Raw genomic sequence first — 72,089 nt, 5'->3', positions numbered from 1 at the left:
ACTTGGCTTACACCTCCATATCACAGTTCAAAATAGTAAATATGCAATAGCCCCAATAGTGTTTAAGTGACTCTCAAACTTCCCTCCAGAACTTCACAAGCCAGGCCTTCATCATGTGCATTTCTCTCAGCTCTCTTCTAAGCTCCCATAGAACAGCTCACCAAACTTTGAACACTCAATGGCATTTCTTGCCCAGTGTTCCAAAGTCCTTCCACAATCCTCTGCAAAACAACATGGTCAGGTCTGTCACAGCAATGCCCCATTATCCTGGTACCAATGTCTGTCTTAGTTAGAGTTATTGTTATGATGAAACACCATGACCAAAGCAGCTTGGGAAGGAAAGAGGTTTATTTCACCTTAGAGTTTCATATCACTGTTCATCATCGAAGGAAGTCAAATAGGGCTGGGACCTGGAGGCAGGAGCTGATGCAGAGGCTGTAGAAAAGTAGTGTTTACTGGCTTGCTCACCCTAGCTTGCTCATCCTGATTTCTTATAGAACCTAGGTCCATCAGCTCAGGAACGGCACCACTCACAATTGACCGGGCCCTCCCTTATCAAGCACTAATTAAGAAAATACTCTACAGGCTTGTCTGTCTACAGCCTGGTCCTCTGGAGGCATTTTCTTAATTCAGGTTCCCTCCTCTCAGCTAGATGTCTAAAGGTTGTGTCAAGTTGACATAAAACTAGCCATCACAGCTGCTATGTGGGTTCTGGGAATTGAACCTGGTTCCTCTGGAAGAAGCAGCCAGTGCTCTTAACTGCAGAACCATCTATCCAGACTATTTTATTTTCTTTCTTATTCAAGGGCAAGTACCCACATGATAAGAACATGTTACTTCTGGAAATGAGTCAGAGGGACAGATGACTGGAAGGATGTGGATAGATGAATGGCTGGATAGCAATTTGATAGATGAGTGAAAAGGATAGATGCACAGATAGAAGATGAGTAAATAACAAATGGGTGGTAGATAAAGAGGTGCACAGATACGTGAGTGAAGGTGTGGATAAATGTAATCTCTGTTTAAAAAGTCATTTCCCCTAATACTTCAATCCTTCATAGGCATGGACATCAATTACCCAAAGGTCACATTCCAATTAATAATAATTTTATCCTTTCATGCCTTATTAGTACTCTAACATCTCCTCATCATATCATGACTTAAAAGTTTCTCCTACTTGCCAATGACGTATGTTTCTTCCGGTACATTTTACACATCACTCTCCTTATCAAATGATTTTATTTGCCTCCCTAGAAAGTATTATGATAAATAATTTCCTTATACAACAAACTTTGTATTATTAGTCACATAAATACAGTGCAATCACAGGAAAAAAAACAAAATCCATCCATGAAAGATGGGAAATAGCTAATTTTGCAGAAATTTGGTTCAAGAGATAGTAATGGAGATGACTTTAAATATTACATGGAAAATTTGGCAATATTCTTAGGGAAACAAACCACTGTTTACTGAGTATTGCTCTGCATCATTGAATGTTCACAGCCCACCCTGCTTTCTCCTGTCCCCTGTTCTTTCCTGAGACAGGCTATAGAAAATGGAATTCCTCTCCCCCAGGCAGATCTTGTCTTCCTAAGGCAGCCAAAAATCCTAAAAAATGGCTCTGGTCCTCCTCCCATATTTAACCATATGACCTTTCCATCAAGAAATTCTCTGAACTACCTTGTCTGGCACTAGATCATAAGACTCTCATTCCAGAGAGACACTGCCCAGAGCCTATGAAGAAGGGATTACCCCAAGGAAAGGCCAAGAAGAATGTGAACAGATTGGCTTTGTCGAGCTTCCTCCCAACCAGTTACTATTAAGTATAATCACATGTCTACATAACTGTCATTTTTTGGAGGGTGTGGAACTTTAGCACAAGAATAATTTTCTCTGGGTTATTTCTAAAGCCTCCTGTGCCACTAAAACTTTGCATAAATTAATATTATGGTTTGTTCTTATCAATCTATCTTCTTTTATGGGAGTGTCAACTATGGCTCAAAGTGGCATAACATAACAGCAATTACATTGTTTCTGAATTAAACTTATGGATTCAGTTTTTGTGCTTTGCATTTTAAGGAATTGGAGAATAGAGAAAAGAGAGGGAAGTCAACAAAGGGAGTGGAAAACAAGAAGGACTTGAAAACTCGCCAGGATCAAGTTTATCCACAGGATTAACCTTATCCACAGCAGAACTAATGAGTCTCCTCTGTCTCACTCTTTCTCCCTCCAGGCAGACCTGCTGACTATTGATCATTCTTTGCAAGTCATTCATCTCTTAAGACTAGGTGTCTAGGGAAAGCAAAGAACAGGGCCTGATGTTCACAGTTGTAACTTTATCACATAGTCTTTAGAAGTCGGGCTCTTGCTTTCCTTTCTTGGTACATGGCTTCAAACCTCTCTGTGCCTCTGGCTCCTCACCCATGAAATGAATGCAGCAGTAATATCTATGCTATTGCATGCTTATAAAAATTGAGTCGGAGCCAATAGCTGTCAATTGTGGTTAAGTGATGGTGGTGGTGGTGATGGTGATGTGATGGTGGTAGTGCTGATAGTGATGCTATAGGACAATTTTCCCCAGGGGATTCCAGGAAGCTTTGGGAGACTAGTGACACTTGAACATGGAGTAAAACAATAAGAGATTTGCTGGCTCAAGGAGAAGGCAAAAGATCCTTAGGACGTTGCAAGCAGCACTGAGAAAAATTACAGGGCACTTCTGAAAGCCTAAAAAAATCCCTCAACCATCTCATCAACAAAGGAACAAAACACACAGTCCCATGTAGTTAAATGTGCTGTATTTTAATTGTTGTAACAATTTTGGGCCGGAGAGTACAGTTAAGAGTACTTGTACTTGCAGAGCATCCAAATTTGGTTCCCAGCACCCATGTCAGGAAGGTCACAGCTGCCTGTAACGCCAGCTCCAGAGGATCAGATGCCTCTAGCCTATGGGCACCTGCACACACACACACACACACACACACACACACACACACACACACCACTAAAATAAAGTGTTTTCTAAATAATTAATTTTTAAAAAATAATGACTATTTATTTATTATGTGTGTGTGTGTGTGTGTGTGTGTGTGTGTGTGTGTGTGTGTGTGTGTTTGCTTCTATGAGTTTATATGTACCTCATTGCATACAGTATCTGAGGGGGCCAGAAAAGGGTACTTACTGGGTTCCAGTACTGTTTAATCTCTGATTGTAAGAATTTCTTAATGTTAATTTGAGACTTACTTTCATGAAGGAGACTGTTAAAAATTCAAAATTGTATGTCAATACTAAGAGAATTCACACATGTCGGACAAAAGAAAGTAAAGCTATTGTTCAAATGATTGGTCTCTAAATTTGATTATTTTCTTCTATGTTCAATGTTAGAAACATCAAAAAAAGTTTATCTGAGGGCAGACAGCTTTTAGTGGATAAAATGCATGTTGTTCAAGCATCAGCTCCTAAGTTAAGTGTGGTGGGGGAAGCATACATGTCTGTAACCCTAATGCTGGAGAGGCAGAGATATGAGGATCCCAGAGGCCAGGAAGTCAAGCCAAAATTTGGGGGACAGGTACAGCAAGAGTTTCTGTTTCAAAAACAGAATGTGGGATGGGATAGGAGAAGCCACCCAATGTCAGTCTTTGGCTTCCACAAGCAAATGCATAGTCAGGTGAATCCTCACATGCAAGTGTATGTCGCACGCACGCACGCACAAACACATGATTCCTGTCCCAAATTGATCTTCCCTGGAAAACAAACCAGGGAATTACTTGAGAGAGACCTTGCACCAGTAATACCTGCAAGATGTAAGAGGGAAATGAGGCAGAATTGACTATGGAGAGCTTGGGATCATAAAGCAGTTCGGACAGACTCCCCCAAGCCAATGGGAGCTCTGTCACAAATATTGGCCATTAGGAGAGTCCCGCACTGAGCAGAAATGACCATGTTTTGGTATGCCTGCCATGTTGAGTCTTTGACTGATAGCTTCCTAGGAAAAGTAAGAGCCCTCCCACTAGAAAGCAGAGGTAGATCTTGAAAGCACTTAACAGCTGCAGATTCTCAACTGGGCATCTTGACATACAATCTGAGTGATGCATCTTTGATGGTGTCAAGGTTCCTCTAATGAAATGACTCTAAAGAGAGCATCCCAGAGCCAGGTGGTGGCACACACCTTTAATCTCAGCACTCAGGAGGCAGAGGCAGGTGGATCTCTGTGAGTTTGAGGCCAGCCTAGTCTACAGAGTGAGTTCCAGGACAGCCAAGACTACAAAGAGACAGTCAAGAGAAACCCTGTCTCAACAAAACAAAACCAAATAAAATAAAATGGCATCCTGATGGGAGGTGGAAGAAGAAACACAGCTAAGCTCACAAAAGCCTCATTTTTTTTTAAAAAAAAAAAAAAACTAAACAACATTCATTGATTGTGATGGTCTCAATCTCTCTAGCTTTCACTTTTCTCAGTTGTGAAGGAGTTAGGGTCTATTTGAAATTTTAAAAATATCTGATTCTGGCTGCAAGGATTCTTAAGCTGAAGTCCATAGAACCAGAATAACTACTAAGAACACAATGTAGAGAGAAAGGAATCCTTATTCACCATTGGGGGAGGTACTACTTAGTATAATCATTGTGGAAATCAGTTTGGAGATTTCTCAAAAAATTAAAAATAAGAATACCATATGACCTAGATTTCTCATTCCTGGTTATATACCTAAAGAACTTTGTATCCTACCATAGAGATATTTGCACTCCAATGTTTATTGCTACTTTATTCACTATAGCAAAGAATAGGAATTGACATAATTACCCACAAACAGGTGAATGGAGAATGAGATTTATTTGATATATATCATATATAATGGAATATTGTTCATCATTAAAGAAAAATGGAATTACAAAATTTTCAGGAAAAACAGATGGTCTTAGAATGTAAAATATTAATTAAGGCCACACAATCTCAAAAAGAAAAACACAGATGAATTCCTCATATGTGAAATCTAGCCAATATTATATGTATATATGTAAATACATGTATATGTGGGTACAGTGTAACATAAACAAAGAGAACAAGAAATGCTAAGTGTAGGGGGATGACAAAGGACTCAATGCAGGTAATGGACACAAGTTATGATGGAGGATACAAAGATAATTGCTTTTCTAGTTCTAATTCTGTCATGGATTTTTCATTTTGGTGGTGGATAAGTGCATAAAATGTATTTAATAGTGAAAGAATGACTATTCTAACTGTCTAGAGAGTTGTTGAGATGTACAGATTTGGGTCTGGTTAATTTTGGTATGTGGTGTTTATTTTATTTGCAAGTTGTTTTAAATGATAAAGTTAAAAAAATGGAAGATTATGAACTTTGGGTCAGAGAGCCTAAGTTAGAAACCAGGCTTTAGCACTGACAAACTGTGTGATCCCAAGTGAACTATGAAAAACCTCTGGGCTTCTGTTTCTTCATTTTTAAAATGAGACCAAGATGGTGTCTGTTTCAGAAGGTTCAAAATCCAGAGCGTGTTAGTTCTAGCTTCTACCTTCCTTGGCATTCATGCTCCAACTTACAAATATTCTAGAATAGATGCAGAGCTTGGAGTGAGAATTTAGGAGGTTAATGTAGGAGCTAGGAGAATCTGAAGTCACCCTTAACTACATGGAGAGGGAGGGAGGGAGGCAGACATGCAGGCAGGCAGCAGGCAGGCAAGCAGGCAGCAGGCAAGCAGGCAGCAGGCAAGCAGGCAGCAGGCAGCAGCCAGCAGACAGGCAGCAGGCAGGCAGGCAGCAGGCAGGTGGCAGGCAGACAGGTAAGTAGAAACTAAAGTAATGGCTCAGAAGTTAAGAGCGCTTGATGCCCTTGCAGAAGACCCAAGTTTGGTTCCCAGCACCCATATCAGGTAGCTAACAGTCACCTGTTACCTCAGCTCTAGGGGGCTCAATGACCTCTTCTAGGCCCCTCATCCCTCCCCTCTGTGTGTGTCTCTGTCTGTCCTTCTGTCTGCCTGTCTCTGTCTGTCTGTCTCTGTCTCTGTCTTTCTCTGTCTTTCTGTCTCCTCTCTCTCTCTCTCTCTCTCTCTCTCTCTCTCTCTCTCTCTCTCTCTCACACACACACACACACACACACACACACACACAGAGAACTTTAAAAAGAGGTGAGAATGCCTGCTTTCAGCTAATCAGCGGAATATCTAGGAGGAAGCTGAGTGCCCTGGTTTCTGGGAAGGGGTGAAAGGCATTTTTCTTCCAGAGTACAGTTTGTGTTGTTTCTCGATTGCCTAGTAACAAAAGCCTCTTCTTGTTCTTTTTCTGACCTGATTATTTTCAGCTCAACACTTTTTTCAATTGAATGTTTACAAAAATTAATTTTGTTTTACTCCCCAAGTCATTTGAAGTCACCAAGTCTTAAACAAAATGCTGGGTAAGCACACAAACATTATCATCTGCTGAAACCTGCACGGTTACTCACTTTCTTCTGTTAGGCTTGTGTGCTTGGCAACCAGTCTCTTTTGTTATAGACAAAAAGAGACCTGCTCTTAAGTTGGCCTTCTAGCTTGCGTTGGGGGGAGGGAGGAGTCTCACAGATCTCTTTTTTAAATCCAAGATTCCCACATTTTCAGACCTTGATTAAGGAAGAGAATGTGCTTTGATAATTGGTCCAGTGGTACAAAACTCAAAGAAGACTCCCGTGGCTCATTAATCATGAGAAAAAGAGAGTTTAGAAAAGAAGGAAAGCTCGCAGTTTTGGTTTAGAGGGCTTGATTATACTAGGCAAGCGCGCCACCACCGTTGAGCTCCATCCTCGGGCCAGAATGGGTGCGGCTGAATAGCTACAAGCCCATCACAGCAGATTGCCGCTCCTTTTAGAAAGATGGCTTCTTGCTGTTTGCTGAGAGGAAGCAGGAGTTGGGTCAGGACAGGGAGAGGGTGTAGTAGAGGAAAATGGACAGCGGGGGTACCAAGTCTCTCTCTAGTCTTGGGAGAAAGCCTCTTTGCCATGAGGTAGGAAGTAGCGGCATGGTCGGTGTTGCCATGAGTCATTCGGAAACCAAGCAGCATTTCCCTCAAAATGAAGCATAATTTGCTGTGTGTTTCTGGGAGGATGTCTCACCTTGTTTATTGCAAAGGGAACACAACTGCAGTCCTGTCACCGTTGGGAATCTGCGAGCTCCTGTGCCTTTCTACTCTTTATCTTAAATTACTTTAATATTAAAGAAATGTGACTGTAGACATGAGATAGGAAATGAGCATCCTGCTTATTTCCCCAGAGGTAAAAACCCCACAAAAAGAGAAACAAAGCAAAAATGTGTTTTTTGCCGAAGAAGTTGAAGCTACAGCTGCTGGGTCCTCCATCTTTCATTTAGCTCCCCTCTTTTTCCTGGCTACACTTTTGGTTCTCGAATTTTTATCCACAGTTTCTACTAATTTGTGTCTCAGCGTGTCTCTTTTCTCTTTATTTCTTTTTGTCCAGGTGACTTCCCAGGAGAACTCTGAATCATGGCTATCTCTCTATTTCTAACTCTTTACCCTGAAAAGAAGTAGAAACTTGTGGCTGAGCTCTCAATTTTCCAAACAGAGTTATTAGCTGTTTAAATGCAGCCATATTGCTTCTCCTCCCCCATCTTCTTGTAGCCGGAATCCTAAAAGGTCTTATTCATAAAAACAAGCCTGGAGCCAGGTATTGGGGTGAACGCTGGAAGATCAGAGAAACAGAACCAGCCACAGCTAACCTCACTTGCCATCTTCTCAGCTGATCCTTTTTCCTCAAACTGGAAACCTCTGAGTCCTCACCCGAATGGATCTCAGCTGAACTGCTGCTCAAAATCCTAAAAGCTTAACCAGGCTCTAGTTCCTGGTCCTCACGCCTTAGATACCTTTCTGCTTCCTACCAACACTTCCTGGGATCAAAGGTGTGTGTCGCCATGCCTGGCTGTTTCCAGTGTGGCTTTGAACTCACAGAGATACAGATCTCTGCCTTTGGAATGCTAGGATTAAAGGTGTGTGTGCCAACATTTTCTGGCCTCTATATCTGTCTAGTGGCTGTTCTGTTCTCTGACCCCAGATAAGTTTATTAGGGTGCACAATATATTGGGGAACACAATATCACCACCTCTTCTCTCTGGAAGGAGGTACAGACAGCCTTGCCCCATGGTTCTTTCTGTGACTGTGTCCTTGGTCCTTAGCTCTTTCCACAGGTCTTGCAATAGCCATTATCTCTCCGGCTAGCTTGGCTTGTATGGACCACAACCAAGTCCGCAATACATTAATGTAGAACCAGGTGTGGTAATAGAAAGCCTCTAACCTCAACATTCTTGGAGGATGAAGTAGAATCACCATGAGTTCAAGGTCAACCTGGGCTACAAAGGCAGAACTAGGCCAGGCAAGTGATATATAGCAGGAACATGTCTCAGAAACAAAATATAACGTCCAAAGAGTGAAATAAGAAAGGGTTTAGTAGGAATCCAGTGCATCTATGAGGCATTTGCCCAGACAGACAAGTCAGCAGCCACTATGAAATCACCTGCTGCCCATGACACTTCATTCTTGGACCTCGAGAATGACTGATGTGGAGCACTGGCAATGGACACTGGTGGGGGTGGACTGGTGGCTTACCCTTCTATAGAATTTCCACTCTTCCTACTCATCAGAGGTCCCCCAGTTAGGAGAGGAGTTCCATGGATGACACTGTGAGCCATGTTCATGATGAATTCAATTTGACTCGGGAAAAGCCTGTTTATAATGGAGAGTTGCAAGCACATACAGAAACACACAAAGAGCATGCGTCCCATGTACAACCAATCTTAAGTAACTGTCAACCCAGGCTTGTCTTGATTTTGCTCCTGCACATTTCTCCACTTCCCACATGATGTTGAAGCAAGTCCTGATTCTCACACCATTTCGGCCGTAACTATTCCCAAAAGTTTCTGTGAGCCAGCATATCATCTTATAAATAAAGTTTCCTGGAACACAGACACACTCATTCATTTTCCTACTGTCTCTTGGGTCTTCCCTGAGTCAGCCTTAAACCTTCATGAAGTTCAAAGTATTTATCATTTTGCCCCCTAACAAAAAGTCTACTGAACTCTGCTTTAGACAAAAATTATTGAAAAATATTAATTAATTAAACAATAAAAATAATGACTTTAAAAGACAATCTAGATCACCATCATGTCTCATATGTGATAATAATTGACTACATAGTCACTTGAAATTGTTTAGGAATTTATAGGTTGTCAAATTCTTTGTTATTTGTTATTGCCTTTGAATCTTGCAATGAGAAGGATGGAAAGAAAATCAAATCATCATATTCTTTAAATTCCCTTTGTATATAAAAACATGGAAGCCTAGAGAGTATTAAACTGATCAATGATCAATGTGAAGAGAATAAGAAACTGTGGTATGCTCAGAATTCAATGGGTTTTCTATAGTACTCCACATTACAAGGCTCAGGGATCTTCAAAGAAGAAGAGACAGAGAGCAAGACAGAGATGGTGGACAGCTTCACAGAATCATTATTTTCTGGTCACGACAGGCAGGTGCACAGATGAACTCACAGGGATTATGACACCTTGACAAGACGTCCCCGAGCTCAAGCCAGATAAAATCCCCAGATGAAGGAGAGGTGGGCAGGAAACACTACCACTAGCTGAGGACCTGTTGGCATCTGATAGCTGCTGGGAGAAGGAATTAGTTGTCCTAAGAGCATGACACCTACTATGTCAACCACATCTAGGGCAGGCCACACTTCCAAGAGTAGCTGAGCAACGCAGATTGGACTCCAAGCATTAAAAACATTCTTTTAAAGAAGAAAACTCAAAATTAGAAAGGGAGATGAGGGTAGAGAGGGTCTAGAGGGAGTTGGGGTGAATATGATCAAAATACACTGTATGAAATTCTCAAAGGAGTAATAAAAATATTATTTTAAAATGACATAATCAAAGGCAGGTAGCTAAAAAGCAATTTGAATAGAATATCTCTGCTGCATATGATGGAGCATAGGGAACCATGAATCCTGTAGTATATGACTGGTCAATTCCCTGTGAGTTTCTTAGGCTCTCCACGTCAAGAGTATTTGACTTGAAGAAGCTGGCATGGGAAATGTATTTCAGACATGACTTGGAGTTAATTTAAGGTGAGACTCCTTCAAGCAGTAAAAATAACAGCAGCTTTATATTGAGTGAGAGTTCCCATGGAACCACTTTGGAGTTTGAAGTGCCATACTGGCATTTGGAGGAAAAAAAAATCTATGGGTAAGCCTTTCCTAGCACCCTCCTTCAAGAAGAACATGGGGTGTTATTTTACAGACTGGGGTGAGGGGTGAAATACAAGGTTTGGACTCTCTTCAGTTCCATGAGCACCTAGAGTCTGGAAGCACAGCCTGGCTCATTTGTCCATAAAACCTGCTACAAACAAAATAAAAAAACTAGATTTTCTTAGCAAAACCCCAATGCAATCTTTAACTGTTTTTTCTGGGAAATAATACTCTATACTTGAGAAGAGAATCCAAGAGAACATATAAAAATGAGAAATACAGTAAGTTCAATAATACTTTAGAAAGTATAAGAACATTTTACTTTAATCTTTATTTACTTATTTATCATTTTGCGACAGGTTCTTATTATGTAGCCCAGGATAGCCTCAAGTACCTGATCCTCTTTCCTTACAAGTGCTGAGGTTAAAAGTCTGTGACACCACACCCAGTTTTGTTCCCATATATCAATGCAGTTCCCAAAAAGGCCAGAGGAGAGCATACATCCCCTAGACCTGGCATTATGGATGGTTATGAGCTATCCAGTGTGGGTGCTGGGAACTGAATTCCAGTCCTCTGCAAGAGTATTACACATTCTTAACCACTGTACCATTTCTCTGGCCCCTTGTTCTCACTTTTATATAGCCAGAAACCCATCAAACAACCAAAGAACATTACTGAAGTAAATTCCAGATTGTTTAAAAGGAATGTTTATTTATACTGAACTACGAGATAATTTTCCTTAAAGAAACTTAAAATGTTTTCCTCAGAAGTCAATTAGATCCTTGGAAACAGAGCCCACTGATTCATGATTTTTGTATTTCTAGGACCTAGAACTGGGTCTGGCAGAGAATAGCATTTCTTGTATATGGCATTGAATAGCTACATAATGTCAACACTGTTCTTTATCTATACATAAGGAAAATCACATCTCTAGTAATTAAGAGGAACCGATTACCCAAAATATCACTTCACAATGGAGAAGCCTAGCAGGCATCATCACCTTAACCAAACAGTCAAGTTTAATATTGCCACCAAGGAATGACATGGAATAGCAAATACCCTGTTGTGGACTGAATAATGGCTCCCAGCAGTATCCAAGCCCTGGTCCTAGACCCAGTATTAATATACCCCCTTACATGACAAAAGAACATTTTTATTAAGGATTTTAAGATGTGGAGATTATGCTGGATAATCTGAGTGGGGCCAGTGTATCACAAGGGTCCTTATAAGTTGGAGGCAGAGGAAGGTGTCCTTATATAAGAAAAGGCAATGTGATGATGGAAACAGAGAATTGAGTAATATGGCCATAAGCTGAGGAATACTGGGTCTAATTCTCCCTGGAGCAGTGGTTCTCAACCTTCCTAATGCTGTGATCCTTTAATACAGTTCTTCATGATGTGGTGACTCCCAACCATTATTTTTGTTGCTACTTCATAACTGTAATTTTGTTACTTTTATGTATCATAATGTAAATATCTGATATGCAGGATATCTGATATGCCACCCCTATGAAAACCACTCACTGTACTAGAGCCTCCAGAAGGAACCTGCTTGAACAACAATTTGAATTTAGTCTTAAAGGTTCGTTTCAGAATTCTAGGACACAGAACTGAGAGAACACATTCTTCTTCTTTTATGCCATCAATGATGCTAATTGGTTATAGAAGCAATTAACACACACTCCCTGATAAGATTTGATGAGAAAGGACCCTGCTTCTGTGGATTTTTCCCCAAGAATTCATCTCCCAAGTCTAATAATAAAGTGTCAGGAAATCCAAAATTGAAGGATATTCTACAAAATGCCTGACCTGTACTCTCTAAAATATTGTTAAGATCAAACTAGGTCTGGTAGCACAGGTCTGAAATGAAAGATAATGAAAGATACTCAGGAGGATGAGGCAGAAGGACCACACATTTGAGGCCTGTATGAGCTACAGAGTGAGGTCAAGGACAGTCTGTCAAAGAAAAACTGAGTTCAACCCCCAATAATGAGAGAGAGAGAGAGAGAGAGAGAGAGAGAGAGAGAGAGACAGAGAGACAGAGAGACAGAGAGACAGAGAGACAGAGAGACAGAGAGACAGAGAATGATAATAAGGAAAGTCTGAGAAACTGTCACCGATATGGCACTGGTCTAAAGAATCATAATGATTAACTACCATGAAGCATCTTGGATTAGATCCTGGAATAAAAGATGACAGTAGAAGGACTATAAGTCTGAATAAAGTCTATCATTTGGACAATAGCATTATTCCAATACGAATCTCTTAGCTTTGTAAGATATTAACACCACTGGGAGTTGGGTGATGGATATATCTGGAATCTTTGCCCTGTCTTTGCAACTTTTCTGTAAACCTAAAATTATTTCAAAGTAAAATATTTAAAAAGGGATTCATCCTGACAACATGTTGTCATGTCAGACATCTATTATGGATAGGCAGAAATAACTTAGGGATGCTTTTCAGGGCATTTATTATTCCTCAGAGGGAAGGGGGAAAAGACTGGGAAGAAATGACTGATCTTAGGATGGTGCCTCTCCTGCATGTTGTAACTGTTACTGGTCAGGACTGGTACCTCTTATTGTCCTGGGGCATAGGCAAGGAGAAAGTGTCCCTGTATTTCACAGCTGGAAAACCACCTCACAGAACACTTCAGCTACAAATAATGTTCACTGAATTGATTTGACTTGCCCAAGCTCACTGAGCAGATACAGAGATGGCATATAAATTGTCTCATTTCCAGATGTATGGTGGCTGAGCAACTAAGTTCAGCTCATTTATACTATTTCCAAAATACATACATCTTATCCAGATAAGAAACTTTGGTGTTCTTGGACAACAAATGGATTGCAGTTGGCATAATTTCTCCAGACTTGACCAGACTTTCCCTTCATCAAACACCCTGTCTAAACACTCAAGGTTCAAGCTGCCTCTTGTGGTCTTTTTTGTTTCTTTTGTATTTTTTAATGGTTTGTATTTCTTTCTCCTGTCCATCCATCCCACTTACCAAGTGGAATCCATTGTGGTATAACAAATTCCCATCAAGCAGTGCTTTAACAGTAACAAACATTTTTCAGCTTAGTCTCTGGTGGTCAGAAATTTGGGAGTGGTTTGGCTGGGTTTCCTGAGTCAGGGGCTGTTATGAAGCTGTCAGGTATTGGCTAAGGCTTCAGGAATCTGAAGGCACAGTTTTGTCTCTAGAGGCCCTACTCCTAAAATGACCCACGGCTATCTCAGTTCTTCATCAAGTAGGCCTATCAGTAAGGGCATTTTAATGTTGTGCTGGTTCCTTTCTTAGAACCTGTGACAATGTCTGATAGAAACAACTTCAAGGAAAAGAGGTTTGGCTGGCTCACAGTTTAGAGGGTATTATATTTCCTCATGATGGGGGAAGGCATGGTGCCTTGGTCTAGGGCTGTGGGACTTTGAGGAGGATCAGAACTAGAGGCAGGACACCCTTCAAGGCCCTCCTCTGCCAGACTAGATCATCTAGCTAGGTCCCATGTCCCAAAGGTTCCATAACCTCTCCAAAACAGCACCACCAACTCTGGCCAAGTGTTTAAATGCATGAACCTGTAGGGAGACATTTCACGTTCGAACCATAGCAAGTGTCCTCATGACATGGCAGCTGGCTTCCTCCAATGACCCCAAAGAAGAGGCTGTGATGCTTTTTCTCATCTAGTCTTGGAAGTTGTACACCATCCCTGCTTCATCATTTTGCTTGTTAGGATCAAGATACTAAGTAAAGCTCACATCCAAGAGAAAGAAAATTAATCCTGGTTTCCTAAGGAGACACATTCTGTGTTGGTTACTTGTCTCATTGCTGTGACCAAATACTAACAAACGAAGCTTAAATAAAGAAGCATGTATTTTGTCTCATGGTTCCTGGGTACAGTCCATCATGGAGGGGAAGTACCTGTCGAAGGAGCTTGAGGCAGTTGGGCACACTGCATCAGCAGTCAGGAAACAGGGAGCCATGAATTACTGTGACTACCTCGAATTCTTTTTTTTTTTTTTTTTTGGTTTTTTTTTTTTTTTTGGTTTTTCGAGACAGGGTTTCTCTGTGTAGCTTTGCACCTTTCCTGGAACTCACTTGGTTTGGTAGCCCAGGCTGGCCTCGAACTCACAGAGATCCGCCTGCCTCTGCCTCCCGAGTGCTGGGATTAAAGGCATGCGCCACCACCGCCCGGCCTACCTCGCATTCTTTATATCCAATTCAGGACCCCAATGCATAGACAGGTACTGTCCACATTTAGGATTGGCCTTCCTATCTCAATTACCCATATCAAGGAACTCCGTCCTAGATAAGCTCAGGGATTTGTTCCCAAGGTGATTCTAAGTTCATCAAGTGGTCAGTCAAGGTCATCTAGCATACACACATCAAGAACAGGCAGACTTAAAAGCCACAACATTGCCTGTTCCTTTAGCTTTGATGTGAGCTAAGAATGTGGGCTTCCTCTCCAGGCTTTCTCTGGCCATCTGCATTTATTTCTGCAGCTTCCTAAGGCTCAAGCCGACACTCACTCTTTGGGAACACATCCTTCATCTTTCACGGAAGTTTCCCAGCCCATGAAAAGTCCCAGAGTGTTGAGAACAGAAAAGGGAACTTGAAACAATCCCAGCTTCGTAGGGTCTGGATAGAGTCATCTGCCTTGTCTGTTCCTGCTGCTGCACTAAAATTTGACATTTCAGATTCTTTTCAAGCCAGAGTTGCTGCAGTCGTCGGCACAGCTGCTGTCACCGAGCTCACATTCAAACCATGCCCAGTGCTCACCGACCTTCAGCACATCACCTTCTCATCCAAACCGAATGCCACTCTACTCTTGCCTCTTTTGCTGTGTGTTTGGACTATCGGGCCTTTAGCATTCTTGTCCTCCATTCTCTTCAGCGTTCACCTCTCTGTCTTCATCTTTCTTTTCCATTGACTCACTCACCTTCCTTCATTCCTATAGTGAATTCAGTTGTCGCAAGACCAGGTTCAGAATTTCCCTCTAGACTGACTCCCGTCTTGTCCTTGCTTTTTATTCTCGGAGTGATATTCCAAAAACAAAGGGGAAAAAAATCAATCCTATGGCTGGGTCAACTGACACATACCCTGAATCTCAAAACTCAGAAGGCAGAGGCAGGTGGATTTCCATGATTGGAGCCTTACTCCTGGATGTAGTGATGTAGTCTAAGACACTGGGACAACTCTCAGCCATTATCAAGAATCTGGGGGAACTCCACAGCCATTATCAGTGATGTGAAGAAACCACAATACAATGTTTTATTTTTTATCTACTTGTTTTCTAATCTGGAACTCTTAATCCTCCTGCCTCAGACTCCCATGTGTTATGACTACAGGCCTGCATTACCACACTGAGCTGCAGGGTTGAAGTGGTTCTTAGTTGAATTTTGAGGTGGTTCAGTTCCTGGTTCCATGCTGAACTTGAGCAAGCCTTCAACCTCATGCCCATTTCCTGTTCCTATCCTGATTTCTTAACCATTGTTACCAGACATTCCTGGTGCTACATCCATGTTCCACAGACTTTAAAATGCATCATGTTACCATGAAGATCATTTCTTTTAAATGTAGCTCATCAGAGGGCTGGGAGTAGTGCCGAGGATTCTGCAGTTCTAAAATTGTATTTTTTAATTTATGTGAGCATGCACAGGCATTAAGGTGCCACACAGTATGGAGGTCAGAGGACAACTCTCTGGAGTCAGTTCTCTCCTGCCACCTTGTGGGGTTCAGGGATTGAAGTTAGGTTGCTAGGCCCAAGCAAACGCCTCAACCATTTGAGCCATGCCCCTAGCCCTGAGGTCATGCCCATGCTGCAGGCGTAAGGATTTACTCTTGGGTAGCAAGAACCCATAGCAACAATGTAAACTCTTAACTATGCTCCCTTTCTTACTCCCTCAGCAGAAGGGACACAATAAGTACTGTCATGATGACATGATCTCTAGGGCCTATGCTGTTTGTCTCATTAGCCCCCAGTACAACAAAGATCTGGACTCCCCTGCACATTTAAATGAAAAATAGTGATTGTTGGGTTCTGGCACTGAAGATTTAAAATGAGTACATATAGGGTAGGGCTCAGAAGTTGTATTTTAACAATGCACCCCTGACAATCTTGCTGATTAAATTTTTTGGTAATTATGTATGTATGTGTATCTGTGTGGGGGTACATGCATGTTGGTGTGGGTTCTTGCAGAGGCTAAATGCACAGAGTCCCCTTAGAGCTGGAATTTGTGAGATGTGAGTGCTGGGACCTGAAATCAGATCTTCAGAAAGAGTAGTATACACTCTGAAATACTGAGCCATCTTTCCAGGCCCACATTTTTTTTTTAAGACTTGCATCTTATAGACTAATGTCCAGCCTGAAATCTTCACTGAAAAGTCTTCCCCCAACAGATCTAACATCCTTTATTTTATTTTGCACTGCCCTTCTCTTTTCTGGATACACTCATGCTGTAACTAATTCAGCTTAGTTGTGTTGCCTTATCAAGAATTTTAGTTGGTGGAAAATATAATACCAGCACATACCATTGGAAGAAACTTTCTCTCTTCTCTTTGATTCTATGGAATCCAGCTACCCTCCTAAATTTCAACAGATCTTTGCCCCGCTCATATTAAAATTCCCCCAGAAGAGCAGCTCTTTTGGAAGAGTAGAAAATGTGATTCTGTTGACTGCAATGGAAGCACACATGACATCCTTCCGTCAACACACAGGAAAAAACGTTTGTCACATTCCCATCCTAGTGAGACACTGGCTTCCTCGAGGCCAGAGACTTGGTTTATATTTGTTCCCTTTCATTCTCCTAAGTCACAAGCATCTCGTGCTCGTCACGAAACAACAAGCTAAGCAAAGGTCTGAGTATGGTCAGTGTTTTCCTAGAAGATGACACAACACTAGAGATGGAATTCAGAATTCCATGGTTAGCCTTTTTTAACATCCTTGAATTTAGAAAATAGTAGATATCATTCCTCAATATATCTTCCCTCTTAATATACCTTTAGAACAGTCTATACTGCTCTGCTGGGGAAGGTGTAATGTTAGCGGCAGCTTTGAGAAAGCAACACCTGCCCACATCCGCTTACACGGGAAGAAACACTAATAGCCTAAGTGGATTTACGAAGTCAGACTGACTCAGCACATGGAGGCATCTGATGAACAACGAGAAATCATGCCCACAAGTCCCCTTTGCGCACCCAAACTCTGTAGACAGGACTTCATAGCGACAACATCGGATTCGACACTGTCTCACCAGCTTGCCTCCAGCTGTGTCTCATGCTGCACTCCCCTTGCCCGGTCTCTTCTAATTTGAGTGACCTTTATAAAGGGGCTTAGAGTGGTTCTCTTGCTCAGTGCCACCCCTCCTTTGTGCCACTAATCACATGCTGCTTTGTAGCTGTTCAGAAAGCTCTAGCACACACTTAGCAAACCTTCAGCATCAAGTATCACATTTTCTGAAGAAAGGGTGGTTGCTTCATTCTAGAAAGGCAGTAGTGTCTAAAAAGAAGTCCCCTTGCTCAGCACCACTGTCTAGCCTCTTATATGTGTGGTACCTGGAAGCTGTAAATTTCCCTCATGTAAATAGAGGCGTTGGTGATTCACCAGTGTGAGTGGAACTCTTGTCTATTGATTTGAGATCAATCAGTCTTCTGAGCTGTCCCAAAGCAAATCTTTTCCCTTCAATCCCCAAATGGTAATTATGGTAATAGTGATAAGTAGCTAAAATTAATCAAATGGAATAAATACTATACGGTCTTACCAGGGATTGTTTTTTATTAACCTTCATAAATTATCCCCGCTCCACAGATAACGAACTTGAACCTGAAGACATGTAAGTAATTTGCCCAGGCAATGTGCCAAGGTAATAAATGAGAGGGTCAGTCAGGACTGAAGCTCATGTCTTGCATCAGTAAGTTGTACTGCTAGCAACTGATGGACACCACTGGGCTCATGGTTATTGACTCATTACTGTCGAGGCTGGACTCCACTAAGAAAGCCTTCTACCTACAAGCACGTGGCATCAGTCTTCTGCGTGCTGCCTGCATGGAGCCTTTCATATTACAGCAGCCACCTGGGTATCAAATGCCGCAAGTGTCCATGACAACACACTTGGAAGCTTGCTTGGTGGGCCCTGACATGGTAACAAGCACTCGTTTCTTTATTCCTTATGGGCCCTGAAAAATGAGCCTTCCACTAGCGCTCTGTTATTAGCTAACTTTCAGGAAGGGCCCACAGCTCCACAGACATCTTGAAGGTACAGCCTTATAATGTATGCATTAGTGCCAGCTAAAGGTCAAGCCTGATTCTGATAGTATTTTTAATAGAGTCTTTCTCAGCACTCCTTCGGCCATAACTTATTTCTTTCACCAGTTTCTCCCTCCCCCCATTTCTTGGGAGAATTCACAACTGTTGTATAGTTCAGAGGAAATTGAAAGCTTGCCAAATAATGCAAAAGCTACACTAAAAAGCCAGTTTTTAGATCAGAAGAAAAAGGGCATATTTTTTTCTGGAAAAAATATTATTGATCTTTGAATGTTAAGCATGCAGCTGGCTCCGTAGTTAAGAAACACAGGGGCTTGGGAAATTCTCAGGAAAGAGCACATGTGTATTGTGCTTCTGGTTTTCCTGAAGTCTGTTGCTGGAGGTTTAAGGTGTGAGTCCTGTACATGCACTTCTCAGTAACAGTCCCTATTCCAAAGGGACTAAGTAGGGGCAGCTCACACACACAGACCCAGACGTACGATTCTAATGCATTAGTGAAGATTAGAAATGGGGAGGGTCATGAGTCACATAGGAACTCATGGAGATAGTATCAGAGAGAGCCCTAGTCTTTGCAGAGAGCAGCATTTATTAAATACCGACTATGGGTGCTGCTGGCTTAAATGAAAAGGCAAGGTATCTGTTAAGCCACAGGAGTTGCAATCTGCTGGCTGATTCTCATTTGGAGAAAGCGGGCAGCTGGGCAGTGATTGAAGTGTCCAGCAGGGGGCTGGCATTCGCTGTCTATACGTGGTCCTGGCTCCTCTTCAAAGCCTCAGCTCAGGAGAGCTGCCGTTTGCTGGGAAAGCCAGTGACGTGCAAAGCATCCTGCCTATAGGATTGGAGGCTTTCTTGGTGCAGTTTTTTTCTACCCACTTTAAACCTTCAGGTTCTACATATCAGGAAAGACGGGAAATGCTGTGTGAAAATAGCAATCCAAAAGTTCTTAGCAAACTGCAGCCAGAGGGACTCAGACTAGAATGGAGGTAGGAAGAACTGGGACAGAGTGGGCTTAATCCTAAGCTTTTCTTTGGGCTGAGTTTCTGTTGCTTGTTAACTTAGGGCATTTACAGATAGATGTATCACTCACTGGTGGTGTGGAGGCTGGGGCAGAACCAACATCAACGTACTGAGCTAGAGTTTGGAATACCAGTGTGTGTGCATTCAGAGTGTTTTTATTAAAGGAGACCAAGAGCCTAGCACAGATCTTACCTTCATCACCTAACTGCAAAACCAGAAGTTAAGAAGCAGCATCTTAAAGGCGCTTTTCTAGAGAGAAGTCTTGAGATGGCTCTGAATAATTGTTCCCACCTGAACCTGGAAGTGGACCCTTTCCTGTACTGCAACAACACCGTCAATCAAAGTCTGAATCCCCCCAAGATGGACAACTGGTTCTACCCAGGAATCATTTACGTCATCCCCGCAGTTTATGGGGTTATCATCGTGATAGGCCTCATTGGCAACATCACCCTGATCAAGATCTTCTGCACAGTCAAGTCCATGCGAAACGTGCCAAACCTGTTCATCTCTAGCCTGGCTTTGGGAGACCTGCTGCTACTGGTAACCTGCGCCCCTGTGGATGCCAGCAAGTACCTGGCTGACAGATGGTTATTTGGCAGGATTGGCTGCAAACTGATCCCCTTCATACAGCTTACCTCAGTGGGGGTGTCTGTCTTCACACTTACAGCGTTGTCCGCAGACAGGTAAGTACTGACTGCAAGTTAATATCCTCTCTTGGGGTGGGGGACTACTCAGTGAATGACACAGGAGAGCTGTTTTCATGAAAGGGAAGTTTTACTCAAATTCAAACTCCCTTCCAGGCATGGTTTTGTTCTGGAAATTACTTCTGGAGTTTGGCATATTAGTTTAAGAAAAGAAAAATGAGTGAATGGTGGAGACAGGAGGAGACAAATGAGAATTAAATCTCTAAGCCTGAGTCCAAGGGGCATTTTTTCTGAAGAAAAATCATTGCCTAGCCTGTCTTCTCCCTCCCTGAAAAATTAATTGAGCAGTGAAAAGGACAATCACACCCCATAGTTTCAACCTCAGGCTAATGTTTCTTAGAAGCAAGTCAGACCCTTTCAGAAAACAGAGAAGGTTCCACTGCCCCTCTGTAAAACCTTTGAGAAAGAAAAAATAGGCTCCGTTTCTTGGAACTTTGTCTTCCTTGGACAGTGTTAACTTTTCTTACAGCTGATATTCGAGTGTGACTGTACAGAAAAATTGTGTGTTGATTTTTGTAAGTTTTCCCTCAATGAACTTAAACACAATTGCTCTCTTTGGCCTGGCTAAGGAAATGTTGTTCAAGGTTAACTCCTAATTGTCATAGCTTTATTAATATCCTTCTATGTTCAATGTCTTTGGAGCTTGGTGGTGGTGGGTATCCATTTTTATTCTGGAAAATACACATCTTTGTGAACTTCATTGTGTGTGTGTGTGTGTGTGTGTGTGTGTGTGTGTGTGTGTGTGTGTGTATAGAGAGAGAATCTTAAAACCTGTTCTCATGCATTTATCAACTATCTACTGTGTTAAAAAATAAAACCCATGTTTGAACAAGCAAATAAAGAAATATTTGTAGGATATTCACACATATTGCTGGCCATATCTTAGGTTCTGATGATTGAACACAGAAATGATTAGATACAGCATATGCTAAATGGCTAAATTAAGAAAAACAGGTCCAGTGGACCAGAGATCATAAGTTATCTTAAGTCAACTCTATGGTGTATGTTAAAGATACATAGGACCAGAGTGTATACTGGAAAGAGAATAGGCACAGTTCTTAAAAGTTTAGAATCTGAAGAATATGGCCTACATCTTAATACATCTGGTGCTGGAGTCTTTTTCTAAAGGAACAAACCGTCCTCAGGTGAGCTGGCCTTGGTAAGTAATGGACAAATAAAGATAACGTTATCAGTATTTGTGGCCATGTGTTTCTCCTAAGCTACTTAAACTACACTGCTCAGTACAGATGATATTCTCAGAAACTGAAAAGTAATGATCCAGAAATGAGGTTATTGTGTGGACCGGACAGGGTTTCTCCACTCACCCTCATCTTGCTTGCACCCTGCCTTTTTGCCCTCCAGGTACTAATGACCACAGATACTTTTCTGTGTTCGTTCAGGGCCAGCAAACTTTAGAGCTGGCAGAAGCTCCATGGCTGGTTCCCACTGGTGGAGGGCACGTCAGGCTGAGCATAATTTTCTTGATGGGAAGAAGAGATTTGGGTTTCCGGGCTGGTGAATGCAGTGGTCCAGATGGTGTTTACTGTCTCCTCGGGGAGGCGAACAGAGTGGAAAGGGAGGGCATGGAATGGAAAACTGCAGCTGCAAGGACCCTCTTCCCGGAGTTTCAGCGCAGACTGAACTAGCCATCAGCAGTCAGGAGAAGCTCTGTGCGAAGCTGAGTTGGATGCCACTGCAGCTGCAGCCTGTCCTCACTAACTTTTTGTATTTGGCTGCGCCTTGCAAAGGCTGATGGGTCACTGGAATTACAGGTGCCGCACCACACTGACTTCAACAAGAATAGGTGGCCTGCCAGTTTGGTAACACAAGACTGTACCTTTCTATTCATCTTATGTTTGAAAGCAACGAGATTCTTACAGCAGCCTTATGGGCTTGCCAATGTAAATGTGAATTCTATACTTTTCAATGTGTCATCTATGTACACAGTAAAGAGAATAAGTTAACAGCTCAGTATTTTACATGATGTCTATGTAACTGTGTAGCCACTACCCAGTTGAGACATTAAGGATTTCCAGTGCCTTGCCCATTTCCAGTTAATATTCCTACAGAGAGGCAATTATTACTTTGATTTCATTCACCCAGTATTACTTATTGCATTCATATGGAATCATACAGCTTGTCTGCCTAAAAAGAACTTATGCTTGGCATAGTTCTGTGTTATTCATCCATGTTGATGTGTTTAGCAGTGTTTTTTTTGTTTTGTTTTTTGTTTTTTGTTTTTACTGTGTGTAGGGTCCCATTGAAAGAAAAGACCTCAGTTACCCTGACGAACACTGATGTATTTCTTATTTGGGGCTGAGAATCTTTTCTGGGTATTCTATTTTTTTTTCTTTGAGAATTTCATACAATATAGTTTGATCATATTACATGCCCTTCCCCAACTCCTCCCAGATCCTAACACCTCCCTGCCCACCCAACTTCATGTTCTTCTTTTTAAAAAATGAACAAACTAAATAGCAAAAGCACACACACACACAAATAAACAAGCATGAGGTCTATTTTGTGTTGGCCAACTGTTCCTGAGCATGGGCCCTGCCCTGGAGGGTGGTTGATATACCAAGTGTCACTCTGTTGAAGAAAACTGATTCTTCCTTTCTCAACAGCTATCAACTGCAGAAAGCTTCTTGCTTAGAAGTAGGACTTTGTATCTCTTGATTAGCATAAGAATTTCTTTTAAGCATATGTTCATGTCTGAAATGCTAAGTTATGAGTGCTTATATTTAGTAAATATTGGCAGTCTCCAAGTGGGCCTCCATATTTGATAGCTTGGTAAAAGGCCAATGAAACCCTCCAATGTGGATGACCATCATAGCCAAAAGGGGGCTTTGAAACCCTATTGAGAGCAATAAAAGAGATATTTTGACAGAGTGTACCATTAAGGGGATGGGGAGAAATCTGCAACTAGGGAAAACCCCAGGAACTCACAAGATTGTCCCCAGCTAAGACTCATAGCAGTGGTGGAGAGGGTTCTTGAACTAGCCTTCCCCTGCACTCAGATTGGTGTCTACCATAATTGTCATCATAGAACCTACATCCAGTGACTGACGGAAGCAGATGTAGAGACCCACAGCCAATCACTTGGCCAAGATCCTGGAGTTCAGTTGAAGAGAGGGAGGAAGGATTCTGAGAGCAAGGGGGGTCAGAATCATGATGGGAGAAACTATAGGAATAGCTGACCCAAGCTAATGGGAGCTTATGGACTCTGGACTGACAGCTGGGGAGCCTGCATGGGACCAAACTAGACCCTCTGAAAGTGGGTGAAAGTGGCGTGGCTTGATCTGTTTGTGGGTCCTCTGACAATGGGACCAGGACTTACCCCGGGTACACAAACTGGCTTTTTAGACCCCATTCCCTATGGTGCAATGCCTTACTCAGCCTTGATGCAGGAGGGAAAGGCTAGGTCTAGCCCCAACATGGTATAACAGCCTGTGTTGACCACCCAAGGGAGGCTTTGCTCTCTATGAGGAGGGGATGGGGGTGGTATAGGGGTAAGTGGAGGGGGAGTGGGAGAAGAGGAGGGAGGGGAATGGGTTGGTATGTAAAAGGAAAGAAAATTTTTAATGAAAATTATATATATATATATATATATATATATATATATATATATATCCATACACATAACCCTATAGAAGCCTAGGCATCACCTAGAGCTACTGAAACAAGGTTTCCAACATGTGAGTGGGATGCAGAGCAGTACTGAGCAGGAGTTCACATTCAAGCCCCTTCAATTTTGGTCCCTGTCTTCTCTCTCCATTTGCACTCTTTGCCTTCACACATTCAGTAATGACCTCATACATGGTATTACATGGTCCCATTCTTGTTGCATCCACTCTTCAAAGTGCTTCTCCTTTCACAAGTATATGGTTCCACTCCTCATCCCCATGGCATAGGCTTGGGTGGGCATCAACAGGCCTGCATTTTAGACATTTATCTGCTATTACTATCCATATGGGGGAGTTGGGCCAAGTTATTTAACTAACTCTCTGGCTTTGGTTTAATTACCTGTAAAATTACATAGTAAAATGGAAGAGTTGAGCTAGATTATTTCGTTAGGGGTGGGGGGAGAGGAGAGTATTGTGTACACATGCATGTGTGTGTGTGGAGGCCAATGGTTAGTCTCAGCTGTCATTCCTCAGGAGCTGTCTATCTTTTCTTTTTTGAGCCAGAGTCTTTCACTGGCTTAGAATTCATCAAGTAAACTAGGCTGCTTTGCCAACAAGCCCCAGGGATCTACCTGTCTGTTTGCCTTCTCAGCACTGGGAAGCTCCATAGAGTCTATATTCTCTATAACACCCAGGGTCCATTCTACTTATAAGAGTTGAGGAACTACAGTTTGGTTGATATTTGAGCAGTGAGCACATAATCCAATCAAGCAGCTAGGAGGAGAAGCAGGAATTTACCCTTGTTTGACATAGAAACCAAAAACATGTGGTGGGATTTAACCTTCAGGACAAACTTGGAGGAAAGTGAAACCACAAGCCACAAATTCTTTAGCAAAAGTTAACACTTTCTTCAGCAACAATCAAAATACAGTCTGATTCCATTTCCCTTCTCCTGACATTGGGAGCTACAGGCTCAACATTGGGCTGTTCTAAAAGATGGTGCTGAGTGATCCAGGGCAGAAGGGGCTCTTCTCCCTGGTCACTTCAATGGGTCTCCAGCTATTATGCCTAGCTTTCTGGATTCTGAAGAGATTGATCTTTTTTCTCACAAAAGACTCAATTTAGTTTCTTATAAAGCATCCTTCCAAAAAAGTCCCTCAGTTAGAGGAGGTTTGGTGGGCTGCCAGTTCTAAGTTCTGTATAGTTTGGCTTTTCAGAGGCACATGCTGCCCCTCTGGAAGGAAGTATAACTTGTGTCTGCCCACAGCCATGGAGAACCAGCACTGTAGCCAGCAGGTTCCGGACTGAGCAGAGGCCAGGTGCTGCAGAAGCGGGCTTTCCCAGCCAGGCGCTCTTTCAACTGGAATGAGGTGGAAGAGGAGAGAGAGAGAGAGAGGAGGGCAACAGAAACCTTCATCTTGTCTCTCACACATTATCTTTTCAAGTGTCAGGCTTTTATGCGATTAATTAAGTATCATTTCTGGCAACTTAATATGCATGAAGGCAAAAAAAAAAAAAGCACAAACTTCATCATGAAACACGCAGCGTCTCACGAAAGGGCTCCCTGGTGAGGTTTTTTTGAACTGTGCCTGTCAATAACATCCTTTAAAAATAGACCAAATTTGCATTCTTGCACTTATAAATCTTCCTGGTGTGTGGGGTTGCATAAATTCTCTCTTAATTAAAACACACGCTTTCAGAATAAAATGGAAAATGGAAATTTTCCTCTTTTTCACCTCTGAGTCAAAGCAAAGAGGGACATCTAAGAGGTTTCTTTTACACATTAGCCACCTTCTCTAAGAGACCTTCCTTGGCTACTCAGTCTAACAGACTGGCCGACGCCATCCTATCAACCAATTGATTTCTTTTCAGGTTTATTGGAATGTAAGTTGTATATAGTAAGTTCTTAGAGGGGCACGTCTATGAACCTTGACACTCCCCACCCTCACTACATCACCTCCACCAACACAGTCCAAATATCATTTTTATCACCTCCCCAAATACTTTCTGGTCCCTTTGGAGTGTGCCCCTTCTTCTACCTCAGGTCCTGGAAACCTTGATCTTTTCCAGGATGTCCCATGAATGGTAGCATTCAGCCTGGTTCCTTTTTACACACTGTATTGCATGTGTAACTAACCCACTCCTATTTTGCGGTGTAGTTTTCATAGCATTGGTGTGCCATGGTTATTTATCTGTCCTCCAGTTCATGATCAGTAGGAGAGTTTTCAGTTTGCAATGATGATCAATTAATCTGGCATAAATGTTCATTTACAGTTTTGGTATGGATATATATTCTCCTGAGTACATATAATCTATGATTATTTTTTCTTGAGAATTTCTTTGTTTGTTTGATTTTTGTCATACTGTAATTATATAAGCACAGAAAATGAGATCTAGTGGTCTGGGGAGATGACTCAGTTGGCCAAGTGCTTGTCAGGCTAACACAAAGATATGAGTTAGAGCCCCAGAACATGCCTACAATCCCAGCACTGGGGAGCCAGAGATAGATACTGGGGGCTTGCTGGCCAGCCATTTAATCTGAATTGTCATCTTCTGGGTTCAGTGAGAGTCCTTGTCTCAAAATATAAGATAAAGAACAATGATGTCAACTACTGACCTCCATACACATGTGCACACAGGGTGGGTACACACTTGAATACATACACATATAAAGGAGGGATCTATCTTATTCATTGATGTATTCTCTGATACTAGACCAGTTTATAGCCTGTACTGAGTGCTCAAGATATCTTTGTTGAATAGATTAAATGAAAGATTCATGAAAGAAGGAATAAAAGAATGAATGAATTCAGATGGCTCATACCGGATGAACCTAGAATACTTGATTATGATCTGCAAGTCATGTTCATTTCCTTTGATGATTCACTAGAACAACAATGGCTCCAGCCACAGATGACAGGAGCTAGGTTTTGTGGAAACTGAGGAGTACATTTTAAAAAGGAAAACCAAACAAAATTTTGAACAAAAGGCAAATAAACATTTAAAATCATTTAGAACTTATACAATGGATTGGTAATCAAATGAATTACAAACTAAATGAGTTAATAAATTCTATAGTCATCACAAAATTCAGGAAAGTATGATAATACCTACTAACTAGCTTCCTGAGTTGACCATGCTTGTTTTCTTAAATATTTTGGCTCTATCCTTATCTGTCTCCTCCTAAAATAATCATCATCTGGACATATTTATTTCCTTTGCTTTGCTTTCTTTTTAAGTTCTGGAGACTGAACTGCAGACCTTATGCATGAATGCATGCTAAACATGCACTCTACAGCTGAGCCACACTCCCAGTATTGATAACATTCATTTCTATAAGAAATTAGAATTAGTCTTTCCCAAAGATGAGCTCCCTGGTAGCTTATCCATTACCATGTGGTCAACACTAATCACATGTACATAAGAGCAACACTAAATGGACTCTGAAGGCTTTATTTGTACATACATATGTATATTATATATGTAAATTATAATTTAGGAGAGGAGGTCATAGATCTGAGAAGAACTGGGAGAAATGTAGGAGGAGTTGAAGGGGGAGAGGTAGGGATGGAAATGATATAAATACAGTACCTATGTGTGAAACTCTCAAAAAATAAAAATAGGATACCGTGGCTTGCAATTACCATTTCCTTGAAAAAAATGAAAATTTGGCATTAAAATGAGGATAAAATTCAAAAAAGAAATTAGAAGGATGCAGCTGTGTTCTATCATGGATGATTAAAATCAGCTTTTTATTAGAGGTTAGAAAAGTTTCCATCCAATTTCACAGCTCATTATTGAGCCTGTTGTATATAAACATTTAGAATGATAAAGTTTTAGAAAACTGTTGTCTTGACCTTGTCTCTCTCTTGCTACAACAGAATACTACAGACTGGGTAAACTTTAAACAATAGAAATGTATTTAGCTCATGGTTCTGGAGTAGCGGGTGGTGAGGGTCTCACTGCCGCACTTTGACACGGCATGAAGGAAAGAAAATGTGTGTGAGACACACAGCAACCTGAAATCTTGTAACAATTTACTGAGAAGAAGGGGAATCAGAGCAGGTAGTGGGGCAGGAGAGGGAGGAGAGAAAGACATATCTGAAAAAAAAAAAGATAGTTACTCTTTCATCATCTCCCAAAGTTCTGTCCTATCCCCTTGGCGTGTACCTCCTTCCTCCATCTCAGGTCCGGGAAACCTTGATTTTTTTCCAGGGTTTTCCATGAATGGTAGCATACAGCCTGGTTTCTTTTAACACACTGTATTGCGTGTATAAGTAACCCACTTCTGTTTTGCTGTGTAGTATTCGTAATGTTGATGTGCCATGTTTTATTTATCTGTCTTCCAGTTCATGATCAGTAGGAGTATTTTCAGCTTGGGATGGTGATGAATGAATCTAGCATAAATGCTCATTTACAGTTTTAGCATGGATATATGCCTTCTATTCTTCTGAGTACATACAATCCATGATTATTTTCTTGAGAATTTCTTTGTTTTTTATATATATGACAGAAAATGGAAGAAGGACTATTGGGGAGGAGAAAAATTAACAATGGGAGGGGTAGCAGAGGGCTGAATATGAGCAAAGCACAATGATACATCCAAGCAAAAGCGTCATAATAAAAATAAATTCAATAAATGAAAACAAGTAAAAAGTAGTCATTCACTGTTGGTGAAATTAATGCATTCCTGCAATGATGGCATTAATCCATTCCTAATGGCAGGGACCTCATAATCTGACCACTCCCTAAAGGTCCCCGTGATTAACACTGTGGTGCTTGAATGACAAGCAAACTTCAACCCTAAGTTTTTTAGAAGGAGGGAGGACATTCAAACTGCTGCAACCACTACCAAGTTTCGTTTCCTATATAGGCTGCTAAAATTGACAGTAATTCCATTTTCTTGTGTCTTGAGTAATTGTAAGTACTCATTTGATGAATGGCACCTACTATGAGCTCTTTGCTATCTTCACCAGGCTTGGTATTTTTTGTGATTATGCACAACACAAGCAAATTGATACAATACACTTGATAGTTGTAATTTGGTCACAGGCTTCTGCTTTACAAACATACACTGGTAAATTCAGTTCTACTTGTATATCTAAATCAAATATCTTACCTTATTACTTGATGTTTTTTATCAGTCTCACCTGATAGACAATTTATCTCTCTTTTCTTACCTTCTGTGCTGGCTAGTTTTATGTCAACTTGATACAAGGTATCAGGGAGGAGGGAGCCTCAATGGAAAAAAAAATGCCTCCATAAGATCAGGCTACAGGCAAGCCTGGGGACATTCTCTTAATTAGTGATTGATGGGGGAGGGTCCAGCCCATTGTGGATGGTGCCATCCCTGGGCTGGTGGTCCTGGGTTCTGTAAGAAAGCAGGTTGAGCAAGCCATGAGGAGCAAACCAATAAGCAGCACCTCCCCATGGCCTCTGCATCAGCTCCTGCCTCCAGGATCCTGCCCTGCTTGAATTCCCACGCTCATTGCTTATGATGATAAACTGTTACATGGAACTGTGAATAAAATAAACCCTTTCTTCCCCAAGTTGCTTTTGGTCATGTGTTTCATCACAACCATAGTAACCCAAACTAAAAGAAGTGTTAAGTTAATTTAATATTTTAATTGTTCCATTTCACTCCCCCATGGATTTGTTAATTATAGAAACCCTTTTCAATATTCATTTAGGTACATCCCTAAAGTTTACAATATCTGTCCTTGACTTATTAGTGTCTACTATAAATTAGAATTTCCTCATAATACAAGGCTTTGAGGACACTTCAACTTCATTTAAAATTTCTTCTTGCCTTTTTGCTTTTTATGCTATATTTTACATTTTATTTATTTGGGTGTATCTGGGGGATATTGTGTGCAATGGTGTGTATGTGGTCCTCATCTTCCTCCTTTATATGAGTTTCAGGTATTGAACTCTGGTCACCAGGCTTGGCTACAAAGCTCCTTTATATACTGAGCCATCTTGCCAGCCCCCGTCTGTTCTATATTTTAATTCTCTCTATATTTTTATAACCTACACCATACCATTTGTGTTGTTTGTATATACTTTGTTTATTCACATACTTATTTTAAGATTTAAATTTAGATTTTGCTTTATCTTTGTATTTGTTTTGCCTGCATTCTCCATTCCTCTGTGGATCTCTGTGGCTTTTCATCAGAAATCAATCATTTTCCTCTTGTCCAAAGAACTCCCTATAGCATTCTGTTTAGTAGTAAGTCCAATAGTGATACCTCCTCTCAGTTTCTGCTTGATACTGCCTTATTTTGTGTTTAATTTTGGAGAAATTTTTCAGAATTCTGGGGGGAGGGTTTATATCTCTTGGAACTTTGCAGTTACCTACCATTCATCATCATCTGAATTCTTCTGTGAAGTCATAGTTTTATTATAGTTCCTTTAACAATATTGTAGTTTTTTTCTGATTTAGCATTTTCTATCTTTTTTTTTTTACTTTAAGTGGTGTTAGTGTGATGCACACAGATGTAGTTTGTTTGTTTGTTTGTTTGTTCTCATGATTTGGGCCCATTGTGTTTCTTCAATCTCTGGCCTGAAGATTTGAGTCAGTTTGGGGAAGTTTGTAATCATTACAACTTAAAACATAAATTCCATTCCCTTCTTACTTTCTTATTTTTCTACATATGTACAGAATAACTACAAACAAACTTTATGTTTTTTTTTTTTGTTTGTTTTTTTTCGAGACAGGGTTTCTCTGTGTAGCTTTGCGCCTTTCCTGGAGCTCACTTGGTAGCCCAGGCTGGCCTCGAACTCACAGAGATCCGCCTGGCTCTGCCTCCCGAGTGCTGGGATTAAAGGCGTGCGCCACCACCGCCCGGCCAAACTTTATGTTTTAAAGTCTACCCCTTTCACTATTATTAAAGCTAGCAATTTCATAACAGCTCTGTTACTGAAAAAAAATATATTTCGTTGTTTGTTTTAAATTTATTTGGGGGTGCCAGAGATAAAATCTGTTTTAAACACATTTTAATGTCACAATTTTGTCATGGCTTATAGATGTGCTTCTCCCATTTCTCTATGTTGATTCTAATTTGTATTTGGCTCACAAATAGATTCACAATATATTTTTAAAATTTTTGTGGGGGTTGGAGAGATGGCTCAGTTGTTAAGAGCACTGGCTGCTCTTGAATAGTACTCATGTTCAGTTCTCAGAACCCACATGGTAACTCACAATTGTCTATAACCTCAGTTCCAGGGAATTTGACACTCTCTTTTGACTTCCTGGTGTGCTTACATGCACATGGTGCACATAAATTCATGCAGATACACATGCAGGTACTTACTTATGTAAATAATAAGTAAATCTTTTAAAAACTCTAACCTCTGGAATACCTATACATCTATTTCTATTGTAACTTTCTTCCTCCTTGTTTTATGGCCACTTATATTGTCTCCTGGTAGACCAGGCAATTTTTGCTTGAATGCCTACTTTTGTGCATGAAAACCGGTAGGTAAGTTGAGGCTCTGGGTGCTTATTATAGTCCAGAAAATATAGCCTTTGCTCTTGCTGGCTGCTGGAAGGTAGTATTGAATCAGACTTAACTGTAACTGCGCAAATTGGAAGCTGAGATTTTTGGCCTCTGTGAGAGTTAGTCTGTATTTGGGGATACTTCATATCCAAGTTGTAACCTGGTCCATTTCCAGTTTTCCTCTTCTGCTGAAGTTTACCCCTCTGGGCATCTCAGCTTAACCTCCAGGCTGTTAACCTGAAACCCCCTTCTTCAGTGGCCCCCGGACTCCACTTATTGCCCATCTTCACCTAAAAGCTGCTGGAGATTTGTAAAGGGCCTCGAGGGAAAATAATGCTGAATGCCAGCCTCTTGTCTGCACTTCATTTCTCTCCAGGATTCAAGCTTCTCGAATTATTATCACCTTGGTTTGCCTCTGACAGGTTTCAAAGACATTTTTTTTTTTTGTCTAACATTTTGTTTCTGAAGCTCTGCCCAGCCACCAGCTAGTTTTCTGTGATCAGGAGTGGAAAAGTCTACCCCACCTCTCTGAAAGACCTTCTAAGCTGCCCTTTAAGGGGCACTCCGCCACCCATTTGGGCCTGTGAGGTCAGCATTCAGAGTCTCCAACACTCTCAGTGATTTAGCGTCAGAGAACTGAGTTCTGGCTCAGTTCAAAGTGAGTCAGTCAGAAATCTCAGCAGAGGTCTGCAGCCGTACCTACTGCTGAGGGTGCAGGCACATCAAAGCCTCAGGGATCCTGAAACTAGGCCGGGACTCTCAGCCCAGTGAGCAGGAGTTGGAGCTGACATTTAGTTACACAATGCGTTTGTAACAGTTGAAATTTCGTGGACAGAAAAGAGCCAGAGTGTTCCTACGATATGTTTCTTTAAATTTCATTATTTAATATTTTTTGAGGATTTCATACATGAGTGCTGTATTTATATCGTTTCCACACCTCCTTCTCTCTCCTGTAGTTTCTCCTATGTTCCCTCTTCCCTCTCAAATTCATAATCTCTTTTTCTGTAATTATTATTGTCATATGCCTGAGCATACAGGCATATGATATAGATACACACACACACACACACACACACACACACACACACACACACACACATCCTACTGAGTGGACTTAGTGTTGCCCATATGTACATGTGTTTAGAGCTGAGTACTTGGGATTGGATAACCTGTCAGAGGCTCGTCCCTGGAGAAGACTGATATTTTTTCTATCAGAAATTCCTTATGTCTAGAAGATAGTATCTCACAGTGGTGTCCTGGTCCTCTGGCTCTTGCAATCTTTCCACCTCCTCTTCAAAAATGTCCCCCTGAGCCTGCACTGTGTATGGGGTTGACTGAGGCTGGTCGCCATATGGCCACTTTTTTCTCTACACCTTGACCAGTTTGCGTTTGAGTTTTAAAACCATTATGTATCGTTATATTGTCCACAATGGTGGATTACATTAAAACATTTTCATACAAATATAAATCGTATGCTGAGCAAATGGCCCACACTACTCTACTCTTCCCCTTTTCTCCCCTCTCATTTCTTCTCCTTAGTCCTTTTTGGTTCCCCAGATGATTTTTATTCTACTTTCATATTCTATATACATGCATGATTTTATGTATCTAATATAAAATCTAGGAACCATGTATAAGAGAGAGCATACAATATCTTTGTAACAATTAGGCTTAATTTGCCTAATACATGTAACAGTTAGTTGTCATTGTCAACACAATCTGAACCACCTGAGAGAAGGGCCTCTGAGAAGGTCTGTGAGGGGTTATCTTACTACATCAATGGAGGTGGAAAGGCAGTGCCAGGGGATCCTCAGCTGTATAAGAAAGGGAGCTGAGGAGGAGCACACATGTGTTTATCGGACCCTTCTGCCTGTGGACTTAACGGGACTAGTTGCTTCAAGCTCTCATTGCTGCGACTTCCCCACCATAAAGGACTATAACCTAGAACTGTGAGCCAAAATAAGTCCCCCCCCCCCCGCCTTAAGTTGTTTTTGTGTATTTCACTACAGCAACAGGAAAAGAAACTAAGGCCTACTTTCCTGCAAATGATATGACTTTGTTCTTTTTTATGACTGAAAAAAATCCCAATATACATCACTTTTTCTTTGCCCCTTCCTCTGTGGTTGGCCACTTGGGTCAGTTCCCTCACTTGGCTGTTATGAATAGTGCTGCAATAAACGTGGATGTGCAAATAGTTCTGTGATCTATTAGCTTGCAGTCCTTTGGGTCAACACCTGGGAGGGGCATAGCTGGCTTCGATGGAAGTCTATTTTTAGTTTTATTTCTTTATTGTTTTCCTCTCTTCCGTGCCTTCCTCCTCTTTGATCCCTATCTCTGTTTCTATCATCTCTGTCTCTTTCTTTTGCAGTCTACTTGGGCTAATTGGCCAGGGAAAACTCCTGAAGATTATATTAAAGAAATGGGGAGAATGCAAAATTTGGCACATAAGGAAGTTTATTTTCAAGCTGAAGGACTTACTGTGGCATGTCTAGGTGACTCATTTGTGTCTTTATACTGTTTACATATAAATAGAACCATAGGTCACTGTGAAGATTTTCAACTTTTCCTTTTTCCCTTTGCTAATTTTGTTTTGTTCTGTTCTGTTGAGTTACACTGTGTCACATCTGGGTCAAATGTCTGTTATGAAAACTACTTTAAACACAATTTTCAAAACAATAGAAAATTATGTTACAATAAAACAATAGTAGTTTCCCCCATGAAAACCTATGAGCAATGCTGTTCTTTAAAAATTCCTTTGTTTTTTATTTTATGAGTATGGACATTTTGTCTGTACGTATGTCTATGCACCATTTGCATGGCTGATTGCTTCAGGGGCCAGAAGAGGGTGTGGGGTCCCACAGAACTGTATTTCCAGATGACTGTGAGTCACTGTACGGGTGCTGGAAATTGAACCCAGGTCCTCTACAAGAGCAGCAAGAGCACTTAACCACTAAGCCATCTCTCCAGCCCTGGGAATGCATTATATTATGATGGTGCAAACTAAAATTTAAAAGACTCTCATTATTGGATGATTAGCTAATTATATATTGCCTGTTCTTACATTAGATGATCAAACACATTACAGAAGAATTAGAGCACAATTTTTTCCTAGATTGTCAACAAAAGTGGAATTGAAAATTAAAATGATAGTGTGAAGAAGGCATGTACCACAGGATGCACATAAATACAATCAGTATTTATTCTTAAGCATTCTTTACTTGTGCTTTAAGGGAAGACATGAGAGTCTAACAAGCAATGGTTCTGCTCCATCTCTGAAAACTAGCTTTCATGGTACCAGAAGGCACCATGCAAGCATCTAAAGGAGGGAGGCAGCTAAGAGTCCTACTTAGCTAGGATGTTATGGACCATGTCAATGACCAGCATGGCACAATAACCCTAAGGGTGCAGTAATGATATACATATCTTGGCAATAATCAACAGCTCTCTAAATGGACTTAGTACTCTCTCAACAAGAGGGAAACCATGCCTGGTACTAGAAACCTAGCTAACTACTCAGTGCTAGTGAAGTCACGGTGATTGGAGAAGAATCCCCAATTTACTATACTAACATAATCCCTAACAACAATCTATTATAGACATTGTTGCTGTAGTGAAATGCACAAAAACAATATAAGGAAACATTGGTCCTTATACCCACAGATTAGCATAGTCTTTACCCCTCATCAAGGAAACTTCTCTTTGCAACAGATAGAGACCACTACAGAAAACCACACCAATCAAAATGCAGAGCTGTGGATCTCAGCCCCCAAACACTACCACACCTAAGGCTCAAGGAACACTGTGGAAGAAGGGGCCAAAAGATTGTAAGAGCCAGAGGATCAGGGAGTTTGCTATGAGATTGTGTCTCCTGGTAGTATCGGAAGCTACACCCATAAAATTGTACCAACATGACTGCCCAAGTACGAGCTGAACAAGGATAACACCAATGGGCATGTCAAAGTGGAAAGGGGAAAGTCTGAGAGGTCTCAACCCTACACAAAGAACTGAGAAAACCTGGAAATTGGAGAGGTCTACCCCCAAGGAAAAGCATATCAATTGGCTATTCAGTGCCAAATGGTTAGCCCTGACAATATACATACAAATAACATTATATGGACTGATATATATATATATATAATATATCATATATATATGATATATATATATATATATATATTAACAACTAACGAAAAAAGGCCATGGATTTGAAGGAGGCATATGGGAGAGTTTGCAAGGAGGAAAGGCAAGGGAGAAATGTAAATATATTATAATGCAAAAATAACAAAAGTTTAAAAAAATGGTAACTATGGGAAATCATCACTGATTGGGCATCTAGAGCCTTAGGCTCTGTGAGGTTCTCAGGCAACTGGCAATGGGACTTCTCTTGGCTTTGGTGTCTTCTTCAAGCAAAAGAAATGACACTTGATGGCTTCTTGTTTTCAAGCCTATCGCTCCACAGAAGAGAGATTTGTAATTAGAAGGATGTGTGCATTTATCTCTATTGTGGTAGCAGTACTTCACATATTGATCTATTGCCATCAGCTCTAAGAGCTCTTCACAAAGATCTATGTAGAAATCATTGTCATGTTCATTAAGGGCTTTTTCTGGGCATATCTTGCTTTTCCAGCTAGACTTTCAATCCTCATTGGCCAGAAACTTTTACATTCATAGTGCAAGCAGAGCCTGAAATACCAATTTAGTACTTCAATGTGCTGATAAATCCACTAAGTATGCTGAGCAGCAAGGGCTTGGTACTAGAAGCCCAATGGCAGGGCTCAGTGGCCTATTGTCTTTATTATCATGAATTAATAAGGCTAATAAGCAGTGTTGTGTGTGATGGAAGGCAGGCTTACTTCTATTTAAAGATGGAATAAACAGCTTTGAGGGGCACAAGCAGAGAACATAGGAACATTAGCTTGTTCCCATATTCAGTGCACATAGGCCAGAGCTTGGCAAACATTTATGTAAAGGGCCAGATGATAAACATTTGAAGATTTGAAGACCACAGGGTCTCCTTTGCAACCACTAAATTCTGATTTTGTAGCATGAAAACAGCTATAGATAATACATAAACAAATGGGCATGGCCATGTGCCAATAAAACTTTATTTATGGATGCTGAACTTTGAATTCTATGTAACTTTCACACATCCCATAAATATTATTCTTCTTTGGACTTTTTCCCAGCCACTTACAATGTAAAAAAAACAAAAAAAAACAAAAAAAAAACATTACTATCTCATAGCCAAACCAAAAGAGGCAGAAGGCCTGATTTGAGAAATGTGTCCCATATAGTTTACTGTCCATGATTCAGACTTGAGTGCACACTTTCTGGGACAATCACTTAACAGTGAGAGTTCCCTGTTTAAATGGAGTGGGCCTAGGAGAATCCATGATCCCTTTCCAATTATCCAGGACAGAGGTGCTAGGGAATATTATACATAAAACCCTAAATCTTGGGTTGGGGGGAGAGAGCTCAATTGGTCAAGCACTTCCCTTGCAAGTATGTGTTTGAGCCCCACAACACAGGTGAAAAAGCTGCCCATTATAGTGGTGGTGCACAATTGTAATGGCAACTCTAGGAGGTCAGAGACAAGAGTGACCCTGGGGCTCATTAGCCAGGTGCCATAGCCTACATTATGAGCTCCAGATCAGTGAGAGACTCTGTCTCAAAAAAGCAAAGTGGACACTAGTTGAGGAGGAACTCCCAACATTGTCTTCTGGCCTCTTGTCATACACATGACCACACACACAGAGTCCTACGTCTCTCTGGTATTGTAGTGGTTCGAATCTCCTGCCATAGCATACACCGTAGCATTTTAGAGCATCAAGAACCACTATCATCTATGTTTTTAAAATAGTAAAGTGGGGTTCTACCGCACATGGTCAGAAAACAGTAAAATCGAGAGCTAAGCCCAGGGCTTTCAGCCAGCTGTTTTTTTCCTGCATGCCCTCGGTTGTCTGATACGAACAGTTTCAATCCAGAAAAGAAAATGCTTTTGCAGAGAAAGTTTAGTTGTATTCCAACACACATTGTACCTCTTGCCTCCCGCTTTGTGCTGCTTCCTCCGGGGGCTTTTCATTGAACAATTTCAACAAGGTATGAAAAATAAAGGGGGAAGGGGGAGGAACTAGGCCTGGCAAGATTACTTCTTCAGTTATTCCTTGTGAATTTTTTTTTATGGTTTTTCGAGACAGGGTTTCTCTGTGTAGCTTTCCTGGAACTCGCTTTGTAGACCAGGCTGGCCTGGAACTCACAGAGATCCGTCTGCCTCTGCCTCCCGAGTGCTGGGATTAAAGGCGTGTGCCACCAACGCCCAGCATTCCTTGTGAATTTTGAAGATTTGAAATGTCCAGAGAATTGGGAAACATTTGGACTGTGTAAGGTGTTCAGAGCAATGTTGTATAAGGCCTTGAGAGGACCATTGAGGTAAACACATGTCAGGAGAGGAATGGATCACTTTGAACATCTCAAACCTGTTTCCTTTTCTTGAGTTGCATATGGTGTGAGCCTCCTAACATGGGTGCTGGGAGCAGAACTCAGGATCTCTGGAAGAGCAGCATGTGCTCTTAACCACTGAGTCATCTTCCCAGCCTGAATCATCGTCCTTAATCTCCAGAATGAGTATGCAAAAACACTAAGTGTCCAGGTTTATGGATTCATTTGCATTAGCTAATTCCTAGTATAGGACCCTGCAAAAGTAGATACTTAAGATATGCTTGTGTGTTACCAGATGTCCTGCTTTCTGGGTGGTTGGGGGTGCTTCACTTCATTTGAGCTAATTGGCAGAGGCACATGAGAAAGTAGAGACTCTGTTCCCTAGAGATGACCAGACTTCCTTGAAAAGACATAGTGGCCAAAGAGGCTTGCTAGCATTGGCAGGTTATGGCCTGATGTCTGGAGGGGCATCTGTGTGATATCACGAAATGTTTACATGAGAGACTGATGTTAAAAGACACAAAAAATTCTAATTTTAATCTTGTAAAGAAGACCAGAAAAAGTAAATGGGAAGAATTACATCAAAACATCATGTGTAAGACTACTCAGTGATTCTTGTTTTGTTTGTAGAATTCTGAAGAGAGAGAGAGAGAGAGAGAGAGAGAGAGAGAGAGAGAGAGAGAGAGAGAGAGAGAGAGAGAGAGACTGGGGATGGAACCCAAGGCTTCACATATGAAGAGCATGGAGCCTCTCAAATCTTACGATCTAAGCCTGGACTCAGGAGCCAGATGGCCTCTATTCAGATTCCAGCTTTGCCATTTGTTTATGTGGCCTTGGGAAATGTAGCCATTCTGTCAGTTCTTTCGTTTGTAAGAATATAAGAGAGAATGAGGAGTGAGAAGGCAAGGGGGTGAGAGAAACGAAGGGAGAGAGGGAGAGAGGGAGAGAGGGAAATGATAAATAGTACTGACAACCTTATATTGTAATAAGCATTTTTAAAGGTAAGAGTAACTATTGAAAAGTATTTCATAGAATGTTATGCTCTTTCTTTCTCAAGCATGAGTTCCAAAGGCATTTGACTGAGGATGCTAATAGGTACAGACATAACTGCATTAAAGTTAGATTTAGAATGTAATGACAGAAAACATTTCAAGAGCTATCCATCTCTTAACATAGTAAAATTCAAATTAGAGACCTTTTTATCATTTAGTGTCAATCTATCTCTTTTTTAAGTTAATTCTTGGAACCCATTGAGAACTGTGCCCCGCACACAGTACGTGCAATGTGAGTTTTCATTAAATAACAAAACAGCCAAAAGAAAATCATGATAAATTGCTAATGATGAAAGTAGAGTTTTGTGTGGGTTCCCAGACCTCACCCTGCCTCTCTCCTCACCTCAGGCTTCTTCCTTATACAATAAGATCTCTCCATCATGGCCAACGTCAACCTAAGGTGGAGGACCCAATAAGTTACAGAGCTGAGTCACACTCTTACTACTTCTCAAACTTCTTCTCAAAGTTTATTTAAATATACTGCTGTTGAACTTTTATAATTTGACATAATGAGTCATATGCCATGGTGGTATTTTTAAATTTCAATGCATCTTGTTTTGGAAAAAAAATTGTAACATACTTTATTAAGGTAATTTAGAAATTCTATTTTTAGCCCCAGTAATGTGAAATATACTTAAAACTAAACACTGTCTCCTATATTTCAAAGTTTACATATATGTTTGATAAACTAAATGGACCAGGTAAAGAATTTATGCTGTAGGTGGTACCTGTATTCCCTGGTGTACCCTGGGAGACTCGGCTTCCTTTCTCAGAGCAAGGGCAAGCATTGTGCCCAATGAAGGTTTGGAGCAGGCAGAGACCATTCCAGAATTAACCACTTCTGACAAGTCTCAGCCAAAGAGGGCTAGGGACAGGTGGGTAAAGGCTGTCACTTTGTCCTTGGCTGGCACAGTTCTACAACATGCTCCCAAGGCTTTCAAGCGTTCCCTTGCTCCCCTAGCCTCTTCTTCGTCTTGCTTTCCACACTGTCCTGGACTTTCTGGTAACTTGCCCTTATTTGATTTAAATCATCACCTCTGAGTCTGTTTGGGGTGAATGACTAGCTTTGAAGACAATCTATGACCCCCAATCAATGATACATTCTATCCCAGAACATGAGTGAACTTTGTCTTTGGGGCTTGTCTCATCTCCTGATTTTCTGTGTATTTTCTAGGCTGCAAGGTAGAGTGATTTCACCATGTCTGACTTCAGTGTGCAAATGGAATCTGAAAATGTTCTTCCAGCTTTGAGGCTCATAAACTGTTGAAAAGGTGTAACGAGATCTAAATATATGTTCTCCCCTCCATAAAGTTTTTGAAGAATGGTCTATGAACAGCTTGTGCCAGGATCCTTGCATACCTACTGGAGTTTAACTGGGTTACCGCTTTCCTTTGTCACTTTAAACATACCCAAGGGCAAGGGCAATATTTCAGCCTGCTTCTACCCCTTCTGAAAGGCTTCCTTATAAGATTAGCATTGAACTCTGGAATTAGATCATCCTGATGAAACTCGTTTTTGGCCCAGGGTTCAGTTGGTGCCCAATTCCTTATGAGAAAGCATTATAAGATGTCCAACAACTGATTACCTCTCTCTTCCCATCACATCCCTACGAATTTTCAGCCCTCATGTCCTAGAATCAGAGGGCTATGTTACTGTTGTTTGTAGTATTGATGATTGAACTCAAAACCCTGCGCATGCTGGGCAAGTGCTACACAACTGAGCTACATGCCAATCTCACCTCCTAGAATCACTATCTCTATGTCTGAAACATTCCTGGCATCGTCCCAGATGCATTCTAGCCTGCAGGCTTCTGGTTCTTCATTGATGCCAATGCATTTTTTCTTTTTAAACCTCAGCTCCAAGGTCTCCCTCAGATGACCCTTTGGGGCCCTGGGGTCTCTGAATATAGAAGAAAGTTCAGAATTCACTCTAAGCCTCAGGCCATGTGGATTTCTCTCTCTCTCTCTCTCTCTCTCTCTCTCTCTCTCTCTCTCTCTCTCTCTCTCTCTCTCTCTGTGTGTGTGTTGTGGTTTATTGTATCAGGAATCCCAGGTTTCACAATCAACCACAGGACCATCAGATTAGGAAGCCATCATGATGATGAATAGACCCAAACTTTGTTGCTAATGTTTAACGTTGGTGGTCCTGGATAAGTTAATGAAACTCAGTTTACTCATCTGTTAAAGAACAGCAATGTTGGTATCTGCCCTCCAGGATTGCTGTGAGGACAAAGCATGATCATTCAATCAAAGCAGCACAGCCAGTGAGAGCACAAATACTGAGCTTCAGCTATTATGGTGATGGTGATTCTTTACTGAGTCAAGCTGATTGAAACCCATGTACACATGCTTTAGTCTTTGGAAATCTGCACAAAAGCAGAATTCCTGGGAGCTGGGGAGACAGCTCATTCTGAGTCAAATCCCCAGCACCCACATGGAAGAAGCCAAGAACAGTCATGTAAGAAGCGAAGCACAGTGTCCTGTACCTATAATTCCAGCCCTTAGGGAAGCAAAGACTGGAGGAGCCCGAGGGCTTTCAGTCACTTTCTCAATTAGTGAGCTCCAGGTCTAGTGAGAGATCCTATCTCAAAAAAGAAGGGGGAGAGCAACTGAGGAAGACACGTACATCTATCTCTGGGTCCACCTGGTGCATACACAGATCAACATACACATACATACACAAGGGTATGCATGCCAATACAGATACACATAGAAACACAGAGACATACAAAAGAAAGTCCCACATGGTGGCTGCAAAGCAAGACTTTGAAGAAGAAAGGAAATATGTGGAAATATTGCTACCTGAAGCCCTTGACTTGGTGGAGGAATTTAAAACTTCTTCACTGGGAACTAGCCTTCTTTCCATAGTGGAGGGTGAGCACAATGACTTTCTGTGCACTTCAGAGCAAATAAGCGACAGCTTCTCTCCTCCCCAAAGCCCGTGATGCTCTCCAGGAGAGGAGATGATGGAGAAATTTCAGCCCCCAGGTAAATGTTAGGATTGTATTGGGTATGGAAGGACTCTATCTATACACACTATTTGCTTCGTGTACTCTTTGAGGAAAACCTAAAGTCCAATTACATTTCACAGCATGGATCATGACTCACTCCCTTGGCCTAGGTTTAAAGCTTACTTCTTCCTAAGGAAGGAAGATCTCTGTTGAAGACTCCCAGAAAGTCCACTAAAACCTTAGCTACATCATTTGGAAACCTTCCTGTGGGACAATGGCCCCCAAAGCAGAGATCACTCACCTGGAGAGAGAGTTGAGACCTATCTAATGGGTAAGAGAGGAAAACTATAAAACCTTCTATTTGTATTGGCTTCTATTTAAATGTAAGGATGAATTAAACATTAGGGTCCAAACTGAGGCTCACTCCTTGACCACTCTATCACAGGACCCATTACCAGATGCCCATCAGGCAGCAGAAGCAGTGCCCCCACCCATAATGGCAGCCCCACTCTTCCTTAATCTCTCAGCTCATATCCAGCCATTGTGTACTGGTGTGTATTTGTATGTAATCCAGTTTTAATTAAACTAGCCTCCCTAAATGAACAAGTGGCTTAAAAATAGTCCTGATGAAACAAAAGAGAACACAACAAAACCTCACAGGTTGTAGATGATATTAAAATCAGAAACCCAAGAGAACAATGTGACTATAGCTATGAAGATACATCCCTTGCTCTTGGTGTAGATCCTGAGCTGATAAAATACATTCAGTCACATTTCAATTATAATTTAATAATGTTGTTCATGTGGCAAAGGCTTTTACCTTTAATGACAAAATGTAAGATAGATGACATTATGTCTTAGTTACTTTTCTATCACTGAGAAGAAACACTATGACCAAGGCAACTTATACAAGAAAGAGTTATTGGGTTTACAGTTTCAGAGGATGAGTCTTGGAACATCATGGCAAGGAGCATGACAACAGCTAGGCAGGCCTGCATGGAGCTGGAGCAGTAGCTGAGAGCTTACATGTTAGGACAATAACTACAGTAAGGAGAGAGGGGGATAAAGAGGGAAGAGAAGGAAGGAGGGATGGAGAGACAGAGACAGAGACACACAGAGAGAGAACTAATTAGGAGTAGTATGGGCTTTTGAAACCTCAAAGCTTGTCCCCAGTGACACACCTCCTCAAAATGGCAATACCTCCTAATCCTTTCAAAACAGTGATCTTTAGTGAGCACATTGTGTGAATATCTTATTATTCCCAAACCTCTGGCCTCAATGGTTTTATTGTCTTCACCTGAATCAATGATTATATAGAAGGTTACAAATGGACATCATCTAAACATATTTCTTCTTATTTGTTAGTTGGAATTTTTCCTTTGTTCTTTAATTTTAAACAAAGGGCTGGAAAGATGGCTCAGCAATTAAGAGCAAGTAATGCTTTTACAGAGGACCCAAGTTGGTTCTCATGTTGGTTAGCTTATAACTGCCTGTAACTGCAACTCCAGGGAATCTGACTCCCTCTTCTGGCCTCCAGAGGTACCTGCATGTACACGGTGCACATAAACTCAAGCAGGGGCACACACATACACATAAAATAAAAAATAATAACAGCATAGATTTATGAATAGGTTTAAATTCACTGAGTTATCTATTACCACTGCTCTAATTTTATTGCTAAAATTGTCCTTAGAAGACTCTTCAGTAAGTTTTCTATGTTCATTACTATAAATCTCTCACTGTAAGCACTTCCTTTCTGTCTGGCACCATAATGTATTTGAGGTTCAACTGATACAGTTCCTGCTTTAGATGTACAATTAAACTTTTGCCCAAGAGCTTCTATTTTCCTTTAGTGAGTAATAACTTTATAATATTTTCTTAGGGCATATGTATTATTTATAAACAAAAACATGTATATTGAATGTGCACGTCTGTTTATTCTTTATTGAGTGGTATTCCCAACAAGCCCAATGAGGGGTGCTTATACCCTGTATTTGAAACGGAGTAACTCCTTGTGTCAGTTAGTTTATGATCCTTCATTTAAAGTGAATGAAAGTCTTTTTTGATACATTTGCAACAGGAAAGAAAGATTGAATTCAACTCTATGCCCAACTTTAATTTGTTCATATGACTTCCACTAAGCCTTAGATGGGGAAACAAGGGCTACAGCTGTATCAACTCTGCACATTTTGAGGATCTTCAGCCTTGTAATACTAGTGCCTAAGCCACCCCACATGCTTGGGGGGGCATGCATTTCACATGGCAGAGTTGTGTTTCGCTGTGAGAGTTACTACTTTGTGACAGCCCTGCCTATTCTTGAAAAAAAAAAGACTTTTCCTTAGGTGTCCAACTCCCCCTCAGTTCCCCACTGCTCTTACACTAGCTTCCTTGGGACAGTCAGCTACACTGACAAAGTCTAGGTGAATACATTGGTGAGGGCATGACACAACAACAGCATGGTATTAAAGAGTCAGACAATGTTTAGGCCTTTCTTCTCCTTATTCCTTCTGTCATCTCCATTTACCTAACATCTCCTCCTATTTACTGCTTCCTTCTCTATTCTTCTCCAATTTCCTCACTTTATGTCTTTTTCTTTTTTCTCAACCCTTCCCTCCATTCAGCCATTTCCCTGGGGATTCTGCTTTGGTCACAAGTCTATGTTACAAGCCAGGAGAAACTAGAGTATATTAAGACGGGATGAAAAGAGCACTGGAGCTATTAACCTGGAGAAAAATCAGAAAAGGATGACATATGTATATATCACATATTTGAAAGAGAACGATTGGATCTTCTACAAGGACCACTAATCTGCTTGCTGAGATATAGCTCAGAGGGATGGGGGTAGGGGAGAGTAAAGAGGATCAGGGAGGAGTTGGAGGAGGAAAATGCATGATCAGAATATATCCTATGAACCCCCATACCTTTTTAAAAAAAGATTCCACTGCTCTGTACTCTGGGTTATAGGCATCTTACAATCAGCTTATAAGAACCTCACATTTCTTCAAGGGGGATTGTAGGTGCTGTTCTTGAGGGAAAAGAAATCCAGAGTTTTGTAGTTTTGTCAAAGTTTACCTGAAGGATTCTAATTTAAATTCAGGAAACATGTCAGTTACCTCAGAGACTATTTTGTCTTATTCTTCTGGACCAGTCTTCTCTGTATAGTGAGCATTTGGCTTGTACTGAGAGTTTTAAAGGGTTGATGTTCAACAATTTCTACTGACTACAGTAGATCATTATAGACACATTAAGGGCTGAAATATTTGAATAAAATAATAAAATAAAACTATCATCTGAGTTATCATCTGAGTCATGCCTTTCTGTGGACAAAGGTTTCCAATATTGGACACAAGAGCCAATTAGTTTGAGTCTTTGATGTATTAATTTTGTGAAGACCATACTTCACCCTTTCCAATGTTGACACAAGAAAAATGAAGCACAGATGTTTTTAGAAATGGAAACCCTTGAGTCTCATATCAGTGGAGTGAATTTGCCCATCTACAAAAGAATGAATATTACTAAGTATGTAATAGTGAAGCCCCTCTCTCTCATTTGTGAGAACTTGGAAATGAGAGACTTCTGCAAGTTACATATTTACAACCAATAGCAAGTGTTTGCTGAGCTCCTACTTAAACATATGTAGAACAAGGGACTTGGGACATTTTGCATAATATAGAAAGAAATGGAGAGAAGAAGCCAGAATCTTCAGACCAGAGGAAACTGATGAAAAAGTCAGGTAGAAAAGACATACCCATAAAAAAACCTAGGAAACAATAAATTAATGTTTGACCAGGTAGTGCATCCCATAATCCAAGTTACTCAGGAAACAGAGGCAGGAGAATTGCAAGTTCGAGACCTACCTGGGCTATAGAGTATGTTCAAGACAAACCTAGGCAATTTATAAGGACTGTCTCAAAATGAAAAGTGAGAAAGAAATATGGGGCTATAGAGAGGGCTTGCCTAGCTTGCATGAGCAAGGTCTTGGTTCGATCCTCAGTATCATAAATAATTAACTAAAGACAGTGCATAGTAAGTGTAAAATGAAACGAGCTCATAACTCTATCAAAAAATTCAGACAAGTTAGGGGAAAGAATGAAAGTGTTTGAGAAACCTTCAAGATGACACTTAAACTAGAATTGGGAAGGACTGGATTCAGATGCATGCAGACTGTGGGATTGAGCATGAACAGAAGAGGAAAGCAGAGATGTAGTGGAGATTTAAGCATTTCCATATCTATCCCTTAAGTGCAAAGAGACAAATTATTCTTTTAAGGGCCGGAAATGACCCCTGAGAAATGTGGTAGTTTAACGGTAATTGGCCCCCATAAGCATATAGGGAGTGGCACTATTAGGAGGTGTGGCTTTGTTGGAGTAGGTATGGCCTTGCTAGAGGAAGTGTGTCACAGTGGGGGCAGGATTTGAGGTGTGCTGAAGATACTGCCCAGTGTCTCAGTTGACTTCCTGTTGCCTGCAAGATGTAGGACTCTTAGCTACTACTTCAACACCACATCTGCCTGCATGCTGCCATGCTCCCTGTCATGATGATAATAGACTGAACCTCTGAAACCATAAGTGAGCCACCCAATTAAATGTTTTCTTTTTAGAATTGCCGTGGTCATGGTGTCTTTTCACAGCAATAGAAACCCTAACTAAAAGAGGAAATGATCCTGGGAATAAATATGGTGGCAGCTTCAAATGACCATTGTGGTTGACTGTTTCCTATAAGGCTCTTTTGGTTAAAAAAAAAAATGGAATCCACTTAAAGCAATTCAAGAGAAAAGGCAGTAAGAGAATATTCCAATTATAACATGAGGCTGCATGTTCAAAAGTAGTTCACAGGTCAGAAAACAAGGACCCTCTATGACTTAGGACCACATTGTCTCTGTTTCCCCTTAAGTCTGCTTCATTCTCTTTTTCTACCAGTCCATCTATTCTTCTTATTTATCCTCTCCAAAGTTAAAACATGGCTGTTATGATCACTTCTTTAACATCAAAAATCTTTTCAGTATCAATCATTAACTAGCTGTATTTTCTGGTCAGATGTTTAAGAGAAAGAGAAACTTCAGTAACTGAGTCAACAGTTCATTAGCTGGTTCAGCTCAGGTATCCACCCCCAATAAACCTTTGTACTCTTGACTTCAGGCTGGTGTCTGCTTCCCAGAGTCCTTAACCCAGGTACCTCACAAAACAGTAAGGAGACAGGGCAGAAGGAAGAGGGTAAGAAGGTGAAGCAAAGATTAGTTTGTTAATTATAGGCCTCCTTTTGGGTATAGCATTTTCAATGGCCTGTTCAATCCTCATTCTTTGAAAGAACGAAGAGAAACACTGAAAGTCCTCAAGGACTCCAGGTTCCCAGAAATGAATGTGAAGATTCAAAATGAAGATTTTACAAAATAAAAATAAGCTCCTTGTCTCTGTGTCTCTCTTTAGGTAGCAATTTGCTTTGTTATTCATTTCTGCAATTTATTAAGAAAACTGAAAGGAACATCAGCTTTTCTGAGAAGCACTCTTAAAATCAAGAGACACAGTGAATTGTACTGCACAGTGACTACAGTTATTAACAATGTATTATATGCTTGAAAATCACAGTCAATTTTAATTGGCTTCATAGAAACAAAAACCAGATAACTACGTGAGATAATACATATGCTAATTCGCTCAAGCCTTTCTATAATGTATACATATTTTGAAACATAATATTGTACACAATAAATAAATATATATAATTTTTAAATAGGAAATTGTGTGGGAGTCCATACCTAGACAAACAACTCCCGGCATCTAAGGAATGCTAAGAGGGGGAAGTAGTTTTCTCCAGAGAAGACTTCACCTAATATATTATTCAATACTAAATGGTCAGCCCAGAAATTATACACATACAAGTAACACTAAATGGACTGAGCACATTGTATTATATATTTAGGGATGTGTGTGTGTGTGTGTGTGTGTGTGTGTGAGAGAGAGAGAGAGAGAGAGAGAGAGAGAGAGAGAGAGAGAGAGAGAGAGAGATGGGAGGCTTTAAAGGGAGGAAAAGGAAGAGAGAAAATGATGTAATTGTATTATATAATAATTTAAACAAAGAAGATATGAAAATGTACATAAAATTGTTTAAACCTCTAAACTAAAAATAGAGAAAAGGAGAGAGAAAGAGAGGAGAGAGAGACACACAGAGAAAGAGAGAACAGAATGTTATTTCTCAAGGCATCTATTATAGACCAGCTAGAATGAGGCAAGGTACATGCTCAGGGTGCCACATTTCAGAAGGCACTCACTTTGGGGTTCATGAGAATTCAGAGTAAACATTTTCACGAGCTTAATGGTGAGTACCTCCTTAAACTCTGCACCTCAGCAGCCTAACTTGCCTCACCCTGGTCCTGGCTGTGGTATCATCCATAATGATTTTGAACAACTTACACAGAACCATTCCCTTTTTGCTGTCCCAGGTACAAAGCCATTGTGCGGCCAATGGATATCCAGGCATCACACGCCCTGATGAAGATCTGTCTCAAAGCTGCCTTGATCTGGATCGTCTCTATGCTGTTGGCCATCCCAGAGGCTGTGTTTTCTGACCTCCATCCCTTCCATGTGAAAGATACCAACCAAACCTTCATTAGCTGTGCCCCCTACCCACACTCTAATGAGCTGCACCCTAAAATTCACTCTATGGCTTCCTTTCTGGTTTTCTACATTATCCCACTGTCAATCATCTCTGTCTACTACTACTTCATTGCCCGAAATCTGATTCAGAGTGCCTACAATCTCCCCGTGGAAGGCAATATACATGTCAAGAAGCAGGTGGGTGCTTAGTGTTCATTAATTTTCTGCCTTAGGCACGTGGCCTCTTGCATTAATTTTGGATGTTAGTGACAAGTATGGTGTATAAGTGACCACATCACTTGATTTTGAGATTCTTGAGATATAGTGAGTGATGCATCTTTAAGGGCTTTGGGTTATTTCCATGGTAGGGCACTTGCCTAGCATGGACAAGGCCCTGGATTCAATCCACCAGAACTGTGAAAGAGAAAATAATTTCAAGGACTCCAAAATGCTTTCTATTAACTCAAAATGCCTCTTTTAACTCCAACCATGCTGATTGACCAGGAGGAGAATTACCACACAGATGAAGCAGAGGGAGAAGGAAAAAGAGATAATCTGGTTAAGAGCAGCTGGAGGGATGACTGAAGTCAAATGACATGACATGCTTGAACACCAATGTCTTCATGAAACCCATCTCTATCTGTAAAATGTATACCAATGAAAAAAGGTTTTTAGAATGACTGGTTCAAATCCAGATTTGATTTTCCCTCTTGAGGTCTCAATTTTCTTATCATTGCTGTAATAGTAGTAGCTTCTATTTTGGAACGTTATTGGAAAATTATGGGAGCATGTATAAGAGCTACAAGTCCCAGCATGCAGGATATCCCCATATATTACTCCTCACTCCATCTCCCATAACCCCCTGAAATTTTATCCTAGAGGGACAAGTAGAAACCAAGGGCTCTGGCTTTTCTTTCTTTGTCAGTAATTTTATTTTTTTTTAAGATTTATGTATTTCATTTTATGTATGTGAGTGTTTGCCTGCAATGTATATGCACCATGAGTGTGCCTGGTACCCATGGAAGTCAAAAAAGGGCACTAAGGCACTAAATCCCATGGGAGTAGACTTATAGATGGTTGTGAGCCACCATGTGCAAGCTGGGAACTGAACCCAGGTCCTTTGCAAGCCATCTCTCTAGCCCCAGTCACTTCTTTTTGCCTCCTAGCCCAAATGCAGATCTTTGATATATTTAATGGTAGAACAAAAAGACTCCCCAGCTCCATGGAAGAAAATAGATGATTCCCTTGGAGAGCTTCCCTTCCTAGGTTCTTTTCCTACCAAGGAGAAATGGCAGTTGTCAGTACAACTGGCTACCTATTCGAAAGGCTTTTTAGTAAGGAAATACCCACTGTACCCTAAATTGTTTAATGAGAAAGAAGTTCCCCCTTGAAGTCACAAAGGGAGTTAAGCACAAAAAGAGATGTTCACTCTGTTTTGTATAATCACCTTCCTCACTGTGTCGTCCAGAAATAGCTAGAGATTAAAAAATAATAATACAGACTTATCTCAGCTTGGCCAATGAGGAAGAATAAAGCTGGCTGCTGTTTTGAGCATCAGAGGGGATAAGAAATAATTAACTGTAGAGCAAGGAAAGGCATGAAGTAGAACTGCCCCAATACTCTCTGGAGAGAAAAGAGGGCACTTACTAGAATTTCATTGTGCGATCCATTCAAGCATGTAATCAACTTGGTTTAAAGATCTGTTCTCAGCAGCATATTCTAACTATTTTACCTCATGGGTTTCTGCTTCCTGCCTTGTCAATTTGTGTTTCTGATTCTGTTTTCCTTCCTTTCCCCCCGCCTCTCTCCTTATCTCCCCCCCTCTCTCTCTCTTTCCCTCCCTCTCTCCCTCTCTCTCTCTCTCTCTTTCCCTCCCTCCCCTTCTCTCTCTTTCTCTCTCCCTCTCTCTCTCTCCCTCTCTCTCATTATCTTCATCTATAATTGAACTCTTTCTGTGGCTCTGCTCCATCATCCATTTCCCTGTCTCTGTTTGTCTTCATTGATCTAACACTGAGCCCCCTCTGCCTCTCTCTCTCTGCTCAGATTGAATCCCGCAAGCGGCTTGCCAAGACAGTACTGGTGTTTGTGGGCCTCTTTGCCTTCTGCTGGCTCCCCAACCATGTCATCTACCTGTACCGCTCCTACCACTACTCTGAGGTAGACACCTCCATGCTCCACTTTGTCACCAGCATCTGTGCCCGCCTCCTGGCCTTCACCAACTCCTGTGTGAACCCTTTTGCCCTCTATCTGCTGAGCAAGAGCTTCAGGAAGCAGTTCAACACTCAGCTCCTCTGCTGCCAGCCCGGCCTGATGAACCGGTCCCACAGCACTGGCAGAAGTACCACCTGCATGACCTCCTTCAAGAGCACCAACCCCTCGGCCACCTTCAGCCTCATCAATGGGAACATCTGTCATGAGGGGTATGTCTAGACTAACTTCTCAACCTTGCCTCCTAAAGGACTCCAGATCTTGTTTTATGGATGGCCAGGAGCCCTGCCATTGGTTGTTATCTCTATACCTTCCAAAGACCCTTCAGGAGGCTGAGCGATTCAGATGGGTAGGAGAGATATCCAAATGCATCAATCACTAGTGTATCTCAAAGGAAGCCAGCAGGCTTCATTTTCTGTCTCAATTTGGGAGGGCTTCTTCAGATGGAGATCAAATCTTCCTGTTAAAAAGAAGGAACAAATTGGACATTATTATTCAAAGCACCAAGCCCTGCTATGCAAGTGTCGTCAGTTAAGTCATAGAAATTATGTGAACAAAGAGAGCAGAGAAATCACGCGTTGGATATCTACTCTGTGAAAGATTTTATTTAAACAGAAGCTGATTGCTTTCAAAACATGGCTTGACTCTTTTTTCCAGAAATATCTATAATATGTAAACCAAGGGACAACTTTAATTTACATTCCTAAAATGAGAAGCCAACTCTTTTAAGAAAGAGTCCCATGTGTGAGGAATGGACTTCATTTATAACATTGGAAGCAGTGTAATATAAAACAAACCTCTAAATATTGACTTTTTAAAAGATGTTGCTGAGGACACAGGAGAAACACCCAATATAAAATGTTAAGGCAAAATACAACCAAACACATAGATCCATGTATGGATATAGAGCAACAGCTTGTGGTCAGACTTTTTGTTTCATAGAAATTCTAATTTTCGTTAACCCATGGAGGGGAAATCCTTCTGTGGGAAAAAACTGCTCATTTTATCAAAGTAACAATTATTTATAAATGTATAAAGGATGGCGTTTATTCTTGGTATACATGTTTTAAATCAAGTATATTTACTTAGACTTAATTTCCTTGTTATGGTGAAACAGTACTTTCAATAAGAGAAAGATCATAACTGTAGAGAAAAAAATCATGTTTATATTGGATGTATAGTTTCCCTAAAGTGTGTGGAGGAAATTAATATAGTTTTAGTAACATGAATTTGTGTCTGAGTATGTGTAAAAAAAGTCACAGGAACCTTAAATTTTTAAACTGACTAAAACAGGTACATTTTCATTTCTATTTAAAAATAACGTGTATGAAATAGCCTGCATGCAGAAAAAGACTGGCCTGGTAGCTCCATCTATCTAAATACACAGAAAGGACTTTGTAAAGTTTGAACTATCTTACTTGAGAAATCCTGGTTTGACTTTTTCTGAACTTAAAGATGGGCCAATTCTGACAGACTGAATATGCAGACTCACTTGACTCTAAATCCAAGTTGTACAAGTGTTTCCTAATGTGTATCCCTTAAATCCTAAGGCAATTTTAGTTCCAGCTTTCTCTGCCTGGGTGAGATATAAACAGCAAGCACATAGCACATAAAAAAAAGCTTTCTGTCGGTTGATGCAGGGAAGTACTGGCTGGCTGTGAAGCTTTAGGCATTAGGACCAAGACAGTGTAAGGATCTGTGCTTACAATTGTACCAGCTGGAACAAAATCTCTTCATTCCCACTTTCTCTGGGCTTTTATGTACTATAAACACCAGCTTTTCTGGTAGTCCTTAATTACATTGCACTGTTTGAAAAGCAAGACACACAGTGGAGGTAAAAGAACCAAGTTGTCTTGCTATCCCAACTTCATCTCTAGCTATATGACGTTGGCTATCCATTTTTTCTCCCCTAGGCTTCCCTTTCATGTTTAAAATGAGATGACAGAGCTAAGTCCCTTCTAGTGCTAAGATCCTCCGAGTCTCTTCATTTCCTCCAGTTATGCCTTGAAAGCATGTGTGGCCCATCTCCTTACAGTTAGTACACTTCTGTTTCTCTTACAACCGCAAGTCATTGGAGACCCCTGCACCCACTCTTCCATGCTCCCGTGCACATGGGCAGGATGAATGGAGCTAGGTTGTTCTGCTACCAAGGACTCCTTGACATCACTCACATGAATAAAGGGCCATGAGCTTGTGCTGTTTTAGAATTAGAGCTGAAAGATACATAAGAAAACGTGTGGCTCAGGCTTCTCCTTATTCAAGGGGAACTCTTGTTCTTCGCTCTTCTTTTAGCTTTCACACACATGTTCTCTTGAAATACTGTGTCACAACTTTGCTCTTTTGTCTCAACCCTTCAAAAGCCTTGAACATAAATGGCTCCATGCCTAGATAGCTGCTAACATAGATGGGATGTCTAGAATTCTGGCATATGGAATTTGCGATAGTAGTTTTAGCATCTCTGATATACCTGCTTCTAGAGATGTTTCCAGAACAGGATTCAGCCTCCTGTCTCCTTCAGTTAACATCAGGGCACAGACAGAGCATCTCTTTACTAGCCACTAGACAAACAGTGTGTCCTAAGGCAAATCTTGTTTCTTCCTTGTGACTTGTAGATGAAAGATTTGGAGGGAGTTTTTTGGCAGCCAGTGACCCAAACTGATTAAACATAGAGTGAATTAAATAATGGGTTGAGCTGGACCTTCTTATTAGGAAAGACTTAATTGGTCCATCCCCTCTCTAACTAAATTTAAGTTTTATTTTAAAATCAAGAACCTAAAATCATATGATAAACCTGAGACCCATATAGTGTCCCTTCTCTGCCAGGGCAGAACACACAGGGGTTGGAGCTGAACCATTTCATGCCTGGCTTCCAAAGATAATCACGTTTAGCACTTATGTCTTTGGTGAAGGAAAAAAAAATCAATTTTTGCTGTGGAAAACCATCTGTGTTTATTCAATTGACAGATACTACCTTTCAATCTATCTTAAATTGAGCCTCCCCAAGGCAGGCAGCTCAACAGTGATAGATTAAGCAATAAACAAAGCAGTCTCCCTACCAAGGGCTGCTGTTGGCAGAGAGGTACAGCTGCCATTGGGAGTGATATTCGGCAGCAAGATCATCCTCCCTGGTAAGTGCAGACAAGGTTCCTCCCTGCTGATGATTTTATGATTCCCCATAAATGTGGATGGCTCAACCCAGTTCTTCTGGCTGCTCTCACTTCCCCACTGAATCTAGCTTTCTGTCTCATTAGCAAAGCCTCTTTGCCCCACTAATAATTTGGTTCTTCAGCTTAGAGATCGGAGAGCCTGTAGGGAAACTATTCGGAAGCTGCTACAGACAAAGTAGCCTCATCTTGTTAGCAATGTGCACACTAAAGAGAAGTAAATGAACTTGACTGTAAGATGTGGGAGAACTTGGGTTATAAAGTTCTTGTTGCCGCCAAGAGGAGCAGTTGGTTATTGGTTGCCCAGCCTCATCATATGTCAGATGGCTTCTAGTAAAAGGGATTATCTTTGTTTGGAGAATGACGTGTTGAATGACATCCTCATCTGTGGGCTAAAAGGTGGGTAAGTCACTTTCCCCAGAAGCCAGATAGAAACAATTGCCCTGAGGACCTGACTCTATGAGGACTGATTGAACAGTGTACCCCAAATCATGGTAAAAGTGGGGAGATACACACTTTCTTGCCATTGGATCTCTTCACCTCCACACTGGGAGGGAGTGGTTGTGAGAGAATGGATTATAGAACTAGCCGTGAGGTTCGGGGAGAAACAGAGTATTTTTTTTTTTTTGAGACAGGGTTTCTCTGTGTAGCTTTGTGCCTTTCCTGGAACTCACTTTGTAGACCAGGCTGGCCTGGAACTCACAGAGATCCGTCTGCCTCTGCCTCCCGAGTGCTGGGATTAAAGGCGTGCGCCGCCACCGCCCGGCCAGAGTATATTTTACAAAATTCCTCTAACCTTGGCCCCATTTTCATGGAATGAACTAACAACTGAGAGGAAGCAAGAGTGCTTTACTTTTATGGGACCAATCTCTCTCGCTCCTGCTCGCTCTTCTCTGCCTCTCTGTGTGCATGTGCACATGAGCTAATCAGTGAAAGCACATCACCCTGAGCTCTCCTCCTTCTGTGTCTGGAGTGCTCTTCCTCCCGGCCACACCCCTCCCACAGCACACAGACACAGCAACTTTAACACCGCTCCACTCTCACTCTGACTCTGGCCTTCATGGCCAGTGAGATAGCTCAACTGGCAAAGGCGCTTACTGCTGAGCCAGACAAACTAAATGCCACCCCCAGAACCCATGCAGTTGAAGGCAAGAACTATCCTGCAAGTTGTCTTCTGACCTCCGCACATGCACTGTGGCATATGCATGCCCTCCACACACACACACCCAGATAAACAAAGGTAATAAAAAGAAATTTTAAAATATTATAATTTGGGTCTTTAAAGACATCCTTTATTAGATAAAGGGAGATCAAATATATGCTCCAGGAGAGCATATATCTAGAGCGGTCAACAAAAAGCACATGAAGAACAAACTTTCCTTTTATGAAACCTCATGTTAGAAATGCACTCAATAGAGTTTAAATATTTTCTTAAAATTTCAAGGTTGCACATGTATTCAATGTAGGAATCGTTGGTTAGACGATTATGGTCCATGATTAATTCAAAAGAATATTGCATTTACCTCATGTTCACAGTCTATAAAGCATTCTCACACTCATTACCTCATCAAACCAATACCTTTCCCACTGACCAAAAAGCCCATTGACATCCTTTAGTGTGGGAATTTGGAAGTATTAAATTCACTTACTTGTGACCATCTAGCACTGAATTAAAAGATCCACGGAACCATGGGACTAAAGCATGAGCTGTCAAAATCAAACCACATTTGACCTTGAAAAGGAAAAGGTTGTTTCGTCCACTGCAATTTAATCTGATTTCATTTTGCTCTGATCTGAATTAACTGTGCTTTATTCCTTATGGCTCATTCTCGAAAATGACAATCATTGCTTCCCAAGTTTCCAGGTAATTTTGGTGCCCCTAGAAAGAGTCTCCTCACCTTGGTACAAGGGAGTTAATAGGGTTATTGTTGTCTGCAAAGAAGTGGGAATAATTTCCCATGTTATAAGGAAATGGAAGGCACAGACATAGGACAAGATGCTTGGGGAAAAACAGTGGCCATGAAATTATCTAAAACCTGAATGAACTGTGGCTTTGAAAGTGCTGGGAGGCAAGGGACTTAATGTCACCAAGCATTCAAATGTGAACTTCTTTCCTGGGCATATGAAATCATGACTCAAGACCATTACTTAACAATCCTAAGATTACATGGAAGAGTCAAGTGGCAGAATATAAATAAAGAGCAGAATTTCTCTTGATTCCACACCTTCATCCAGCATTACTTCCCAAATTCAGGCTGCGTGAGAAATGAAGATCCCAAGACTTAATACAAAGCCATGTTGCCACTCCAGATGTTGCCCAAAGGCCTGACCTAGTGATAGAATTAAAGCCAATTGGGTAAAGGACACATCGTAGGTCAAGGCTGGGATGTAGTACAAACTGGTTGATCAGGGAAGTCCCTAGCTTGTACCCTCATCCCAACCCAAAGATACACATTAGTTGCAAGCACCTACTAAGTCTCATGGTTCTGTGACTAACTGAAAAACCTGCTGAGCAGGCTGCTTGGGGACACATGCTTGTAATCCCATCATTCAAAGAGGCTGAGGCACAAGAACTGCTACAAGTTCCAGGACAGCCAGGGCTACATAGTGACACTTTGTCTTAAAATAACAACCAAAAAACCAAATCAACAACAAATAACTCACCACTGACAAAGTCAGAGAAGAGGACCCAAGTCCTAACCATCAAGCTTTCTTTGAATCAGGATTCATTGGAGAATGCATATCAGGAAAGAGGCAGAGCCACTCACTCACCCCCCTTCCTTACTAAATAAATACGATATGGCAGTAAATGGTTTCCTGGAGCCTAGAGACCCAGGCTACAGGAACGGCCTCTAATAGGAAAAAATACTCCTGGACTAAGGCACTTAACCAGGAACTCAAAGAAGGAATCAGTAGTCTGGATGCAATGTTAGAATCCCAGATTCCACTGTCTCTTGCCTTCCCCCTCCCCCGAGTTCATACATTTCTAGGAGATATGATTTATATTTCCCCAAATTCAAAAATCACTTCCAGAGTAATAGAACATGGAGAGACTCTCATAACTTTATGGTTTCTTAAGAGAATCATTTTAATGGATGATAAAACTTCATACATTCAAGACTTCATTAACTCCCAGGCAAACTTGAAATTTTTGGTATAACTCAGAACCTCAATATGTAAGACACATTGTATCATTTGGGCCTCTTGCGTATTCAAGTTTTCCTTTGCATTGGCTTTAGCTAGGGACTATGATAACAAAAAAGTAAAAATGCTTTCCCTAAAAAATATTTTGTTCTGTAAGCTGAGCTTTACTGATTTGTACATGATCTTTCTTGTATTCGAGACAACAGGGTTTGAGATGATACACTCCAGTGAGTTGTGAAACTACATGGCACAAGCTTCTTTAGTGTCATTTTATGTTCTGTTTGAAATACTAGGCACATGTTTTGTAAATTATAATTGTACTTGTTAATATTAGCCATAAATATTTATTGCATTGAAAAATATACTCTGTGTTAAATAACTCAGAACGAGTTCCAGGTGTGGTACTCAGTGTAAATAATGTCATAGCTTGGTTTTGTCTAGACTCTTTGGATTAATGAATTATGTAGGAGAAATTCACAATATGAACATGACTGACTCAGATCCTTTTCCCTTTGCCACGTGTGTAACTATGTGGCCATGTGCAACTTGCTCTGTTAAACTGTGCTCTGTGATTGAATTTGGATTTTTCCAGAAATGCTTCCAAAGCTGCTGTCCCAACCTGTGTGCTTTCTGTGACAGTAACTTGAATCCAGTGTAGAAAACTGAATGTTCAAAGTGGTAGAAGATAAGTAGTTGCTCTTATTTCCTAACACAATAAAGCATAATTTATAAACTGGACAGATGCATGCATCCAATAGTCAATAAAATAGTTGCGTGACTGCAGTCTGTGGCTCTGTGTCCCTTTTGTTATTAATGTTATTAATAATAACTGTTATCATCATCATCATCATCATCATCATCATCATCACTATTACCATCATTATTATTTTAGGGGGACATGTACACCAGGACACACATGCAGGAGATCAGAGACCAACTTGTGGGAGGCGGTTTCTTCTTCTGCCATGTGGGCCCTGGGGATCAAACTCAGTTCTCAGGCTTAGTGGCAAGCACCTTTCAATTGCTGAGCCATCTCACCAGGCCTGTCCTTTAGATTTGTTGGTTCCTCAGACCTACATCAGAATCAATTAGGCTGATTTGTTGCAAAATGCAGAGTTTCTAATATTTTATGAAGATGGAACATTCTACATTGAAAAACAAGCACTCCCGATAATTCTCAATAACTAGAGTTTTATTACATTTTTTACTTATACACTTAACATTTTAAAATGTGTTTTACTTTTTTATTTTTTAAATTTATTTATTTATTTTGAAGTGAAAGGATTTATTTTAGCTCACTATTCCAGGATTCAGGTCAAGATGAATGACGTGAAATTCCCAAAGAATCAATAAAAAGTAAGCATATAGATGTTTTTAACATACTTTTGAATGTTAGGTTTTTCATATATAAATAAACTATTTTATGCATTATGAGAAAGTAGGGAAAGGCTTTGTCACCATAGATTCATAAAACATAAAATATACACAGGGAGATTGATGTGTTATGAAAATACTTGTTATGTGAAAGAATTTTCATCTAAATGTCCGTGTAAATGGAATGCAAACTATCTTTGCACAAATAAACAGATTTTTCCCTCCTTTTGACATTCTATCTTAATCACTACTAACATAACATACAAAGAGTAGAAAACCAGGAAGTTTTTCCTACTTACGTTTACATTTCACCATGGTAGATGAATCTGAGTCTTGACCAACAGAGCCTTCTTCCTTGACTATAGGACTATGTCTGTATAAATATATGTTATTAACTCTTTCAGAATTTCACATAATGTATTTTGATCTTATTCATCCCTTACTCCTCTCCTAACTCTTCCTAGACCTACTCCCACCTTCCTATGCACCCACAACTTCATGTTGTCTTCTTCCTCTTCCCCTTCCTCCTCCTCCTCTTCCCTCCTCCTCCCTCCTCTTCCTTTTCTCCTCCTCCCTCCTCCTCCTTCTTCTTCATTTAAATAACTCCATGACTCTGAATTTGTGCTGTCCATATACTCCTGAACCATCTGGTAGAGCATGGTTGGTCTATCAGGAACTACATGCTTAAAGAAAATCAACTTTCCTTCCCCCAGAAACCCCCAAGTGGCCAGAGTTTTTCAGTTAAGGGTGGGAGCTTTGAAACTTCTTCTCCCTCCATGCTAGAATGTTGACTGTCTTGGTCTTGTGTGGGTCTTGTACAGGCAACCACTGCTGCTATGAGTTTGTGGGTGCAGTGGTCCTGTCATGTCAGAGGATACCAGTTTGCTCTGATCTCCTGAACCTCTGTCTCATGGTCTAAAGAACTAAAATAACATGTCTCAGAACTAAAGGCGTGAAAAATGGTATCCAGTGCAAAGTTATTTAACTATTACTGCTCCTTGTCCCATTAATGCTCAGCATCCATCCCCAAACCCTGCAGTTGGTGGTCATTGCTGTGCTGTTACTAGTTTCTTTCTATGTCTACTGCAGTGTTTACACATCTCTACAGATAAATATAAAATGTTTTTGCACATTCCATCCTCAATTTACAGAAATGGTAGCATATTAGTTGCTATGCCATCAAGAAAGCCATCCTTAAAATAAAATAAAAGGAAAAAAAAAAGAAAGCCATCCTGGCTTCGGTGGCACAAAAATGCCTATAATATTAGCACTTGCAAGTCAGAGGCATGAAGCTCACTGGAAGTTTGAGACCAGCCTTGGCTACTTAGTGAGTTCCAGGCCAGCCAGGACTACAAGTGTTAAATGAGTAAGCAAAGCAGACAGAAGACAATCACCAGCCCTGGCACATTGATCTGGACCCTGCAGAGCTGGAAAAAAAATAAGGTTGTTCCTTATAAATCGATGTTCTTGGTAACAGAAGACAGGCTAACGAAAGAAAGTTGACAACAAGGGAGTGACAGGGTCACAGTGGGTGTAAATATGGCCCGCCCAAGCTCCGTGCCTTGGTGAGAAGAGCTAATACGAGAGGTGCCTATCAGATGTAGTCAGCAAATTTCTTGAAGGACGCATTGGTCACCGTGCCAAGAGGCTTCCAGTAGGTGGGCCTTTGAATGGAAGAAAGCCCTTTCATCTCCCACGTTCCCTGCCATGCACTCCACCTTCTTGATATGAAGTGTGTACAGTCCACAATTAAGTTGTAAATGCTTTACAGAAGTGTCAACACTTCCACATCATAACTGTGCCTAAAGTAATGCTTGAATCTCTGGGTTTCATGGGTTATATGGGAAGACAATTGAGCTACAAGTTTTGGCTTATCCAGGCAATAAAACGCTAAACTGAATGTAAGTTTGTTTCACTTTAATCGCTCAGAGTTTCATGTAAAGCCCAAGTGATATTTCCTATTCAAAAGTCTGAACTCTTTGTAAGTATTCTACCTACCATGTCAGAAAAGAAAACTTTACTAATCCACAGATTGTAATATAGAGAGTTTAATACTCTCTCAGAAGCATGGATTATTAGCATTGGAAGACACCCCAGAGAATGCCATATATAGCCCCTAATTTTAAAAATGAGGAGGTTAAAGAAAAGTGTCAGAATTTATGCTTCGTTTAGTCCTCAGAGTTTGGAAAAATGAAAACTAATGGGCTTGGAGATGATGTAGATAAAGTGGGCAGAGTTTCATCTGTCCCTTTTGCTAGGGGAAAGGCAAATCTATACAGACTATGCTGTAACACGCCAAGCTTATTCATTAGACTCAACACCGATGAGTGATCATTTCTAATACAAGAAAGATGAGATAATTTCTCAAGGAAACAACACAGAAGCATAACTTCTATCCTTTGCATATTGACTGAAATGTGTTTACTATTATAAAAATGCATTTCTGAAAGTACAACCCTTTTCTGGAGTTGAAGTCAGGAAAGGCAAACATCTTGCTCCAAACAACTTGAACTCCTCACAAATCCTCTTGGCTCTTCAGATGGGCTGCAATAGTTCCAACCAGTGTTTCCTTTACTAGCATAGTCTACTTTGGGGCGTTCACCCAGGACAATGGTAGCTGGTGTATGGTTCATGAACCATTACCTAAGAGCTAGTTAAAAGGCAGATTTGCACACCCTACTTTAGATCTGCTGTATCCAAATTGACTTTTTAATAGATCACTAAGCAATTTTGTTCTTTGTGGTCCCAGAGAATGGTCTGGGAGAGCTATATTCTAAGTTTGGGATGATTGAAGTTATGGAGTATGTAACAGTCAAAAGACTAAATACTGAGCATCAGAGAGCAAAGCAGTGTTAAATGGGTGCATAAAACTTCTAGTAGAGACAACTGGAGTAGGCCAAATGAGAAAGCAAACAAAATGTAACATCACCCAATTAGAGAATAGAAATATCCAGTAGAAATTTATTGGAGAAGCCCCATTGAGACAGTCAGCAGGGGTTCCCAATGAAAAAGAGTCCCAGGCAGAATAAAATGTCCCCTCAGGTGAGGTTTCTAAGTAAACGAATAGTACCATATAAAGATAACATTATCAAATTGGTTACTGGCAACATCCTGCAGAAACCAACTGAGGAAGGCAAGGTTGTCAGATGGAATTCCTGATTGATTGAGCTTTCTCTCCATGGATAAGCTTCCCATGGATAGACTTCTGGCTTCTCATCCCCACTCTCAATCATGGTATAAAACAATAGTGACCTCTGTTGGAGATGGTTGGCCTTTTAGCTGTTCTCAACCATCTGTAACTCCAGTTCCAGGGGCTCCAACATCCTCTTCTGATCTCTGTGGGCCAGTGTGTGCATGGTTCACATACATACATGCAGGCAAAATGCCCACACAAGTAAAATAAAATAAATCTGAAAAACTCTTGTATTTGCTTATTGATTAACTTTCCTCATAGAAATAAGAGCTGCCTGCACATTAAACCCACCTCAAAGGAAGTACTTTCTTTCTGATTAGACAGTGTCACCCCAATTTTATTCGTTAGAGAAGAGTGTTTAAAGGTCTACTGCTGTTCACAAGCACATTCCTGATTCCAGGCAAACCTTTTGTTGTGCCATTTTTCTGAAGGAGAAAATGCCTTACAGAAGTTGCTTTTCCCAGATAATTATAGCTTATATCAAGTTTAAAAAACAACAAACAAACACAAAATCAACCAAGACAACTGACCTCTTGTCAGTTTGGCACATCAATACGTTACTGTTAAACCATAAACCCTCCTTTCTTGTTTATTACCAAGATGTTATATAAATATTAATATCACATTATAAAACATTCCAAAGTCTCACAGTCTTTAAAACTCCAAATACTTTAAAATTCAGTCTCTTTAAAACATCCAAAGTCTCTTTTGAAGTTCAAAGCTTCTCTAAAATTCCAAAGTCTTTCTAAAATATTCAAAGTTTCTCTAAAATTTCAGTCTATGTAAAACTCCCAAGTCTTTCTAAAATATCCAAAGTCTGTCTAAAATTTCAGTCTCTCTAAAATTCCAAAGTCTCACAATTGTGAGCTCCTATAAAGTGAGGTAAAAAAAAATAAGTCATATAATTTCTTACTTTAAGAGGGAAGAACCTGGGCACCATTAGATTCAAATCAAAGCAGAACAACAGTGTAAAGCTCCATGTCAGACATCTCACAATCTTCTGGGCTTCGAGGGTCATCATTTCCCCAGCTCTATTACCATTGTCAGCACACACAGTTCATCTCTAGGTTCAGGCCAGCTCCACCCACAGCTGCTGTTGCCCCAGCAACCATACAATGGTACTAGCCTCTCTAAAATGGTGGATCTCTGCTACAGCTGAGCCATACCTTCACCAATAGTCTCTCCTGGACTCTCTTCAGGGACGCCAACCCTGCCACTTGATGCTAGGCCTCAACTTCTTACCACAACCTGGCCTCTCATGATGCCAAGCCTTATCTGCTTTCCATGACCCCTTAATACCTTCTAAACCTGTATCACCTGAGAGACTCTTACACACTACCAAGTGTGGCTGCCAGCACAAGGTAAATCCTTGGTCCTCTGTGGACCGCAGTTTCTGTGTGCTGATTCTGAGGAAATACTTTCCAGATTTGCCTCAATGATGGTCCTTCTCTCTCTCTCTCTTTTCTTCATTTTTCCCCTTCTATTGAAAACAGATTCTTTTCTCGTACAGTATATTCTAATTATGTTTCCCCTCCCTCTACTCCTCCCAGTTCCTCCCAGAAGTCCCAAGAGCTGGCACAAGAGTCAGATACCCAGTCGTTCTCGCTGTCAGAAGTCCCATAAAAATACTAAGCCAATAGCTATAATATATACTCAGAGGATCTGGTGCAGACCCATGTAAGCCCTGTGCTTGCTGTTTCAGTGTCCTGGTATCCTCCATCCCTCTGGCTCTTGCAATGTTTCCTCCTCCTCTTCCACAGGATTCCCTGAGCTCTGAGAAGAGGGATTTAACAGAGGCCTCTTCATTTAGACCCTCTCTCTCTCTGGTAATGTCTGGCTCTGGGTCTCTGCATCTGTTCCCATCTGCTGCTAGAGGAAGCCTCTCTGATGATGACTGTATAAGGCATTGGTCTATGAGTATAGCAGAATATCATTAGGAGTCATTTTATTGATACTTTTTTTAGGCCAGTAGTTTTTGGTTTTACCCTAGGTCTCTGGGCATTTTAGTCTCTGATTCTTAGACACCCAAGCGATGTCAGGCATGGATTTTCTCTCGTGGAGTGGGCCTTTAAAAAAATTAGACATTGGTTGGCCACTCCCACAAGTTCTGTGCTACCATTGCCCTAGCATATATTGCAGACAGGACAGATCGTAGGTCAGAGGTTTTTTGACTGTGTTGGTGTCCACGTTTCTCATTTGGTAGCCTGCAGAGTACCTTCCCACACCAACGAGACTAGAATGTAGGGGTGAGGGCTCCGTGTAGGCACCAGCCTGGCTTGTCCATGTTCAATGAGTTGTGTGGGTGTTGTCCTCAGAAATGGGGCCCTCTTGTCAGTTTGCAGAGAGCAACCCATTGCCTTAGCAACAGATTGGGTTGTTCAGGAATTTCAGTGTGACCCCTTAGCCAACAACCCAATTGAATGCAACCTAGTCCTGCCACTGGAAGCCTCCCCTGGTGACAACAGATGGCGAGTTGGGACTCCCTATCCCCCATTATGAGAAGTCCTCATTTGGATCATCTTCATACATTCCAATAAGTTCCCACCATACTAAGTTTACACACACACCCCAAATGCCCCTCAATTCCAGCCATCTCTCACCACATTTTCTCCCTCCACCCCATCTCCCCCACTGATCTCCTCCCCATTGCTTCTGTCCCCACCCTCCCCCAGTTCACCTGTAAGATCTATTCTATTTCCCCCTCCCAGAGAAATCCATGTGCTCCCATGCAGGCCACTCTTCTTTACATGACCTCTCTGAGTCTGTGAATTGTAGCTTGGTTTATCATTTATCATTGGTTTTATCTTTTATTTTTTGGCTAATATCCACTTATGAGTGAGTACATATCATATTTATCTTTCTGTGTTTGGGTTACCTTACTCAAGATGATCCTTTCTAATTCCATCCATTTGCCTTCATTGATGTCATTATTTTTAACAGCTGAGTAATATTCCAACGTGTAAATGTAACATATGTTCTTTATCCATTCTTCAATTTAGGGAAATCTAGGTTGTTTCTAGGTTCTGGCTATTATGAATAAAGCTGCTATTAACATAGTTTAGCAAGTGTCCTTGTGGTATATTGAGCTTCCTCTGAGTGATTTAGCTGAGTGTTGAGGTAGATTGATTCCCAGATTTCTGAAAAACTGCCATATTGATTTCCAAAGTGGCTGTACAAACTTGCATTCCCACCAGCAATGGAGGAGTGTTCCCCTTGCTCCACATCCTCTCCTACACAAGCTGTTATTAGTGTTTTTGATCTCAGCCATTCTGACAGGTATAAGATGGTATCTCACAGTCATTTTGATTTGCATTTCCTTGATAGCTAAGGATGTTGAACAATTCTTTAAGTATATCTCTGACATTTGAGATTCTTCTATTGAGAATTCTCTGCTTAGATCTGTACCCTATTTTTAATTGGATTATTGAATTTTTGGTATCTGATTTCTTGAGTACTTTATATATTATGGATATTTGTCCTCTATCAGATATGTAATTGGTAAAAAAAAAAAAGCCTTCCCATTCTATAGGGTACCACTTTCTCCAAATGATAGTGTCCTTTGCTATGTCAAAGCTTTTCAGTTTCATGAGGTCCCATTTATTAATTGTTGATCTTAGTGCCTGCATTAGCAGTGTTGTTTTCTCAAAGTTGTCTTCTGTGCCAATGAGTTCAAAGCTATTCCCCCACTTTCTCTTCTATCAGGTTTAGTGTATCTGGTTTTATGTTGAGGTCTTAGATCCATTTAGAGTTGAGTTTTGTCAAGGTGAACAGTATGGATCTATTTGCTTTCTTCTCCATGAAGACATCCAGGTTGTCCAGTACCATTTGTTGAAGATGCTATCTTATTTTTCAATGTGTGTTTCTGGCTTCTTTATCAGAAATCAGGTGTCCATATGTGTGTGGATTTACATCTGGGTCCTCAATTCAATTCCATTGATCAGTGTGTCTGTTTTTATGCCAGTACCATGTGCTTTTCAATACTGTGACTCTGTAGTGTAACTTGAAATCCAGAATGGTGAATCCTCCAGCAGTTCTTTTATTGCTCAGGATTGTCTTACTGATCTTGCAGTTTTTTCCATATGAAGTTGAGAATTGTCCTGTCAAAGTCTGTAAAGAATTGTGTTGGAACTTTGATGGGGATTTCATTTATCGTGTAGCTTGCTTTTGGTAGGATGGCCCTTTTCACTATGTTAATCTTACCAATCCATTGTCATGGGAGTTCTTTATATCTTCTGATATCTTCTTCAATTTCTTTCTTCAAAGACTTGAAGATTTTATCCTGAAAGTTTTTCACTTGTTTGGTTAGAGTTACCCCCAAGATATTTTATATTATTTGTGACTATTGTGAAGAGGGCTTTTACTGATTTCTTGCTCAATCCATTTGTCATTTGTATGGAGGAGGGCTGCTGATTTTTGTGAGTTAATCTTGTATTCAGCTACTTCACTGGAAGGGTTTATCAGCTATAGGAGTTCCCTGGTGGAATTTTGGGGGTCACTTGTCTATATTATTACGTCACCTGCAAATAAAGATATTTTTCTTCTTATCTTCCAATTTTTATCCCCTTGATCTCCTTCAGTTTTTTTATTGCTCTATCTATAACTTCAAGTACTATATTGAATAGGTATGGGGAGAGTGAACAGCTTGTCTTGTTTCTGATTTTAGTGGAACTGCTTTGAGTTTCTCTTCATTTAATTTTATGTTAGCTGTAGGCTTGCTGTCAACAGCCTTTATTATGTTCAGGTGTGTACCTTGTATCCTTAATCTCCATGGTTTTTATCATGAAGTATGTTGGATTTGTTAAAAAGCCTTTTCAGCATCTAGTGAGATGATCATGTGTTTTTTTTTTCTTTCAGTTTGTTTATGCGGTGGATTACATTTACTGATTTTTGTATGTTGAACCATCCCTGCATCTCTGGGATGAAGCCTTACTTGATCATGGTGGATGATCTCTTTGTTGTGTTCTTGGATTCAGTTTGCAAGTATTTTACTGAGTATTTTTGCATCAATGTTCATGAGCAAAATTGGTCTGTAATTCTCTTTTTTTGTTGAGTCTTTGTGTGGTTTGGATATCAGCATAACTGTGGCCTCATAGAACCAATTTGGCAACGTTCCTTCTCTTTTTATTTTGTGAAATAATTTGAGGAGTATTGGCATTAACTCTTCTTTGAAAATCTTGTAGAATTTTACTGTTAAACCATCTGGCCTGGGCTTTTTTTATTTTGGTTAGGAGACTTTCAATGACTTTTATATTTCACTATAGGGATTATAGGGATATGTATCTAGAAAATTATCAGATTTTCCAATTTTATGAAGTACAGGTTTTTTATTTAAGAAATTTTTCATTCATTTTACATACCAACCACAGATCCCCCTCTCATCCCTCCTCCTGTTCCCCCAGCCTTCTCCCCCCTCCAACCACCCTCCATCCCCTCCTCCAAAAGTGTAGGGGCTCCCAATAGGGAGTAAACAAAGCCTGGTACATTCAGTTGAGGCAGGACCAAGCCCCTTCCCCCTGCATTAAGGCTGAGCAGGGCATCCCACCATAGGTAATGGGCTCTAGATAGCCATCTTATGCACTTGATAGAGGGAGACATTATGGGGATGGGGAGAGACTTGGTGCTAGGGAAATTTCCAGGAATCCACAAGGATAACCCAGCTTAGACTGCTAGCAATAGTGGAGAGGGTGCCTGAACTGACCTACCCGGGTAATCAGTTTGGTGAATACATTGTCATCATAGAGCCTTCATCCAATAACTGATAGACGTACAGGTTTTCTGAGTTTTTTATGTCCCACTTTTTATTTCTGATTTTTGATAATTTGGATATTCTCACTCTGCATTTTATTTAGTTTGGATAAGGTTTTGTCTATGTTGTTGATTTTCTCAAAGAACAAACTTTTTTCATTGATTTTGTGTATTGTTTTTGTTGTTATTGTTTCTATTTTATTGACTATTTCTTGCCATCTACTACCTTTGGGTGTGATTTCTTCTTTTTGTCATAGAGTTTTCAAGTGTACTGTTAAATTGCTCATATGTGAGTTCTCCATTATTTTTTTATGTAGCCATTTAGTGCTATGAACTTGTCCCTTAGAATTGTCTTTATTTTGTCCCATACATTTGGGTACATTGTGTATTCATTTTTATTCAATTCTAGAAAATCTTTCATTTCTGTCTTGACCAATTTTTCATTCAGTGGAGAATTGTTCAGTTTCCATGGGTTTGTAAGCTTTCTGTTGTTTCTGTTGTTGTTGATCTCCAGCTTTAATCTGTGGTTGTCAGATAGGATGCAGGGTATTAGTTCAATTTTCTTTATCTGTTGAGGTTTGTTTTGTGTCTGAGTATGTGGTCAGTTTTGGAGAAAGTTCTATGAGGTGAGGATAAGAAGGTATATTCTTTTGAGTTTGGGTGAAATGTTCTGTAAATATCTGTTAGGTCCATTTGGTTTATAATGGCTGTTAGCTCCACCATTTCATACCTTGCTTTGAATTATGTTTACTTGCATTAATGCTGCTCTTTCCCACTAGATCAAGGATTGGAAGACATTTTCTATAAAGTGCCAGATAATCAATATGTTAGGCATTACAGGACATACAGCCTTTGTGGTGAGCACTCAACTGTACTATTGCAGAATGAAGGCAGTCTTAGATAAAATGGAAATAAATGAGTGTGGCTTTGCCTCATAAACTAGTATTTGAAAAGTCAAGATGTGATCTGAAACTTTTAGTTTGCTGATCCCTGTATGAGGCCAACACAGCTACTTGGGGATCATGAACCTACTCTTTTTTTTTTTACCCTACCCTGATCCCTAGTGTCTATTACAGTGCTTGAACTAATAAGCATATTTTTTCTGGAATTCTAATCTGTTTGTCACAACCTTAGTCTAGAGCACAAGTAGCAAGTGAAGCAGAAAGAGTCAAAGTTCATTAGTTCTACATTTTATGCAAATACTAGCATCTACCTAATAATTTGCAATAAAACTGACAAGCACCTACTCCTCACCAGTGAACCTCTTCCCACGCCAGAGTGAATTTTCCAGCTCTACATGGATTCCCATCTAGCATGCTATGGGCTACTGAGTGTCTTGAGAAGGTTAATGAGATACAAATGACTGGACAAAAGCTAGTGTGTTAGAAGCAGCTGTCCAATTTGCAAACCAGATTGTAGGTAAGCACACTGACTGGCAGCACCTAATAAGGCTTAAATAACTCATCCTTATAAAACATGCACATACACCACACACCACACCACACCACACCACACATACCACACACACACATACATGCACACACACACACACACACACACACACACACACACACACAGCCACTCAAGATGGGAGGGAAAGAAAACAGGGCCCTCTTGCCCATAACCACAAGACAGATCAATGTTCTAAGAGCTCTTTAATATACATCACCACGAGTGATCAAACTTGTGAAAGAGATTCATCTTAGTTATGGACAAATATTCTAGACAAAGCCCATGACAAAACAAAATAGACTTCCTTAATAATATTGCTCATTTGTAATAAAAGCACTTCCACATTGTCCCACTCAGCCTAGCTCAAGACATTTGTGTGTGTTCATTTACATTCCTTTGCTCTGCAACTTATATGTCAGGTGATAACAAGAAAGACCTCATATACAAACTACTGGTTTGGATTCTGTAGCCAGAGCAATAACAAAATAAGTGAAAGGTACAAGTAAGGAGTAGAAGAAGGAGCTGGTGTTTGATGGCCAGAAGATCATTGACGCACGCTATGACACTAGAAAAGGACTCACAAGAGCATGTGGATCTTGGACTGAGAGATGATTCAGTTAGTAAAGTGCTTGCTATGCAAGAATAAGGGACTGACAAACACCAGCTGCCGTGATGCCTAACTTAACTCCAGCACTTGGCAAGATGATGGAGCCAAGTGGATCCCTGGAACTCGTTGGCTAGCCAGTCTAGTTGACTTGACAAACTCTAGGTCCAGAGAGCGAGCCTGTCTCAAAAACTAAAGTGGGGGGCCAGTGAGATGGCTTGTTATGGAAAGGTACTTGCTGCCAAAACCGTCAACCTGAGTCAGAACCTACACGGTAAAAAGAGAGAATTCACTCCCAGAAGTTGTCCTGTGACTTAAACACACACACACACACACACACACACACACACACACACACACACACACATACATACACACACACACACATCAATAAATGCAACAAAAAAATTAAAAATGATGGAGAGTGACTAAGGAAGACCCCTCTAATATCAACATCTATCTAGCCTACACACATGCTCACACACAATTTCTGCCTTAGAAGTTAAAGGAAGGTAAGGTTTTTGCTCTGAGAGACCTGACTTTCAATCAGTAGAATTTGAGAACTGATCCTTGCAAACAAGGACTAGTGAACTGGAGGCCTTTTTATATAACCAAGAGGACCCCATAAAGTCCTGCCCTGGTATTAGCACCAGGAAATACACAGCACAGCTATTGACCATCCTTCTGTATGGACACCATCAGAAAGGGGAGCACTTTAATATTAAATTAAATTTTATTTTATGTGTATAGGTGTTTTGCCTGCATGTGTATGTGTATCATGAGCATCCCTTGTGCTCATGGCAGCCAGAACAGGATACTGGATTCCCTGGAACTGAAGTTACAGACAGTTGTGAGCCACCATGTGGATTCTAGGAACTGAACCTGGGCCTCTGAAAGAACAAGTGTTTTAACCACTGAGCAATCTGTCCAGCCCCAAGGGGACACCTTGAACTACATGTAGCAACCCTGGTTCTACTGGAGAAGACTTGGTTGGGTCTTACTTGAAGTCCTGGGGGGCATCTGAATGACAGTGAATGTAGCTCTTCTCCAAAATGTCATCTGATCAGAATTCTCCCACTTCTGTCTGCCCAGGAATGCCATGCAGGGATAAAGCCAGATGTGGCTTCCAAACATCCCCTCTTGAGATTCATTGAAGTCTAAGGTGCCACTTTAGTAAAGGAAAACATCTTGGTGATAAGACTGACATATGAGGAGCTTCACAGGTCCCTCTCCTTTGCTGGGACCCTTAGAAGAACTCGACACTGCGTGACCAGGATGTGAGTCTCTCTGCAGGCATGGAGGTCTGTGATTTCCAGAGACGAGGGCCATGGGTCAGTCAGTAGACAGTAACACTTCCAGGACTTCTCAGCTGAGAGCCTTGGATGTGAATTGATTGCCCACATGTGTTCAAACAGGGACAGCATGATTGGTCCAGCCTTGAAAACTTCCAAACTAGTCAGGTAAGAACCACAATTGTGAACAGATCATCTACACATAACCTACCAGTGCTTGTCCTCAAAGATCTGGCCTTTGCCCCTCCCCCATCCACCACCTGTGCCCCTGTAACTTGATCCTTAACACAGTGGCTCTCAACCTTCCTAATGCTGTGTCCCTTTAATACAGTTTCTCATGTTGTGGTGACCCCCATCCATAAAATTATTTTTATTGTTGCTTCATAACTGTGTTTTTGCTACTGTTGTGAACTGTAATGTAAATATCTGTGTTTTTCAATGGTCTTAGGTGACCCTGTGAAAGAGGAACAAAAATTGCTTTAGGATCTAAGAGATACACATTAGGAAACATTTGTACAACTTGAATTTAGAGTCAAGTGAGTCTGCATACTCACAGTCTGCCAGAATTGACCCATCTTTAAGTTCAGAAAAAGTCAAAGCTAATAAGTACAGGTACTTAACAGGTTGGACCAAGAGTAGCTGTGAGGACCTTGGACAATGTGGGGATCATCCAACCCATATTAGCTGGGGCCCTGCATATAGAAGAATGCAAATAGATCCATCACCCTGCACAAAACTCAATCCAAATGGATCAGAGACCTCAACATAAAGCCAGATACACTGAAGAAGATAGAAGAGAAAGTGGGGAATAGCCTTGAATGCATTGGAACAGGAACTGAATGTGTAGATCTGGTCTTTGTACTTGAACTTCAGGAACTGAAATCTGAGGGTGACGCCTTATAGCCTTGTTGCCAATCTGTGCCTTCCCAATGATGGAACTCTGAGTGAAAACTGGCACTTTCCCAGGAATGGCCGCTCCTATGTCTGATCTAAATGAATGGTGAGAGTGTCACCAAGGTAAAAATGTAGGAATTCCTGAGTATAATGGGAATATATAATGGTGAAGAGTACTTCCTCTTTTAGGATGCTGGGAAGCTCATCATTGAAGACTTTGTGTGCCTAGAGCACTAAAAGTACCACACAGTGCCCAGCACTGATCCTGTGCAGCAGTGGCTCTCAACCTTCCTAATGTTGTGACCCTTTAATACAGTTCCTCATGTTGTAGTGACCCCCAACCACAACATTAAGTTGTTGCTACTCCACAACTGTAATTTTGCTACCGTTATGAATCATAATGTAAATATTTTTTGGGACAGAAGTTTGTCGAAGGGGTCACAACCCACAGGTTGAGAACCACTGATCTACACAGTATATATTCATGTTGTACCCAAAGGCCTATGTGAAAAAAAGCAAGCTGCAAGTCCTGGAGCATGTGGGCAAAGAGCAGTGGGTGCTATTCCCACTGCCTTCCTATTCCAGTATGAGGAGGCTCTATGAGATGTAGAAAGGTTAGTTTGAGCCAATGTTGCAACCAGGAATGGCACTACC

At 40.8% G+C, this 72,089-nt stretch overlaps 1 protein-coding gene across 1 annotated transcript; it reads left to right on the top strand.

Annotated features, from left to right (window-relative positions):
• Positions 1 to 19,390: 19,390 nt before the first annotated feature.
• On the top strand, positions 19,391 to 57,649 carry Grpr (gastrin releasing peptide receptor). Its single transcript, XM_006973216.4, has 3 exons — positions 19,391 to 20,189; positions 48,212 to 48,563; positions 50,409 to 57,649. Exons 1-3 carry the CDS (start codon positions 19,774 to 19,776, stop codon positions 50,793 to 50,795), a joined length of 1,155 nt encoding a protein of 384 aa, XP_006973278.1. The 5' UTR covers positions 19,391 to 19,773; the 3' UTR covers positions 50,796 to 57,649.
• The last annotated feature ends 14,440 nt before the right edge of the window (positions 57,650 to 72,089 follow it).

Source organism: Peromyscus maniculatus, chromosome X (genome assembly GCF_049852395.1).
Source record: "Peromyscus maniculatus bairdii isolate BWxNUB_F1_BW_parent chromosome X, HU_Pman_BW_mat_3.1, whole genome shotgun sequence".
NCBI lineage: Eukaryota > Metazoa > Chordata > Mammalia > Rodentia > Cricetidae > Peromyscus > Peromyscus maniculatus.
The sequence above is the reverse complement of the archived record's forward strand: the minus strand, read 5'-3'. Positions and strand labels throughout refer to the sequence as shown.

Coding starts and splice junctions, on each gene's coding strand:
- Grpr (XM_006973216.4), top strand. CDS start 19,774: ATGGCTCTGAATAATTGTTCCCACCTGAACCTGGAAGTGGACCCTTTC. Junction 20,190..48,211: donor ACAGCGTTGTCCGCAGACAG/GTAAGTACTGAC, acceptor TTGCTGTCCCAG/GTACAAAGCCATTGTGCGGC. Junction 48,564..50,408: donor ATATACATGTCAAGAAGCAG/GTGGGTGCTTAG, acceptor CTCTCTGCTCAG/ATTGAATCCCGCAAGCGGCT.